The following is a 72,089-nucleotide window of genomic DNA, read 5'->3' on the forward strand; positions in this document are numbered from 1 at the left end:
AATATTAAAAAAAAAATAGTGGAATCCGTTAATCTGTTCTCGGAAAAATTAGCTATGAAAATGAGCATAATTTTCTATATCCCTAACTTTTGACGAGCAGTTTAGCTTAAATGGGGAAAAGCGGTAAGCTTAGACCAAACACCAGTAGGAGGCATTCAATTAATTGAGGAAAAAAATTAAATGGATAACAATATTCATTTCAGTTATAGAAAAGGCATTGCCCCGCTAGAATGGTTGAAATCACAAGTAACAATTAATAGTCCTACAAAAAAGACAGGCGCTTGAAAGTGATAAGACCATTGAACAATAAGCCTGCGAACTGCCTTTTAAACACATTCTTAAAAATAATCCATAACACAATTAAAAAAAGGTTTGTTAAGAAATTCTTTTATAGACTTCAGAAATTCAACAACTTCTCCTGATTATGTTTAAAAAACGTACGGAATGCACTAAATGAAAAAAAGAAGAAAAAGATTTATCATACCGTTATACTCTAATATATTCTTACGTTGAATATTTGATGCTTCCCTGTAGAGTATAAAACGGACAGTTGTGTTTTTCCCGTGAGCTGCCTTGTTTAGTCTTCTTTGTCGTTCTATTCGTTAAATCCTATCCTCTCAAGTCACAGCGTCAGAAAGCAGTGGGTATATGCAGTGAACGGGAGGCCTATGTCGAGCAGTGAACGTTGGGGCCCTTTCGCGTTTATCATATGTAGAGAAGTCGCTTGTCAAAACCTGGACGTATGTAATCGTATTCTATTTGTTAAATACTCTCACCTAATATGTCATACCATGTGTGTTAATCCATTTTATTTCTACAATTTTAAAGTGTTATTACATGCCGTCATTTTCATTTGTCTACACCATCTTATTCTGCCAGTTAAATCCCATCATTTCAGACGCTGTACGTCACGATTGAACCAATAGAACCGTAGATACAAGACTAAGGCCCTTTTGACATGATGCTGTAATTGATTTTCATACGTCATTGTATTATATTAGTCAAATCCAGTTATTTTAGGTGCTGTACGCCACGATTGGACCAATAGGAGCGAAGATACGTAAATAAGGCCCTTTTGACATATTGCTGTATTTGATTTTTCTGTGTCATTGTATTCTGTTCATTAAACCCTACCATTTGAGCTGCTGTACGTCACAATTGGACCAATAGGACTAGATATACATAACTAGGGCCCTTTTGACTTGTTGCTGTATTTGATTTTTCTGTGTCATTGTATTTTATTTGTCAAGTCCTATTATTTGAGATGCCGTACGTCACGATTGGTCTTATAGGACCGAAGATACGCGACTAAGGCCCTTTTGACATGAGGTTGTATTTGATTTTTCTCTCATTGTATTCTGTTTGTCAAATCCTATCATTTAAGGTGCTATACATCACGATTGGACTAACAGGACCGAAGATACATAACTAAGGCCCTTTTGACATATTGCTTGTTTGATTTTTCTGTGTCATTGTCTTCTATGATGTCTAAGGCATATCTCTGATATGCCCTATTTTTAAATTGGACTTCGTAAGTCCTAGGTTTTCACCCACAAGCTTTTATTTGACACCTTATTTGTCATTCTACCCGGTATAATGGCGGAGGAGTTATATTGGCGGTCGTACGGACCGACAGAAAGAGTACCCAGCTCAAATATCTCACCTTTAGTACCATCCTTGGATTATAAGCTTTCATTTGACACCTCATTTATTATTATAGCTGGTATAATGATAGAGGAGTTACATTCGCGGTCGGACGGACCCACCGACAGACCGCCTAGGTCAAATATCTCACCTTTAGTACCATCCTTGTATTACCAGCTTACATTTGACACCTTATTTGTCATTCTACCTGGTATAATGACGGAGAAGTTATATTCGCGGTCGTACGGACCGACAGAAAGATTGTCTAGGCCAAATATCTCACTTTTAGTACCATCCTTGGATTATAAGCTTTCATTTGACACCTTATTTATCATTCTACTTGGTATAAAGACGCAGAAGTTATAGTCGCGGTCGTACGGACCGGCGGAAAGACAGCTTAGGTCAAATCGCTCACCTGTAGTACCATCATTGGATTATCAGCTTTCATTTGACACCTCATTTGTCATTCTACTTGGTATAAAGACGCAGAAGTTATAGTCGCGGTCGTACGGACCGGCGGAAAGACAGCCTAGGTCAAATCGCTCACCTGTAGTACTATCATTGGATTATCAGCTTTCATTTGACACCTCATTTGTCATTCTACCTGGTATAACGACGGAGGGGTTATATGCGCGGTCGTACGGACCGACGGAAAGACAGCCTGGGTCAAATATCTCACTTTTAGTACCATCCTTGGAATATAAGCTTTCATTTGACACCTCATTTGTCATTCTACCTGGTATAATGACGGAGAAGTTATATTCGCGGTCGTACGGACCGATAGAAAGATTTCCTAGGCCAAATATCTCACCTTTAGTACCATCCTTGGATTATAAGCTTTCATTTGACACCTCATTTATCATTCTACCTGGTATAATGATTGAGGAGTTATACTCGCGGTCGGACGGACCGACGGACAGACCATGTAGGTCAAATATCTCACCTTTAGTACCATCCTTGGAATATCAGCCTTCATTTGACACCTCATTTCTCATTCTACATGGTATAATGACGGAGGAGTTATACTCCCGGTCGTACGGACCGTCGGAAAGACAGCCTAGGTAAAATATCTCACCTTTATTACCATCCTTGGAATATAAGCTTTCATTTGACACCTCATTTGTCATTCTACCTGGTATAATGATGGAGGAGTTATATTGGCGGTCGGAGGGACCGGCGCACAGATCGCCTAAGTTAAATATCTCACCTTTAGTACCATCCTTGTATTATAAGCTTTCTTTTGACACCTCATTTGTCATTCTACCTGGTATAATGACGGAGGAGTTATATTCGCGGTCGGAGGGACCGACGGAAAGACAGCCTAGGTCAAATATCTCACCTTTAGCACCATCCTAGGATTATCAGCTTTCATTTGACACCTCATTTGTCATTCTACCTGGTATAATGACGGATAAGTTATATTCGCGGTCGGAGGGACCGAGTCACAGACCGCCTAAGTCAAATATCTCACCTTTAGTACCATCCTTGTATTATAAGCTTTCTTTTGACACCTCATTTGTCATTCTACCTGGTATAATGACGGAGGAGTTATATTTGCGGTCGGAGGGACCGACGGAAAGACAGCCTAGGTCAAATATCTCACCGTTAGTACCATCCTTGGATTATATGCTTTCATTTGACACCTCATTTGTCATTCTACCTGTTATAATGATGGAGGAGTTATATTCGCGGTCGTAAAGACCGACGGACAGACCGCCAAGGTCAAATATCTCACCTTTAGTACCATCCTTGGATTATCAGCTTTCATTTGATACCTCATTTGTCATTCTAGCTGGTATATTGACGGAGGAGTTGTGGTTACAGACAGACGGACAGACGGACGTGGATAATACAAAGTTTTCACATTTTTTCAAAATTGGGTGAAAACAATAAAACATGATGCCAGACTGATTTCTTTATGAAAATAATATATACATTCTCAAATTGTCTATTTTTCGTTGTGAATAATATTGTATTCAACAGTGATGCCAAATTTCTGATGCCAAAATGATTGATAATGAAAGTGGGATATACGTTTTCATGTATATAACGGCAGCGACAAAACGGTAAAACACTGAACTAAATGTATATAATATTTTCACTGTACGATCATTTTGGACTCAAACATTTTATGGAATAAACTTATATAACTTAGTAAGAGGTAAACAAGGAAAGCTGATATATTAAAGTAACATCAAGGAATCAAATCTCTAACTACCGAGCTGATTAGACTTCTGGTAGCAAGTACAGGAATAAAGTTATTAAGGTAGTGTAAAGTGGCATCGATATACAGATGCCACTTTGCAAGACGATGCCAAATCGATGGTAAATGCATAATGTATCGATGCCAAATTGATAGTAGGATGTATATATATATATATATATATATATATATATATTACTAATATACATACAAAAGTAGCACCCCTTTTGCGTGAGACTTAAAAATATAATATACTAATTTACAAATATAAACAAACACAAAAAATATTTAACAAATGTATAAATGTATACAGTTATATGAAAAATTATAAAAATACTAAAAACTCTAACATTAATCAAGAAAAAATAAAAATATAATAATTTTGATATAATTTGTGATATAAATGTGGCCATCAATAATTCAAGAAATGTCGCAGTTGATAATAAAAATCTATTTAAATACAATTTTTATTTTCGATACAATTTTTTATTTCTTATTTAAGTTTATTTATTACAATTATTGTCCATTGATAAGTTCTTCGCAGAATTTTGTTGATTTGTTCCCAATCCATTGTTTAATTTCATATTTATATCTATGTTTTTTATAATTTTTAAATTGTTTTAAATTATCCGGTAGCAAATTGTACAATTTGGGCCCTATGTAACCAACATATATTTGGAGGATGGATTTATTACATTTTGGTAGAATTGTATTATGTTTTATATATCTAGTTTGGTGGGCATGACTGTTAAAATTTAATATTATCTTTTTTTTTCATGTATATGTATAAGGGCTTTATAATAGAATAATTTACGTACATTTAAAAATTTACTTTCGTTATATAACAGCTCACTAGAATATCTTAAATTTTTCCCGTATATAATTCTAATTAGCCATTTCTAAATAATATTTATAGAATGTAAGTAATTATTGCATATTCCATCCCATCCTAAAAGGCCATATGTAAGTTGAGATTGTATAAGTGCATAATAAAGAATTCGCAAATGAGTTATTCCTAAAAATTGTTTCAAAAATTTAAATCTTGATAAGAGTCCTCTTAATTTATTTACTATATTATTTGCTTGGGTGTTCCATCGTAAATGTTTATCAATTATTATACCTAGATATTTAATCTCGTATGTATCTGGAATTTCATTTTTTGCATCAATTTTTAATGAACCAAGATTTGGGAGGTTATTAACATATGATGTAAATGGTATATATTTTGTTTTTTCTATATTTAAGGTAAGTTTATTAAACTGAAACCATTTCTGAATTGTAGCAAAATCTGTTTCAGCATTTTGTTTTAAATTATTCCATGTATTTGCATCATAGAAAATAGCTATGTCATCTGCAAAACTTATTATCGTACCTGTTACATTCAGTCTGAATAGATCATTGATATAAATATTGAAGAGAATTGATCCCAAGACTGTTCCCTGTGGTACTCCGTAAGATATAATTCTTCCTTTACTGATTTCTCCATCTATAGAAACATGTTGTTGTCTATTTAGCAGATAACTTTCTAGGATGTTATATGCAAGTCCTCTTATACCATATTTTTGAAGTTTATTTAGCAGTATTTTATGTGAAACTGTATCAAATGCTTTTGCTAAATCTACAAATATACAAAGAGATGGTTTTGCATTATCAAGAGCTTTGTAGATGTTAGCTGTTAGAGCACAGATTGCATCTTCGGTTGATTTTCCCTCTTGAAACCCATACTGACATTCAGATAGTATATTAAATTTTTTTTTAAAATGTGCGAGTCTTATTTTAATTATTTTTTCGAATATTTTGCCTATATTTGAGATTAGGGTTATAGGCCTATAATTTTGACAATATGTTTCTTCGCCAGATTTGAATAGTGGTTTAGTTCCAATATGGAATAGTTCCAATTTTTAATATATCTGGAAAAATGCCTAAATTAAGACATGAATTTATTATGTATGTTAAGGGATTTGAAATCTGTTTTGTTATTTCTTTTAAAGTTTCAGATCTAATATTATCGTGCCCTGGTGACTTTTTATTTTTTAAAGATTTTATAATTTCTTCAAATGACTCAGATAATGACACAAAATGTACTAAACTAACACATTTTGTACAAAAACTAAAAAAAAAACATAATTTATTGTTATTTGAAGCAAATCTCTTATATCACAAAATTTGAGGGTTTTAATTTAAGATACTTTAGTATCAAAAGTTTGGTTGTTAATTGTATCAAATTGATACAATTGTACAAACTCTGGAAAAGCTGCTTTTATGGTTATCTTCCCATCCTCTCAAGCCTGTGCCATGTTCCGATCAATCTCTCGCACTCCCTCCACTTGTACTATTTGTACATAAGATTCTCTTTGTTACTTCAAACTTTGTTACTCAAATGTTATTTCTCTTTTAACGTTTTAAGGAATAACTATCTCATAACGGTGACGGATACATCACACCGAAATTACGTAAATAGTTATGGGCATCGTTATCCCTGAGAGTTATCTTAACTTTAACTCAAATGTTAAAGATAACTTCGGTTATCCATCACATGGCTAATAGGGAATATATACTAAAAGTCAACTTTCAAAAAGAGCATTGTCGCTTTTGCGGTTGTTACTAACTTTGTACCTCCTTAGTCGTCCTGAATAAACGGAGAGCTTTTATTTTAATGTGTCCAGACACTGATGTGTTGTTTTCTGGATCATATCTTAAGCGTCTTGCGGTAGTCAGCATTATATCTTCAGCTCTTCTGATGACTTTTCTACTTGTTACACCTCGTATGTATTCTGAGACTATACCTAAAATCCCTACGTAATAATTCGATCTTTCCGAGCAGGCTTTTTTCCCAAGGTGCAATTCTGTTACCAGTTCTTTCGTTATTAGTAACCCGTCGTGTTCTGATCTTAACGCCCATTACATTAGCAATGGCTGTTGCTGCACAGTAGATTAGCATATGCAAATATTCCAACGTGTGAGCTTCTACGACATAGTTGGGTAGGACTTCAGTGTTCACAATTTGTAACAGCGCACCTAGTTTCTTACAAGAGTTTATTCGTGGTAGCGGTGGTCTGCTAAGTGGGTTTGTTCCATTAAACTCTTGTACGGCACGAGCCATTTCGTTTGCTAGACTATCGCGCAACTCGTTGTTGTCCTGCTGTGTATTATCAGGTTGAGTTTCTGGCATGGGAATCTCAGGAGTCTGCTCATCGAGGATTTCATTAGGGACTTGATCTAAAACTTGTTCTTGGTTATTAATCTCCCGGTCGACTTCGCTTTTGATCGAATTGCGTCTAGTCTCTGGGATAAGGTTGTTCCTTATGATTACCCGGTATTGATCTGATACTCTTTGCTCCGATACTTGAATATCTGGGTACGTCCTGCAAAATTCGGCATACAGCTGTTGTCGGTAGCCGATTGTTTCTTGACCGAGGTTTGTCACCTTGTTATAGAAGCGCAAAATGTTTTCATTAATGAACACAGTCCATTTCATGCGCTGCCTCGGTCGTCCCGCTTGAGTGAGCGCCGGCTGATGATCCAGCGCAACACCTTCGGCGGGTGGAGCTCTTGTTGTTGTTTGGCTCGCTTTTGGTTGTGGTTGGGCTGTAGCTAATTGTATGACAGAGGCCCGCCTCCTCAACTCCCTGCCACCGACGTCCCGCATGCTGTCACGTCCAGTGCTGGCTCCAGACTTGCCCTGGCAATCCCCAGGCAGCGATCTTAAACATAAATTATTTATCTCCATTCTCGTGGGTGTGCATTTTATACCTACTGCAGGTGTCAGTTTTTGTTCCACGGCAAGTATCCCCGCTACTCTCTGGGTATTGGCGCTACGAATACCCAGAAAGCATCCCCCATTCGCAGGGGGGCGCGCCTGATAGAAGAATTGACAAAAAAACTCCCACAGGTTATTATTATCCAGATTTAGCCATACGGCTCACACTCCCTCTAAGGGGAAAATAGACTCATCCCAGATACCTACGGTATCAAAAGGATTGAGCCCTGCTGGGACTCTTTCCGTGTTATCGAGCCCTAGGTGACTTGGAATGCAGGTGTATCTCCCAGAAATTTTCGTACGCATCTGGCCGTCGCGAGTAGTACAGCTTTCTGCATGGTCTTATAAAGATGTTCATTCAGACCCAGCTTTTTTATGCTTTCGAGGAGGGTCTTCGGAATGACTCCAGTAGTAGAAATAATAATCGGTATCGTCTGGGTACTTTGCATTCTCCATTGTCTTCGTATTTGAATTTCTAGATCTCTGTATTTGGCGATCTTTTCAGTAAATTTACTACGTAGATTATTGTTGTTAGGTATCGCCACATCAATTAGTGTTGTTTGTCTTGTTAATTTATTAACTAGTACGAAATCTGGTCTATTATGTGCCACTGTTTGGTCTGTGAGCACAGTGCGGTCCCAGTATAGCTTGTAGTTGCCATCCTCAAGCATACTCTCAGGGACATATTGATAATACGGGAGATGGTCTGTTTGTAGAAGTCCCAGCTTGATAGCTATCTCTTGATGAAGGATTTTTCCCACTGCATCATGCCGTTCCTTGTATTCAGTTGCAGCAAATGCCTGGCAGCCCCCTGTAAGATGTTGGATGGTTTCTTGGGCTTGACATCCATATCGGCATCTGTCGTTTTGAACCTGAGGGTATTTGATGATATATTTCAGGTAATTTCTGGTTGGTATAACCTGATCCTGAATGGCCAGTAATGACCCCTCCGTTTCAGGGAACATCTTTCCTGATGTCAACCAGTAGTTCGACGCTATATTGTCGACATAATCTTGGCTGACCTCATTGGGATGTCGGCCGTGCAGAGGTTTACCTATCCAGGCGCGCACTTTTTCGTCCTTAGTAAGGTGATTTATGCGCATTTCTGGTTCCCTCAGTTTGATCGGTGTTGTGTCATCTACTGCGCAGATAGCGCGATGTAGAGTAGATGTCTCAGCCTGCATCTGAAAATAAGTTCTTAAATTAGCAATTTGTTTATCTAATTGCTCACCTATATCCATAAGTCCTCTTCCTACTAGATTTCGTGGTAATGTTGTTCTTTCTACTGCACTTTTAGCATGGTGTTTTTGTGCTTTTGTGAGGTGTGTTCGTACTTTTCGCTGTAGAGCTTCTATATCTGTTTTTGTCCACTTAACAATACCAAATGGGTAGCTAAGCGCGGAACATGCGTAGGTGTTTAGTGCCTTAAACAAATTTCTACTGTTAAGGTGTGAGCGAAGCAGCTGTTTTACCCTTCGTATAAACTCAGTAGTTATCTCTGTTTTCATTTGTTTATGGTCAATTTTCCGCGCTTGCTTTACTCCAAGATATTTATACATATCGTTTTCACCCATGGCCTCGATGTTCTGGCCATTTTGCATATCGAATCCTCCGGGCTGTACTTTTCCTCTGACTATATTTAAAATACGGCACTTGTCTAGTCCGAAGTGCATACTAATATCATTAGAAAAAGTTTCTACAGTTTTTAGCATCTCGTCGAGTTGGTTTCGAGTGGAAGCCATTAATTTCAAATCATCCATGTACAATAAATGATTAAGCTTCGCCACCACATTGTTGTTACTTTTAATGCTAAAACCTGCATCTGTGGAGTTCAATAGCTGAGATAGTGGGTTCATAGCTAGACAGAACCACAGAGGACTCAACGAATCTCCTTGAAACAGGCCCCGGCTGATTGCGATATTTTCAGTTTCGATGTTACTTTCACCAGGTATTTGAAGGTGAATTCTAGTTTTCCACTCTGTCATTATATGTTGTAAAAAGGTCACTATATTATCATCGACTTTATATAGTCTCAATATATCTATAAGCCATTCATGCGGCACTGAATCAAAGGCCTTCTTGTAATCAATAAAAGCAGTAAATAGGTTCCTCTTTTTGGAATATGCTTGATTAGAAATGACAGAGTCGATGATAAGTTGTTCTTTGCAACCCATGGAACCCTTAGCGCATCCTTTCTGTTGAGGCTCTATGATATTGTTCAGAGCACAGTGTTGGTAGATACGCCGGGCTACACAGGATGTTACCAATTTATACAAAGTTGGAAGACAAGTAATTGGGCGGTATTTTGCTGGATCTTGGGTGTTATTTTGATCCTTCGGAATTAAGTAAGTGGTTCCCTGAGTTAGGAATGATGGTATATCCTGCGGATTAGAAATAACATGATTAATTAGTGTCGATAAACATTTATGAGCACTCCAAAACTTCTTGAGCCAAAAGTTTTGAACTCCGTCTGGTCCAGGAGATTTCCAGTTATGAAGCTCTTTGATGATATTTGAGACTTCTTCAGTGGTAAAGGGTTCGTAGAGAGTAGTGGTGTAGTGTTGGCAGTTCTGTGCCGTATCTTCTATCCATCCAGCATTGTTGTTAAGAGCAGCTGGTGTGGAAAGTTGATTTCCCCAAAACTCATGAATTTCTTCTTGGCTTGGATAAGACTTATCGAGATTTTCTACGGTGGAATTGAGTTTTCGATAGAACGCCTTCTCAGCAGTCTCAAAAAGGGCATTGTCGGATTTTCGGTTGTTACTCACTTTGTACCTTCTTAGTCGTCCTGAATAAACTGAGAGTCTTTGTTTTAATGTATCCAGGCACTGTTGGGCTGTGTTGTTTTCTGGATCGAATCTTGAGTATCTTGCAGTATTCCGTATTATTTCTTCAGCTCTCCTGATGACTCTTCTACTTCTTACACCTCGTATATATTCTGTGACTTGACCAATATCCCTACGCAGCAATTCAATCTTTCCGAGCAGTCTTTTTTGCCAGGGTGCAATTCTGCTACCAGTCCTTCCGTTATTAGTACCTTGTCGTGTTCTGATCTTAATGCCCATTACATTAGCAATTGCTGTTGCTGCACAGTAGATTAGCATGTGCAGATACTCTAATGTGTGGGCTTCTACGACATAATTGGGTAGGATTTCAGTGTTCACAATTTGTAACAGCACACCTAGTCTCTTACAAGAGTTTATGCGTGGTAGCGGTGGTCTGCTAAGTGGGTTTGTTCCATTAAACTCTTGTACAGCACGTGCCATTTCGCTTACTAGGTTATCATGTAGCTCGTTATTTTCCTGCTCTGTATTGTCAGGTTGAGTTCCTTGTATGGCAAGCTCAGGAATCTGCTCATGCACTTCATTTGGGACTTGATCTTCAATTACAACATCGTTATGAATCTCCCGTTCGACTTCGCTTCTGATGATATTGCGTCTAGTCTCTGGGATAAGGTTGTTTCTTATAATTACCCGGTATTGGTCTGATACTCGTTGCTCCGATACTTGAATATCTGGGTACGTCCTGCAAAATTCGGCATACAGCTGTTGTCGGTAGCCGATTGTTTCTTGACCGAGGTTTGTCACCTTGTAGTAGAAGCGCAAAATGTTCTCATTGATGGACACAGTCCATTTCATGCGCTGCCTCGGTCGTCCCGCTTGAGTGAGCGCCGGCTGATGATCCAGCGCAGCACCTTCGGCGGGTGGAGCTCTTGTTGTTGTTTGGCTCGCTTGTGGTTGTGGTTGGGCTGTAGCTGATTGCATGACAGGGGCCCGCCTCCTCAACACCCTGCCACCGACGTCCCGCATGCTGTCACGTCCAGCGCCGGCTTCAGACGTGCCCTGGCGATCCCCAGGCAGCGATCCTAAACATAAACGATAATTCTCCATATTAATGGGTGTGCATTTTATACCTACTGCCAGGTGTCAGTTTTTGTTCCACGGCAAGTATCCTTGCTACTCTCTGGGTATTGGCGCTACGAATACCCAGAAAGCATCCCCCATTCGCAGGGGGCCGCGCCTGATAGAAGAACTGACAAAAAACTCCCACCGGTTATTATCATTATATATATATATATATATATATATATATATATATATATATATATATATATATATATACATCCCGCTATCATTATGTCATCTTTTCATGTTGCAGTCATTTGGCATCACCAAGAAATACTATCATTTTCGAATTTTAATTCGTGTATGTTTGTTGAGCGCATTTTTTAACGCCCTGTATCGTTCTCAGTTTTCTAAAATTTTAATTTTAAAAATTTAAATTATATACAAAAATTTTTACACTTCATAACCATTTTGACTTCCACCACATAAAAATGTGTATTTCCCATCATTTTGCCGCTTTTCGACGTTGCCACGAGTTAAAAATACCGATCTTTTGAGGACGGTAGAAAAGGTCTATTGTAAACTTAGAGGATGGAATATTTTGGTAAAATATTCCATCCTCTCAGATTATAAACTACATAAAAGGTAGGTTCTTTACCTGTTCAGCTGGATTACCAAGCAAGGGTCTAAATATTTTACGAGTTGAATTGTGTTTATTTGATTTCATCTGTTAAATTAAAATTTCTCATACCGACTTAAAATATTTGTTTGAAAAATTCATTTTATATTTTCGTTTAATTTACTTAGGGTTTTTGGTCAGAATTTTGAAGAAACGCTTAGTTTGACATAAAATTTGGGACACGTACCTATAGCTAATATGTTAAAGAAAAAAAGTGATATTGTGCCGATATGTGCTTTTGATCTGGAGGTGAGTTTCGTCGGTTATAGGGTATGAAAACAAATACGTTCAAATAAGTCCGGAATTGGATAAACTGACTAATTCTAAGCAACTTCTATTTTATAGCGTTTTTCACTAAGTCAATACTTTTAGAGATATTTGCGAGTGAATATGTTCATTTTTCAACAAAAAAAAACGTTTTTATACGGTTTTTCGCAAATAACTCAAAAAGTAGGTACTTTATTGAAAAAAAATTAGCAAATAGTAAATATAGCTTATAAAAAAGTGAAAAAATGGTATATGTGTCAGGTCTGTAGACTCAGTAGAAGCAGAGTTATTGCTAAGCTTTGTTTTAAAACCAAGAGGAGTAGGTAAACTAAATGGCAGATTCACACCCAAGAAAGTCACTAGAAATATCATCAGATAAATCTTCTTTTTTGGTTGATCATATCGGCCTTTGACGGTAATCTTGACTAAAAATCTAAAAATAAAAGGAAGAACGCAGAAAATACAAAAATTGCTGATAAAATAAATAAACTGACCTATGAAATGCCAATAGTGTCAAAATTTGATATGAGTAAAATTGCCTGAGGTTGTACCAATTACAAACAAGGTGTACGGCGCGGGAAATTTGAATGACTCCTCTTGTTTAAAAACAGACTATAGTGAAAAATAAGCTCTTATATCTCAAATTCCAAATCGAATATTTTAACGTGAAATAAAAAAATGAAACACTTTTCTGGGAAAACTTATTACAACTTTCTTAAAGTGTTTAAGAAAACGTTTATTTTTATTTTTTTTTTAAGTTTCCAGCAGCAAGAGTAAGCAGGTTACGCTCAAAATACAGTTGTTCCTTTTTTTTTGGTTAAAAATATTCTAAAAACTCCCTCTAATTAACAGCCCAAATGGAATTAATCGTTACCACTTCACAAGTAACTTTATGTATTGTTTGTGTTTGTAAGTTTCATCAGTTCAAAGTGCTTATTTGTGGAAAAATTTGGTTTTAAAGTAAATTTTTTTAAATCTTTAATTTTGAAAAAAAGACTTTTGTCAAAATAACTTAAAAATTATTAGTGATACCAAATATCTTAAAGAGTAAAAAATGTAGGTGTTGCTTTTTTAAATATTTGGAATTTTTTGATTTTCTGGAAGACAAAAATTGGTTAAGATATGGCTGTTCAAAATTTGCATATACATACTCGTGACTAGTGATTCGTTCGAGGCCTTTCAACAAAACCCCTTTCAAAAATAAGCATTTTGAACCAATGCAACTTACAGATCATATACAGGGTTTCCCCGAAAATAGTGCGTTCCTTAAAGGTATAGATAGAAAGCACAATGTAGAGCAAAAAAGTCTTATAACATTTTATTCTAAATTCAGCCGTTTGACCAAAAAACGAAAATACATTTTGATATGCAAATTGATACTCAATTAGTAAATAAACAAGGGGTCCCATTAGATTAAATTTCACAGTCACAGGTTCTTCTACGCCATGTTGCCAGGTCATATAAATTTATGAAAATAAAAATTTACTCTTATGGAGAACAACGTAATTTTTGTTGAAACGGTTAACTTTAGGAAAAAATGTTACAACACCTTTTTGTTCTAAATTGTGTATTATATCCACACCTTAAAGGAACGCACTATTTTCGGAGACACCCTGTATAAACAATACATTTATCTAAAGTAACGTGTGAAGCGGTAACAATTAATTTTCATGACTTTCTTTTGCCAAAAAAAGGGAACGATTTTATTTTCAGCGTAACTTGCTTACTTTTCACGCTAGAAACTGTTTTAAAAACACCAAAAAAAATTTTTTTTAAACACTTTAAAAGAGTTATGATGAGTGTTTCCCGAAAAGTGCTTTATTTTTTTGGTTATTTTACGTTGAAATATTCGATTTGGTATTTGACGAATAAGAACCTATTTTTCATTAGCTGCAACCCTGCTTCTACTGGATCTACAGACCTTATACTGACACCTCTTTTTCATAAGCTATATTATTGCTAGGAATATTTTCTTCGATAAAATATGTACATACTTACTTTTTGAGTTATTTCCGAAAATCCGTCCAAAACGTGTTTTTCTATGAAAAATAAACATATTCACTCGCACATACCTCGAAAAGTATTGACCTAAAACTTTTATAGAACAAAATTTGCTTAGAATTAGAATTAGTCAGTTTATCCACTTCCGGACTTATTTTGCACGTATGTTTTTTCACCTCCAAGAAGGGGTGAAAGTCACATCCAGGACAAGAGAACATATCGGCATAATCTCACTTTTTTCTTTGGCATTTTAGCTACGTGTGTGCCAAATTTTATGTCAATCCAAGCGGTTCTTTAAAATCTGGAGGTTTTGCGATATTTTATCGTGAGTGAATGGAATAATAATTATTACAACGGCAATTATTGCCGTTGTCACTTTTAGATAAGAAGTCATTATCACAATGATATAGTCAGGTTAACTGAATTGTATAATTATTGTTTTTATCATTAAATGTGAAAACCTAGAATTATCCATGTCTGTCCGTCAATAAACACAACTCGTCTATTAGTAGGACAGAAAGAATGACAAATAAGGTGTCAAATGAAAGCCTATAACCAAAATATGATATTACATGTGAGAAGTTTGACCTCGGACTGCCTGTTCCAGAGTTGCAACCGAAAGTACTGTTTTAAATTCGTCGAAATAGTACAAACTATTGGTCAACACGACTAAGAAAGACCAGAACAAATACATACTTCCGGTTTCATGCCTGTCTGTTCGTCCATATCTGTAGGTGAACAAAATTCATCCGTCATATCAGCTGACAAAAAGTTACACGAAGGGTTCAAATATCGACTGCCGGTTCAACTTCCGGTCACTTTTTGTGAAAAATTAGAACTTACGATGTCCAATTGCTTGTTACAATTTTTTTTATAAGTGTTCTACTCTATCTATTCTGACTTTTCATTAACTTACTTAGATCACATATAATTTAATACAGTTTTGATGTCAGGGTCTTCAAAATTTATGTGGTGAGTTCCGGTATGTGATGAATGAAAAACGACTCCATAAGCAGAAGAAAAAAGTGTTCTCAAGACCTAAGACAATACATCGACTCACAAGAGCGTTGTGACAGTAGCAAAAATTCGAGTTGGGGTTCTAATTACTTTCTCAGACTTACTCTCCTGACTTGGCCCCCTCCGATTATTAAGTGTTCCCAAATCTGAAGAAATGATGGGCGAGTCACAAAGTTTCACAAAAAAGCGAATATTTCGCGAAATGAACGTCAGATCCAAAAACTAAAAAATGCGTGTTCAATATTTTTCAAAAGTCTATCGAATGATACCAAAAACGAACCCCCACGGAAAGGGGTGAGGAGTAAATTAAAAATTTTAAATACGAACCCTGCGATATTTCGCGAAATGAACATCAGAGTGCCAGTGTGTGCTTTTTTTCTGGGGATGAGTACCACCCCCTTCTCGAGTGTGAAAAAATATAGGTCCAAATAAGTCCGTAAGTGGATAAACTAATTAAATTCCTTGTAACTTTTGTTTTTAGATGGTTTTTCGCAAATAAATCAAAAAGTAAGTATTTGATCGAAAAACTATTCCTAGCAAATATAAAGCTTATAAAACAGTAAAAAAAATGATGTATGTATGAAGTCTGGACACACAATAAAAACAGAGTTGGAGCTAATCAAAAGTTGGTTCTTATTCGTCAAATTCCAAATCGACTAGTTCAACGTAAAATGTCCAAAAAATAACGCACTTTTCGGGGAAAACCCGCCACAAATTTTTTAAGGAGTTTAAAAAAAGTTTTATTTTTGTTATATAAAAAGTATCTATTCTATCACCATCAGCATCAAAAGTAGACCGGGCAGTATCGTCGCCCCCGCTAGCGAAATTATTCCGATTCGATTTTTTTGCACAAACTTACCCTGAATAAGTTTTGCTCGTAAACGTAAACAACAGAGATAAATCCTTTTGCCCAATAAAATTTCGATCTAAAACGTGTTCATTTATGAAGTTATCTCCACTTGTATATTTTCAGACTTAACTCCGTTTGCACGCGCAAGAGCGAAATAATGTGTTTAGTGAAGTTTATAAAGGGAATTTGATTTGTGTTTTGTGATGACAAATATCGGAATATTACATAGGTGAATGTTTATATATTACGAGGTAATTATTAGCAAACTAGGTAGTTGTATTGTTGGCTCTATTTTGTAATTTTGCATGTTATTATTGTGTGCATTATAGTATAACTTACTTCGTCGGTGATGTGACAATACCTTCTACCTGCTATTAAGGTGTGGGTAAAAAAACTAAAATATTATATAAAATGTTTATTTTATTAAAATCAGTAAGTTTTGTCTAATATTCCAAAATGAAATACTTCTTTAACTTCTTTATACTTTTTTGACTAAAAAAAATTCTTTAAATAAATAAACCAATAAACAGAGTGCTATTAATTTACATAGTTAAACAAACAATTCAGCATACAAACAAAATATAACGTTTTTTTATCACTGCAATCCACACTAATTATCCCCCAGGTTTACACCTCAATATAGACGCCAGAATGTGGTTGCAGATGCCAATGTCCAAACTTTTTTGAGCCCTATCGCTTTTTTTCTCATAACCACTAATCTTCTTAAGTCGCACAGCCCATCTGGTTTTCTTCCAAATAACGAGTATTTTCACTTACAAATGTTTACTGTCATATTCATCATCTGTAGTTTTGACAGTTTTGTCAATATTATCATAATTTGTGGTAATATTTAGGTCGTCTTCTTTTTCACCATGAGGTACACTTCCATGCTTTCATTAAAATCATCACTATGAATAAGATTTGACCCGTGAAAAGAGCCATTACCTATTTCTGTTTCTCCTTTGTCGTCAGATGATACAGTATCGTATTTCGGGTCGATTATTGGGGTGGATGACGCCATAACTTGTTGTTCAAATGGCCTCCAGTGGCCGGTGGCAAGTAAAATCTCCTTCGGTTAGTTCCACGCTGGCAGTTCACTTTATTTAAATTTTCCCCATCCAAGCTAAGCCACTAAATTTTTTCCCATTGGGGGACTGAAATGCGAAATAATTTTGGCACTTGATTTCGAACATTCAGCTACTGCAAACTTCACTTTCATTTTGAAATATTCGACAGAACTTACTGATTTTAATAAAACTAATCTACCTGCTGGATATGGTTTTATAACTTTTTGAAGTGGGAAAGAAAGTAGACCAATCAATCTTTAAATTCCCCACACATTTTGTTACCCACGAGGCATACCAACGGGATAGCTACACCACGCCCATATTGGTGCTTGGCTTGTAAGTTTTGTACCCCCCCTCCATGGAAATAGAGCTTCCTTCTTAAGGAACTGAATCACCATCTATATGATTTTTGCAAAAAAAAAACACCATCCATGTGTCTCTCACAGTCTGTTTTATGTTTCTGCATAGTTATATTTTTCACAAAAAATACCACCCACGTATGTGTAGGGGTTCAGTTAAATTTTTAATTAGGTCCAGATGTCCGCTTTACGACCACTCCAAATTTGCGTGAGAAAAACCATGAAATGAATTCCCACATGAATATCATGTGTTTTCTCTCATTTGTTATTAAGAAAAAATTTAAACAATGTTTGCGTATTTCTGATAATTATTTGAAAAGATAAAAGGACGCTTTATTAATTTTTACATAAAAATTTTTGCATTAACCAAAGTTTGACTAAGGTATAAAACTTATTTTAAAAAATAATTGAAAAAAATCACATGCAACCGATTATAATAAAAACGTAGCAATCTATTGAATAATTTTTTAATGAGCCTGATTTTAAAAGACAGAAACAATGTATGACAACTTATTATATGGTTATTTTCGATAATTTTTGTCTTAAAAAATATTAATACATAAATTGTTTAAAGAGGAGGAAAATGGATCTTTGGACGCCCCTGTGCTTGCTATAACATTTATTATTCATAAGAGCATTATTATATGGTTATTTTCAATAATTTTTGTCTTAAAAAATATGAACACAATATTGATAGCTTAAAGAGAGATAAATAGATCTTAGGACGCCCCTGTGCTTGCTATAACGTTTAATAATAAGAAGAGGCAAACATCCCACATACATGCAAAATTTTTTATGATGCGTAATAGCAAGCCAGATGTGATTAAAGATGCGATGGGAATTGAAAGTCAGACACTATTAATTGCCGGGAATATGTTTGTCTAAACTTTTTGTTGTTTTGTTTTAAGCCACTGGGAACGGATGGTTTTTTTACATTCCCGTCTGAGAATTAGTTTTCAGCGTTGTGATCGGTAGATGACAAGCAGATGTTCTCATTTCACATGACGGTTTCTGCATAGTTATATTCTTCGCAAAAAATACCAACTGTGTTTCTCACAGTGTGTGGTATCTTTTTTAATTATGTCTTAATGTCCGCTTTACGACAACTTTGCATGAGAAAGACCAAGAAATGAGTTCCCACAATATCATCTTTCTTAATTTATCACAATTGCCAGATGCCCCAGTTCATTAGCCTCCTCGTTTCGCACACAGATTCAAACCGGATGCCAGTAGACTGCCAGATGGCCTGGTCGTTGATCTGCTCATTTTGCTAGTACAATATCATATATTCCCCCATCCTATTTTTAGGATGCCAGATGTTCCTCATTTTGTACACAATATCATATATTCCCCCACCCTATTTTTAGACCGGATGCAGGTGTTCACTGCCAGATGTCCCTCCTCATTTTGCTCATACAAATATCCACTACTGTAATAATTAAATATTTGGTAAGAAGTAGGAAAGTATAAATAGTTTCACTAATCCGCTTTTAGGACCCGCTGGGTTTAAGCTGCTTTGAATAGCACCCTGAGTAATAGTGATTGTATCTGACATTTTTATACTCCCAAAATATGATTTTGATAAACTTTAATTGCAATTTGCGCCGTAATTATTCATAATTAAGAGTTGGCGCAATGATAAGATTTGATCGTTAATTTAAAACGAATCTATTCGTATAAATTTTATCGAATTTGAGTGACATTATATTTTCCATAAGATGTGTGCGATGTCCTTTCTTGTTTTTTTAAATTAGTTAGCTTAGGTTTATTTTTATAATAATAGTAGAAGCGTCGGGGATTAACATTTGGTTAAGTAAGAGTAGCTTAGCTAGACTTCGCCAGATGTTATTCCAATAGGGATTTTTTTTTGCTTTCGTTTTATGCTCTTCAATATGCTGTAACTATTTGCTTGTTTATTTTATATATCGAATTAATAATAAGTCTTCAGATTTAGCCATATGGCTCACACTCCCTCTAAGGGGAAAATTGACTCATCTCAGATACCTACGGTATCAAAAGAATTGATTGAGCTCTGGTGGGACTCTTTCCTTGTTATCGAGCCCTAGGTGGCTTGGTATGCAGGTGTACTTCCCAAAAATTTTCGTACACTTCTGGCCGTCGCGAGTAGTACAGCTTTCTGCGTGGTCTTATAAATATGGTCATTCATACCCAGCTTTTTTATGCTTTCGGGGAGGGTCTTCGGAATGACTCCAGTAGTAGACATAATAATCGGTATTGTCTGGGTACTTTGCATTCTCCATTGTCTCCGTATTTGAATTTCCAGATCTTTGTACTTGGCGATCTTTTCAGTAAATTTACTACGTAGATTATTGTTGTTAGGTATCGCCACATCAATTAGTTTTGTTGTTCTGAAGCTATTTCCTTGTGGCATTTTTATGATTAATTATTTATATGGGAAATAAGCCACAATTAAAATGAAAAAAATAATTTTATTAACGTTTCGACGCCCAAATCGGGTGCCGTTGTCAAAATACAAAATATTACTAAAATAAACTAAAGTGTTGTTGCTAAGCAAAAAAATTCTTCTAATAATTTATTTAATCTCACTCATTTATATTGGCAATTCAGACATATATTATACATTTTAAAGTAGAAGACTTTAAAATGATATTGCCAATATTTATGAGTTGCGTTCCTGGGACGACTTACTGAAAGATAGTTCATTCGATTACATGAAATTAACCCCAATTATCACAGGGTTTTTCCTGGTTTTCCCTTGTGATTTACTATGAAGTCTCTAACGCGAGAATTTTACTGTCGTTGCATTTGGTTGTCTTTTTAAAGACATATCACATGCTATAATTTTTTATGACGGATATTCTTGAGTTGGGGTTAATTTCATGTAATCGAATGAACTATCTTTCAGTAAGTCGTCCCAGGAACGCAACTCATAAATATTGGCAATATCATTTTAAAGTCTTCTACTTTAAAATGTATAATATATGTCTGAATTGCCAATATAAATGAGTGAGATTAAATAAATTATTAGAAGAATTTTTTTGCTTAGCAACAACATTTTAGTTTATTTTAGTAATATTTTGTATTTTGACAACGGCACCCGATTTGGGCGTCGAAACGTTAATAAAATTATTTTTTTCATTTTAATTGTGGCTTATTTCCCATATAAATAATTAAACATCAATTAGTGTTGTTTGTCTTGTTAATTTATTAACTAGTACGAGATCTGGTCTATTATGTGCCACTCTTTGGTCTGTGAACACAGTGCGGTCCCAGTATAGCTTGTAGTTGCTATCCTCAAGCATACTCTCAGGGACGTATTGATAATATGGGAGATGGTCCGTTTGGAGAAGTCCCAGTTTGATAGCTATCTCTTGTTTATTGATCTTTCCAGCAGAGTCATGCCGTTCCTTGTATTTAGTTGCAGAAAATGCCTGGCAGCCCCCTGTAATATGTTGGATGCTTTCTTGGGCTTGACATCCATCTATCGTTTTGAACCTGAGGGTCTTTGACGAAATATTTCGAATAGTTTCTGGTTGGTATAACCTGATCCTGAATGGCCAGTAATGAACCCTTCATTTCAGGGAACATCTTTCCTGATGCCAACCAATAGTTCGATGCTGTATTGTCGACACACTCTTGGCTGACCTCATTGGGATGTCGCCCGTGCAGAGGTTTACCTATCCAGGTGCGCATTTTTTCGTCTTTGGTGAGGTGGTTTATGCGCGTTTCTGGTTCTCTCAGTTTGAGTGATGTAGAGTAGATGTCTCAGCCTGAAACTGAAAATAAGTTCTTAAGGTAGCAATTTCTTTGTCTAATTGCTCACCTATATCCATAAGTCCTTCTTCTTCTTCTACGGCACTACAGCCCAAATTGAGCCTTGGCCTCCTTTATTTTTTGCCCCCACCCTTGCTTGTCTGTGGCTGCTCTTCTCCAAACACGGACTCCTAAAAGGGCTTGTGCGTCGCTGTTTACTGTGTCTTCCCAGCGCTTTCTTGGCTTTACAACCGGTCTCTTTCCCTTCATTCTAGCATTTAGTGCTCTTTTTGGTAGCCTATCCTCTCCCATTCTTATCACATGCCCGGCCCATTGCAATCTTTGTATTCTAATGAGGTCTGATAGGGGTGTTTCCTTATAGAGTAGATAAAGCTCGTTGTTATAACGACTTCTGAAGATTTCGTTTTCCCTCACAGGTCCTAGTATTCTCCTCAGTACTTTCCTTTCGAATGTGTCGAGTTTGTTTTTGGATGTTTCTTTCAAGACCCAGGCTTCACTGCCATAGCATGTTATTGGTCGAATTAAGGTTTTATAGATTCTCATCTTTGTATTTCGGTGAACACTTTTAGACCGAAATATATGGGAGAGGGCAAAATAAGCTCTGTTTTCCTGCGTTATTCTCTTCCGTATTTCTTCATCTTCTTATCAGTCGGTATATATTTCTACTCCCAGGTATGTAAACTTTCCAACCGTTTCAATGTCATCTTCATGTATACTGTTTTGTGCATTTGTCTGAGTGCATATTTCTTTTTGTCTGAGTAATTATTTTTGTTTTTTTCTGTGTTAATTTTTAGACCTAGCATTTTGGTTTGTGTTTTTAACTCTGCGTATGTTTCCCGTGCTCCTGTTGATGTTTTATTCATAATATTAATATCATCTGCATAAGCGGCAAATTAAACCGTTCGGTTGGTCAGTAGGTTTCCTCGCCCAGTTTGCATTTGCCTAACCACATACTCCAGTGCCAGGTTAAATAAAATTGGGGCCAGACCATCTCCCTGTTTTAGCCTCTGCGAAATTTTGAAGAAGCCTGTCCGGTGGTTTTGTATTCGTACACATGCCTGAGTTTCGTCCATTGTGGCCTTAATGAGTCTTATTAGCTTGTGTGGTATTGCCAATTCAGCCAATATATAGTATAGTTTGTTCCTTTTGACTGAGTCGTATGCCTGTTTGAAGTCTACAAACACGTTGTGAACATCAATATCGTGTTCCCATGATTTGCACATGATCTGTTAGACTGTAAATATTTGATCCAATGTCGATCTTCCCCATCGGAAGCCCATCTGATACTCTCCAATAATATTTTCTGCTAGTGGTTGGAGCCGCTGGTTTATACGTGAGGACTTTATATGCTGTGCATAGTAGAGAGATTCCGTTTTTGCACTGGAGTTTGTCTTCTTTTTTATAGATCGGGCATACTATACTTTTCTTCCAGTCGTCGGGTATTTTCTCTTCTTGCCATATGTCTTTGATGAGCGCGTGGATGTGACTTATTAGGTGGTTGCCACCTACCTTATATAGTTCTGCTGGTATTTCGTCAACTCCCGGAGCTTTATTGTTTTTCTGGGCCTTAATAGCTTCGAGAACTTCCTTTATGGTTGGAGCTTCTACTCCATTCTCTACGTCATTCTCTTCTACGTAATTCATACCCATTTCATATTCCATGTCTACTTGTGTTCCAAGTAGGGTCTGAAAATAATGCTTCCAGGTTTCTGTGACTTTCTGTTGGTCACTAATTATTTGCCCAATTTCATCTTTACATAGACTTGATTGAAGTTTATACCCACTTTTTATCTTTTTTAGGTATTCGTAAGCCCCTCTAATTTCGTTGTTTTTGAAATTCTCTTCCATTTTTTCTATTTGTCCATTCTCATAGACTCTCTTTTTATTTCTACATATCTTGTCTGCTTTCCATCTTGCGACTTCAAATAATATTCGTCTTTCTTGTGTTCTTCTTGTTATGTACATTTTGTGTGCTTCATTTCTTTCCTCTATTGCTTGTCTGCACTCGTCATCAAACCATGCTCCTCTTCTCTTCTTTTTCTTGCTTCCCAGGGTGGACGCTGCTGCTGTCAGTACTGCTGTTTTGATATTACTCCATTTGCCCAGGAGTGCAGTTCTAGCGTCCTTAACTCATTTGCGACTTCTTGTTCGAACTTTTCTTTACATTCCCGAATCTTCAGTTTTTCCAGGTCTAGTTTATTTGTTCTTTGTTGTCTTTCGTTTCTTTCCCTGTTAACTCTGCATCTAAATTTGGTGTGTGGTGAAAGATGGTCTGATCCACAGCATGCTCCTCGTCGTGTTCTTACATCGGAGATACTACTAGCTGCCCTTTTGTCTATCAGCACATGGTCGATTTGATTGGTTGTGGAACTTATAACCATATTTTTAGTGGTGGCAAAATTTATCAAAAATCCCCATTCTCGTTTGTTTCATTGTGCAGTGAGTGTTTCCCTATTGTGCCATAGAACTGCGGCTTCTTGCCTATTTTAGCATTCATATCACCCATTATAATCTTGATGTCATTTTTTGGCGCAGTATCATATACTATCTCCAGTTGTTGGTAGAAGCTTTCCCTTTATGTTGCTCTTGTTCTTCTGTTGGGCAGTTAATGTTTATCATTGTTAGGTTGAAGAAGTGGGTGCAAATTCTTAACTTGCAAACCTAACCTAAACATAAGTAATCTTCCTCATAAATTCCGTGGTAATGTCGTTCTTTCTACTGCACTTTTGGGATGGTGTTTTTGTGCCTTTGTGAGGTGCGTTCTTACTTTTCGCTGAAGATTTTCTATGTCCGTTTTTGTCCACTTAACGATGCCAAATGAGTAGCTAAGCGCGGAACATGCGTAGGGGTTTAGTGCCTTAAACAAATTTCTACTGTTAAGGTGTGACTGAAGGAGCTGTTTTACCCTTCGTATAAACTCAGTAGTTATCTCTGTTTTCATTTGTTTATGGTTAATTTTCGGCGCTTGCTTTACTCCAAGATATTTATACATATCGTTTTCACCCATGGCCTCGATGTTATGGCCATTTTGCATATCGAATCCTTCGGGCTGTACTTTTCCTCTGACTATATTTAAAATACGGCACTTGTCTAGTCCGAAGTGCATACTACTATCATTAGAAAAAGTTTATACAGCTTTTAGCATCTCATCGAGTTGGTTTCGAGTGGAAGCCATTAATTTCAAATCATCCATGTACAATAAATGATTAAGTTTCGCCACCACATTGTTGTTATTTTGATGCTGAAACCTGCGTCTGCGGAGTTCAAATAGCTGAGATAATGGGTTCATAGTTAGACAGAACCACAAAGGACTCAAAGAGTCTCCTTGAAACAGGCCCCGGCTGATTGCGATATTTTTAGTTTCGATGTTATTTTCACCAGGTATTTGAAGGTGAATTCTAGTTTTCCACTCTGTCATTATATGCTCTAAAAAGTTCACTATATTAATCTCAATATATCTATAAACCGTTCATGCGGCACTGAATGAAAGGCCTTCTTGTAATCAATGAAGGCAGTGAAAATATTCCTCTTTTTGGAATATGCCTAGTTAGAATGAGTCCATGAAGGGTTGTTCCTTGCAACCCATGGAACCCTTGGCGCATCCTTTCTGTTGAGGCTCCAGAATATGCTCCAGACGTGACCTAGCGATCCCCAGGCAGCGATCCTAAATATAAATCAGAATTAACCATATTAATGGGTGTGCATTTTATACCTACTGCCAGGTGTCAGTTTTTGTTCCACGGTAAGTATACCTGCTACTCTATGAGTATTGGCGCTACGAATACCCAGAAAGAATCCTACATTCGCAGGGGGCCGCGCCTGATAAAAGAACCGACAAAAAACTCCCACAGGAAAAAGTCTTTATCCAGATTTAGCCATACTGCCCACATTCCGTCTAGGGGGAAAATTGACTCATCCCAGATACCAACGGTATCAAAGGGATTGAGCTTTGGTGGGACTATTTTCGTGTTATCGAGCCCTAGGTGACTTGATATGCAGGAGTATCTCCCAGAAATTTTCGTACACATCTGGCCGTCGCAAGTAGTACAGCTTTCTGCATGGTCTTATAAAGGTGTTCATTTAGACCCAGCTTTTTTATGTTTTCGAGGAGGTTCTTCGGAATAACTCCAGTAGTAGACATAATAATAGGTATCGTCTGGGTACTTTGCATTCTCCATTGTCTTCGTATTTGAATTTCCAGATCTCTGTACTTGGTCAATTTTCCACGCCTGATTTACTCCAAGATATTTGTACATATCGTTTTCGCCCATGGCCTCGATGTTCTGGCCATTTTGCATATCGAATCCACCGGGCTGTACCTTTCCTCTGACTATATTCAAAATACGGCACTTGTCTAGGCCGAACTGCATACTAATATCATAAGAGAATATTTCTACAGTTGTTAGCATCTGTTCTAGGTGTTCTCGAGCGGAAGCCATTAATTTCAAATCATCCATATACAACAGATGATTGAGCTTCGCTACCACAGTATTATTGTTTTTATAATAGCTGGGAAATGGGGTTCAAAGCTAAACAGAACCACAATGGACTCAACGAATCTCCTTGAAACAGGTTCCGGTTGATTGCAATATTTTCCGTTTCGATATTGTTTTCGCCAGGTATTTGGAGGTGAATTTTTTAGTCTTCCAATCTGTCATTATATGCCTTAAAAAGTCACTATGTTATCGTCGACTTTGTATATTCTCAATATATCTATAAGCCATTCATGCGGTACTGAATCAAAGGCCGTTTTGTAGTCAATAAAGGCAGTAAAAAGGTTCTTTTTCTTTAGTGAATGCCTGGTTAGAAATGACTGAGTCGATGATAAGTTGTTCTTTGCAACCCATGGAACCCTTCGCGCATCCTTTCTGTTGAGGCTCTATGATATTGTTTAGAGCACAGTGTTGGTAGACACGCCGGCTTACACAGGATGTGACCAATTTATACAAAGTTGGAAGACAAGTAGTTGGGCGGTACTTGGCTGGGTCTTGGGTATTATTTTGATCCTTTGGTAATAAATAAGTGGTTCCCTGAGTTAGAAATGATGGTATTTTCTGCGGATTAGAAATAACATGGTTAATTAATGTTGATAAGCACTCATGAATACACCAAAACTTTTTAAGCCAGAAGTTCTGAACTCCGTCTGGACCAGGGGATTTCCAGTTATGAAGCTCTTTGATGACATTTGAGACCTCTTCAGTCGTGAATGGTTCGTAGCTAGCAGTAACGTAGTGGTGACAGTTGTTCATCGTATCTTCTATCCAGGTAGTATTGTTGTTAAAAGCAGCTGGTGTGGAAAGTTGATTTCCCCAAAACTCATGAATTTCTTCTTGGCTTGGGTAAGACTTGTCGGCACTTTCTACGGTGGAATTGAGTTTTAGGTAGAACTCCTTCTCGGAATTTTCAAAAAGTGCATTGTCATTTTTTCGGTTGTAACTAACTTTGTACCACCTTAGTCGCCCTGAATAGACGGAGAGTTTTTGCTTTAATGTATCCAGACACTGTTGGGCTGTGATATTGTCTGGATCGTATCTCGAGTGTCTTGAAATGCTCCGCATTATTTCTTCAGCTCTCCTAATGACTTTTCTACTTAGTACTATTCGTAAATATTCTGCGACTCGGCCAATATCCCTACGCCGTAATTCAATCTTCCCTAGCTGTCTTTTTTCCCAGGGTGCAATCCTGTTACCAGTTCTTCCGTTATTAGTACCCCGTCGCGTTCTGATCTTAATGCCCATTATATTAACAATTGCTGTTGCTGCACAGTAGATGAGCATATGCAAATAATCTAATGTGTGAGCTTCTACGACATAATTGGGTAGGATTTCAGTGTTCACAATTTGTAACAGCGCACCTAGTTTCTTACAAGAGTTAATTATTGGTAGCGGTGGTCTGCTAAGTGGGTTTGTTCCATTAAACTCTTATAGGGCGCGAGCCACTTCGTTTACTAGGCTATCACGTAACTCGTTGTTTACCTGCGGTGTATTATCAGGTTGAGTTTCTGGTATGGGAAGTTCAGGAATCTGCTCATCAGGGATTACATTAGGGACATCTAAAACATGCCCTTGGTTATTACTCTCTCGTTCGACTTCGCTTTTAATGAAAAAACAAAAGATGTAGATCTTTCAAACACACTCAGTGATCAACAGATCCACAGGTACTGGTTTGGACGACCACTCGTACGAAAACAAACAAATGAAATAGAGAATGCGGAAAAATCCCCTTACGAACAATTCACACATCCACTACTTCGGGCTGGGAAAAATTTTTTGAATAGAATCGAAGATCCAAACACCAGCTCTTAGAAATGTGTTTCGCCCTCTTCAACCTCTATGGGCTCATCGGTGAAGATGAGAGGTTGAATATCTTCAGACACATTCCAATCAAAAAACAACATTCGAGACCTAGACATAGCAGGAACGTAAATCTACGCCCAACCTGACAATGCCATTCTCAAGTTTTAATTCCCTAATTACTTTAGAGTAAGTAAGATAATGTTTATGAAAAAACAAAAGATGTAGATCTTTGAAACACACTCAGTGATCAAAAGATCCACAGGTACTGGTTTGGACGACCACTCGTACGAAAACAAACAAATGAAATAGAGAATGCGGAAAAATCCCCTTACGAACAATTCACACATCCACTACTTCGGGCTGGGAAATATTTTTTGAATAGAATCGAAGATCCAAACACCAGCTCTTAGAAATGTGTTTCGCCCTCTTCAACCTCTATGGGCTCATCGGTGAAGATGAGAGGTTGAATATTTTCAGACACATTCCAATCAAAAAACAACATTCGAGACCTAGATATAGCAGGAACGTAAATCTACGCCCAACCTGACAATGCCATTCTCAAGTTTTAATTTCCTAATTACTTTAGAGTAAGTAAGATAATGTTTATGAAAAAACAAAAGATGTAGATCTTTGAAACACACTCAGTGATCAAAAGATCCACAGGTACTGGTTTGGACGACCACTCGTACGAAAACAAACAAATGAAACAGAGAATGCGGAAAAATCCCCTTACGAACAATTCACACATCCACTACTTCGGGCTGGGAAATATTTTTTGAATAGAATCGAAGATCCAAACACCAGCTCTTAGAAATGTGTTTCGCCCTCTTCAACCTCTATGGGCTCATCGGTGAAGATGAGAGGTTGAATATCTTCAGACACATTCCAATCAAAAAACAACATTCGAGACCTAGACATAGCAGGAACGTAAATCTACGCCCAACCTGACACTGCCATTCTCAAGTTTTAATTCCCTAATTACTTTAGAGTAAGTAAGATAATGTTTATGAAAAAACAAAAGATGTAGATCTTTGAAACACACTCAGTGATCAAAAGATCCACAGGTACTGGTTTGGACGACCACTCGTACGAAAACAAACAAATGAAATAGAGAATGCGGAAAAATCCCCTTACGAGCAATTCACACATCCACTACTTCGGGCTGGGAAAATTTTTTTGAATAGAATCGAAGATCCAAACACCAGCTCTTAGAAATGTGTTTCGCCCTCTTCAACCTCTATGGGCTCATCGGTGAAGATGAGAGGTTGAATATCTTCAGACACATTCCAATAAAAAAACAACATTCGAGACCTAGACATAGCAGGAACGTAAATCTACGCCCAACCTGACAATGCCATTCTCAAGTTTTAATTCCCTAATTACTTTAGAGTAAGTAAGATAATGTTTATGAAAAAACCAAAGATGTAGATCTTTGAAACACACTCAGTGATCAAAAGATCCACAGGTACTGGTTTGGACGACCACTCGTACGAAAACAAACAAATGAAATAGAGAATGCGGAAAAATCCCCTTACGAACAATTCACACATCCACTACTTCGGGCTGGGAAAAATTTTTTAAATAGAATCGAAGATCCAAACACTAGCTCTTAGAAATGTGTTTCGCCCTCTTCAACCTCTATGGGCTCATCGGTGAAGATGAGAGGTTGAATATCTTCAGACACATTCCAATCAAAAAACAGCATTCGAGACCTAGACATAGCAGGAACATAAATCTACGCCCAACCTGACAATGCCATTCTCAAGTTTTAATTCCCTAATTACTTTAGAGTAAGTAAGATAATGTTTATGAAAAAACAAAAGATGTAGATCTTTGAAACACACTCAGTGATCAAAAGATCCACAGGTACTGGTTTGGACGACCACTCGTACGAAAACAAATAAATGAAATAGAGAATGCGGAAAAATCCCTTTACGAACAATTCACACATCCACTATTTCGGGCTGGGAAAAATTTTTTGAATAGAATCGAAGATCCAAACACCAGCTCTTAGAAATGTGTTTCGCCCTCTTCAACCTCTATGGGCTCATCGGTGAAGATGAGAGGTTGAATATCTTCAGACACATTCCAATCAAAAAACAACATTCGAGACCTAGACATAGCAGGAACGTAAATCTACACCCAACCTGACAATGCCATTCTCAAGTTTTAATTCCCTAATTACTTTAGAGTAAGTAAGATAATGTTTATGAAAAAACAAAAGATGTAGATCTTTGAAACACACTCAGTGATCAAAAGATCCACAGGTACTGGTTTGGACGACCACTCGTACGAAAACAAACAAATGAAATAGAGAATGCGGAAAAATCCCCTTACGAGCAATTCACACATCCACTACTTCGGGCTGGGAAAATTTTTTTGAATAGAATCGAAGATCCAAACACCAGCTCTTAGAAATGTGTTTCGCCCTCTTCAACCTCTATGGGCTTATCGGTGAAGATGAGAGGTTGAATATCTTCAGACATATTATAATCAAAAAACAACATTCGAGACCTAGACATAACAGGAACGTAAATCTACGTCCAACTTGACAATGCCATTCTCAAGTTTTAATTCCCTAATTACTTTAGAGTAAGTAAGATAATGTTTATGAAAAAACAAAAGATGTAGATCTTTGAAACACACTCAGTGATCAAAAGATCCACAGGTACTGGTTTGGACGACCACTCGTACGAAAACAAACAAATGAAATAGAGAATGCGGAAAAATCCCCTTACGAACAATTCACACATCCACTACTTCGGGCTGGGAAATATTTTTTGAATAGAATCGAAGATCCAAACACCAGCTCTTAGAAATGTGTTTCGCCCTCTTCAACCTCTATGGGCTCATCGGTGAAGATGAGAGGTTGAATATCTTCAGACACATTCCAATCAAAAAACAACATTCGAGACCTAGACATAGCAGGAACGTAAATCTACGCCCAACCTGACAATGCCATTCTCAAGTTTTAATTCCCTAATTACTTTAGAGTAAGTAAGATAATGTTTATGAAAAAACAAAAGATGTAGATCTTTGAAACACACTCAGTGATCAAAAGATCCACAGGTACTGGTTTGGACGACCACTCGTACGAAAACAAACAAATGAAATAGAGAATGCGGAAAAATCCCCTTACGAACAATTCACACATCCACTACTTCGGGCTGGGAAAATTTTTTTGAATAGAATCGAAGATCCAAACACCAGCTCTTAGAAATGTGTTTCGCCCTCTTCAACCTCTATGGGCTCATCGGTGAAGATGAGAGGTTGAATATCTTCAGACACATTCCAATCAAAAAACAACATTCGAGACCTAGACATAGCAGGAACGTAAATCTACGCCCAACCTGACAATGCCATTCTCAAGTTTTAATTCCCTAATTACTGTAGAGTAAGTAAGATAATGTTTATGAAAAAACCAAAGATGTAGATCTTTGAAACACACTCAGTGATCAAAAGATCCACAGGTACTGGTTTGGACGACCACTCGTACGAAAACAAACAAATGAAATAGAGAATGCGGAAAAATCCCCTTACGAACAATTCACACATCCACTACTTCGGGCTGGGAAAATTTTTTTGAATAGAATCGAAGATCCAAACACCAGCTCTTAGAAATGTGTTTCGCCCTCTTCAACCTCTATGGGCTCATCGGTGAAGATGAGAGGTTGAATATCTTCAGACACATTCCAATCAAGAAACAACATTCGAGACCTAGACATAGCAGGAACGTAAATCTATGCCCAACCTGACAATGCCATTCTCAAATTTTAATTCCCTAATTACTTTAGAGTAAGTAAGATAATGTTTATGAAAAAACAAAAGATGTAGATCTTTGAAACACACTCAGTGATCAAAATCCACAGGTACTGGTTTGGACGACCACTCGTACGAAAACAAACAAATGAAATAGAGAATGCGGAAAAATCCCCTTACGAACAATTCACACATCCACTACTTCGGGCTGGGAAAAATTTTTTGAATAGAATCGAAGATCCAAACACCAGCTCTTAGAACTGTGTCTCGCCCTCTTCAACCTCTATGGGCTCATCGGTGAAGATGAGAGTTTGAATATCTTCAGACACATTCCAATCAAAAAACAACATTCGAGACCTAGACATAGCAAGAACGTAAATCTACGCCCAACCTGACAATGCCATTCTCAAGTTTTAATTCCCTAATTACTTTAGAGTAAGTAAGATAATGTTTATGAAAAAACAAAAGATGTAGATCTTTGAAACACACTCAGTGATCAAAAGATCCACAGGTACTGGTTTGGATGACCACTCGTACGAAAACAAACAAATGAAATAGAGAATGCGGAAAAATCCCCTTACGAACAATTCACACATCCACTACTTCGGGCTGGGAAAAATTTTTTGAATAGAATCGAAGATCCAAACACCAGCTCTTAGAAATGTGTTTCGCCCTCTTCAACCTCTATGGGCTCATCGGTGAAGATGAGAGGTTGAATATCTTCAGACACATTCCAATCAAAAAACAATATTCGAGACCTAGACATAGCAGGAACGTAAATCTACGCCCAACCTGACAATGCCATTCTCAAGTTTTAATTCCCTAATTACTTTAGAGTAAGTAAGATAATGTTTATGAAAAAACCAAAGATGTAGATCTTTGAAACACACTCAGTGATCAAAAGATCCACAGGTACTAGTTTGGACGACCACTCGTACGAAAACAAACAAATGAAATAGAGAATGCGGAAAAATCCCCTTACGAACAATTCACACATCCACTACTTCGGGCTGGGAAAATTTTTTTGAATAGAATCGAAGATCCAAACACCAGCTCTTAGAAATGTGTTTCGCCCTCTTCAACCTCTATGGGCTCATCGGTTAAGATGAGAGGTTGAATATCTTCAGACACATTCCAATCAAAAAACAGCATTCGAGACCTAGACATAGCAGGAACGTAAATCTACGCCCAACCTGACCATGCCATTCTCAAGTTTTAATTCCCTAATTACTTTAGAGTAAGTAAGATAATCTTTATGAAAAAACAAAAGATGTAGATCTTTGAAACACACTCAGTGATCAAAAGATCCACAGGTACTGGTTTGGACGACCACTCGTACGAAAACAAACAAATGAAATAGAGAATGCGGAAAAATCCCCTTACGAACAATTCACACATCCACTACTTCGGGCTGGGAAAATTTTTTTGAATAGAATCATAAGTAGTGGATGTGTGAATTGTTCGTAAGGGGATTTTTCCGCATTCTCTATTTCATTTGTTTGTTTTCGCTTTTAATGGTGTCGCGTCTAGTCTCTGGGATGAGATTATTTCTTATTATTACCCGGTATTCACCTGGTACTCGTTGCTCCGATACTTGAATATCTGGGTACTCTCTGCAAAATTCTGCATACAGATGTTGACGGTAGCCGATCGTTTCTTGACCGTGGTTTGTCACCTTGTAGTAGAAGTGCAAAATGTTTTCATTAATGGACACAGTCCATTTTATGCGCTGCCTCGGTCGTCCTGGTTCAGTGAGCGCCGTCTGATGTTCCAGCGCAGCACCTTCAGCGGGTGGATCTCTTGCTGTTGTTTGGATCGCTTGTGGTTGTTGTTGTTGTTGGACTGTAGCTGATTGTATGACAGGGGCCTGCCTCCTCTACGCCCTACCACCGACGTCCTGCATGCTGTCACGTCCAGCGCCGGCCCCAGACGTGCCCTGGCGGTCCCCAGGCAGCGATCCTAAATATAAATTAATATTCTCCATATTAATAGGTGTGCATTTTATACCAACTGCCAGGTGCAAAAAGTCTTATTATCTGTGGGAGTTCTTTGTCAGTTCTTCTATCAGGCGCGGTCCCCTGTGAATGGGGTGTGCTCTCTGGGTATTCGTAGCGCCAATACCCAGAGGGTAGCAGGGATACTTGCCGTGGAACAAAAACTGACACCTGGCAGTAGGTATAAAATGCACACCCATTAATATCGAGAATGTTTATTTATGTTTAGGATCGCTATTAATAATAATAATTTTCCCAGATAATTTTCCCAGACTATCAACAAATGTTGCGGTGGTTGCGTAGCCAATAAATCCAATAAACCGGAGCGCCAAACCAAATTCTGAGCAGTGTCAAAATGATAACGTTAAGAACCCCAGTTGTTACTAATATCGAAATGAATAAGAATCGCTATAAATTGCGACCATCATGGCGGTGTCGAAATTAAATTGCGACATCGAAATGAATTAGGATCAGGCCCCAGGTTGTCATAGGATTTTAACAGTTGAGCTTAAATAACAATTAAAAGCACGTAGGTAATAATAAGATTAAAACAATAATTGACAATAAAAATTAAAGCTAATAATTTAAGAATAGAAGGGTAATACAATTTTAAAAATCATACCAAAATCAAACCGAGACATAATTGTTGAATATAAGTTAAAATTTATAAACATAGAACCATACCTACTTATATGCAGTGGTGCCAGAGAAATTTTTGTAAATGCACTTAAATAATATAATAATAATAATAATAACTCCCTGTGGGAGTTTTTTTCAGTTCTTCTATCAGGCGCGGCCCCCTGCGAATGGGGGATGCTTTCTGGGTATTCGTAGCGCCAATACCCTGAGAGTAGCAGGGATACTTGCCGTGGAACAAAAACTGACACCTGGCAGTAGGTATAAAATGCACAACCATGAGAATGGAGATAAATAATTTATGTTTAGGATCGCTGCCTGGGGATCGCCAGGGCACGTCTGGAGCCGGCGCTGGACGTGACAGCATGCGGGACGTCGGTGGCAGGGTGTTGTGGAGGCGGGCCCCTTTCATACAATTAGCTACAGCCCAACCACAACCACAACCACCAGCGAGCCAAACAACAACAAGAGCTCCACCCGCCGAAGGTGCTGCGCTGGATCATCAGCCGGCGCTCACTCAAGCGGGACGACCGAGGCAGCGCATGAAATGGACTGTGTCCATTAATGAAAACATTTTGCGCTTCTATTACAAGGTGACAAACCTCGGTCAAGAAACAATCGGCTACCGACAACAGCTGTATGCCGAATTTTGCAGGACGTACCCAGATATTCAAGTATCGGAGCAACCAGTATCACATCAATACCGGGTAATCATAAGGAACAACCTTATCCCAGAGACTAGACGCAATTCGATCAAAAGCGAAGTCGAACCGGAGATTAATAACCAAGAACAAGTTTTAGATCAAGTCCCTAATGAAATCCTCGATGAGCAGACTCCTGAGATTTCCATGCCAGAAACTCAACCTGATAATACACAGCAGGAAAACAACGAGTTGCGCGATAGTCTAGCAAACGAAATGGCTCGTGCCGTACAAGAGTTTAATGGAACAAACCCACTTAGCAGACCACCGCTACCACGAATAAACTCTTGTAAGAAACTAGGTGCGCTGTTACAAATTGTGAACACTGAAGTCCTACCCAACTATGTCGTAGAAGCTCACACGTTGGAATATTTGCATATGCTAATCTACTGTGCAGCAACAGCAATTGCTAATGTAATGGGCGTTAAGATCAGAACACGACGGGTTACTAATAACGAAAGAACTGGTAACAGAATTGCACCCTGGGAAAAAAGACTGCTCGGAAAGATCGAATTATTACGTAAGGATATTGGTATAGTCACAGAATACATACGAGGTGTAACAAGTAGAAAAGTCATCAGAAGAGCTGAAGATATAATGCTGACTACCGCAAGACACTCAAGATATGATCCAGAAAACAACACAGCCCATCAGTGTCTGGATACATTAAAACAAAAGCTCTCCGTTTATTCAGGACGACTAAGGAGGTACAAAGTTAGTAACAACCGCAAAAGCGACAATGCTCTTTTTGAAAGTTCTGAAAAGGCGTTCTATCGAAAACTCAATTCCACTGTAGAACGTGTCGATAAGACTTACCCAAGCCAAGAAGAAATTCATGAGTTTTGGGGAAATCAACTTTCCACGCCAGCTGCTCTTAACAACAATGCTGGATGGATAGAAGAAACGACACAAAACTGCCAACACTACATTACCACCCTTTACGAACCCTTCACTACTGAAGAAGTCTCAAATACCATCAAAGAGCTTCACAACTGGAAATCTCCTGGCCCGGACGGAGTTCAAAACTTTTGGCTCAAGAAGTTTTGGAGTGTTCATGAATGCTTATCAACACTAATTAATCATGTTATTTCTAATCCGCAGGATATACTATCACTCCTAACTCAGGGAACCACTTATTTAATTCCGAAGGATCAAAATAACACCCAAGATCCAGCCAAATACCGCCCAATTACTTGTCTTCCAAGTTTGTACAAATTGGTCACATCCTGTGTAACCCGGCGTATCTACCAACACTGTGCTCTGAACAATATCATAGATCCTCAACAGAAAGGATGCGCTAAGGGTTCCATGGGTTGCAAAGAACAACTCATCATCGACTCGGTCATTTCTAACCAGGCATATTCCAAAAAGAGGAATCTTTTTACTGCCTTCATTGATTACAAGAAGGCCTTTGATTCAGTGCCGCATGAATGGCTTATAGATATATTGAGAATATATAAAGTCGATGATAATATAGTGACCTTTTTAGAGCATATAATTACGGAGTGGAAGACTAGAATTCACCTTCAAATACCTGGTGAAAATAACATCGAAACTGAAAATATCGCAATCAGCCGGGGCCTGTTTCAAGGAGATTCGTTGAGTCCACTGTGGTTCTGTCTAGCTATGAACCCACTATCTCAGCTATTGAACTCCATAGATGCAGTTTTTAGCATCAAAAATAACAACAATGTGGTGGCGAATCTTAATTATTTATTGTACATGGATGATTTGAAATTAATGGCTTCCACTCGAAACCAACTCGACGAGATGATAAAAACTATAGAAACTTTTTCTAATGATATTAGTATGCACTTCGGACTAGATAAGTGCCGTATTTTAAATATAGTCAGAGGAAATGTACAGCCCGGTTGATTCGATATGCAAAATGGCCAGAACATCGAGGCCATGGGTGAAAGCGATATGTATAAATATCTTGAAGTAAAGCAAGCGCGGAGAATTGACCATAAACAAATGAAAACAGAGATAACTACTGAGTTTATACGAAGGGTAAAACAACTGCTTCGCTCACACCTTAATAGTAGAAATTTGTTTAAGGCACTAAACACCTACGCATGTTCCGCGCTTAGCTATTCATTTGGCATTGTTAAGTGGACAAAAACGGACATAGAAAATCTTCAGCGAAAAGTAAGAACGCACCTCACAAAGGCACAAAAACACCATCCAAAAAGTGCAGTAGAAAGAACGACATTACAACGGAATTTAGGAGGAAGAGGACTTATGGATATAGGTGAGCAATTAGACAAACAAATTGCTAATTTAAGATCTTATTTTCAGATGCAGGCTGAAACATCTACTCTACATCGCGCTATCTGCGCAGTAGATGACACAACACCGATAAAACTGAGGGAAGCAGAACTTCGCATAAACCACCTTACTAAGGACGAAAAAGTGCGCGCCTGGATGGGTAAACCTCTGCATGGGCGACATCCCAATGAGGTCAGCCAAGATTATGTCGACAGTATAGCGTCGAACTACTGGTTGACATCAGGAAAGATGTTCCCTGAAACGGAGGGTTCATTACTGGCCATTCAGGATCAGGTTATACCAACCAGAAATTACCTGAAATATATCATCAAAGACCCTCATGTTCAAAACGACAGATGCCGATATGGATGTCAAGCCCAAGAAACCATCCAACATCTTACAGGGGGCTGCCAGGCATTTGCTGCAACTGAGTACAAGGAACGGCATGACGCAGTGGGAAAAATCCTTCATCAGGAGATAGCTATCAAGCTGGGACTTCTCCAAACCGACCATCTCCCATATTATCAATACGTCCCTGAGAGTATGCTTGAGGATGGCAACTACAAGCTATACTGGGACCGCACTGTGCTCACAGACCAAACAGTGGCGCATAATAGACCAGATCTCGTATTAGTCAATAAATTAACGAGACAAACAACCCTCATTGATGTGACGATTCCTAACAAAAATAATCTACGTACTAAATTTACTGAAAAGATCGCCAAGTACAGAGATCTGGAAATTCAAATACGGAGACAATGGAGAATGCAAAGTACCCAGACGATACCGATTATTATGTCTACTACTGGAGTCATTCCGAAGACCCTCCTCGAAAGCATAAAAAAACTGGGTCTTAATGAACATCTTTATAAGACCATGCAGAAAGCAGTACTACTCGCAATGGCCAGATGTGTACGAAAATTTTTGGGAGATACACCTGCATACCAAGTCACCTAGGGCTCGATAACACGGAAAGAGTCCCACCAGAGCTCAATCCTTTTGATACCGTAGGTATCTGGGATGAGTCAATTTTCCCCTTAGAGGGAGTGTGAGCCGTATGGCTAAATCTGGATAATAATATATATATATATATATATATATATATATATATATATATATATATATATATATATATATATATATATATATATATATATATATGAAAGTTAAAGCTAAAATCAATATCAACAAAAGAATTAATATTAAAATTAAACTCACCAGGCTTCCGGGTTGAACCGCGTCGTTGGTTTCTAGGCCGAGCTTTCGACGTCCTCTCTGACGTCATCTTCAGGGCTTCCGGGGTCTCAGTCTCCTGAGGCTCCAGACACTACACTCACTACTCACTACTTCACTACTCACTGCAATACTGTTGTTGCTGACGCTGGGGCGGTCATTTATACCGTGGACTGATGTGACTGACGTGGCTGTCGATGACGTGGCGGAGTGGGAATTAGCGCGAAGACTATTTGGAGTGGTGCGAAGATTTTTGACGGCGGGAATTGTATTTGTAGATGGAGCGGACGATGTTTTCTTTAAGAGGGGTCTCCAAGTCGAAGGTAAACGGATGCCGTCATCTCTTTTATTGAGACAACTTGGCCGTTTTTCGATTTCTATGGCTTCTCGGATAATCCTTTGTTTATAGAAGCGGATGGGGGCTATGGTTCTGGAGTTTTCAAAGTCAATTTTGTGACCTGTATGAAGATGGTGTTGGCCTAGGGCTGAAACTGAATCGGAATTGCGAACAGATATGGAATGTTCATAAATCCTATTTTGGATTCTACGATTGGTTTGTCCTATGTAAGATCGGGGGCAGTCTGCACAAGGAATTTCATAAACTCCGTGTTGTTCATTTGGAATGTTGTCTTTGACGGATCGGACAAGAGATGAAAGTTTTTGTTGGGGGTAAATACTGTTTTTATTCCTCGTGGTTTAAGAATTCTGTCGATTTTGTCAGTAACACCTTTGATATAGGGAAGAAAAGCTTTCGTATGATCAGGATCTGACTCTTTGGGTTGTGATTGAGCGGGAGATTGAAGTTTATGGATGCTCCTATCGATGTGATTTTCGCGGTAACCGTTTTGGATGAGGGCTTGTTTTAAAGAAGAGAGTTCAGTAGATCTACTTGCATCATCGGAAAGACGGATTGATCTGGAGACAAGAGTATTAATGACTGAATTAATTTGAGAAGGTGGGTGATGAGAGTTGCCATGCAAGTAGCGGTTGGTATGGGTGGGTTTTCGATAAACAGAGTGATGAAAACCTTGTGATTGGTTCTTCTTAATAAGAACGTCGAGAAACGGTAAGGATGAGTTAGTCTCCATCTCCATCGTGAACTGGATACTGGGATGTATACCATTCAGATGGGTCTGAAAAGACGCTAAAGCATCCCTGCCGTGGGGCCAAATGACGAATGTATCGTCAACATATCGTAGCCAACATGTGGGTTTGAGCGTAGATGTGGATAGTGCTCGGGTCTCAAAATCTTCCATAAAGATATTAGCAATTACTGGAGAGAGTGGTGAGCCCATTGGGGCACCATTTATTTGTCTGTAGAATTGATTTTGGAAGATGAAATAAGTGTTGGACATGCAATGTTTAATGAGAGATAAGTGGTCTTGCTGGATACTGTGTTTCGTTTTCAGAATATTTAGGGTGTCATCTATAGGAATGTTAGTAAAAAGTGAAACGATGTCGAAACTTACTAGAATGTCTGAGGGTGAGATAGGATATTGTTTGAGAAGTTCGATGAAATGAAAAGAATTTTTGACGAAAGATGAGGCATTTTCGGCGAAAGGTTGTAGAGTTTTGGCTAGATATTTTGCCAAAGGTTGTGTCGGACAGTTGTATGCACTGACAATGGGGCGTACAGGAAGATCGGGTTTATGAATTTTGGGTAGGCCATATATTCGAGGTGTTCTAGAAGACTTTTCACGAGGAATTAAAGTTTGTTTTACGGCAAGAGGAAGAGAAGTTTTATTGATGATGGTTTTTGTTGTTTTTTCCAAATAGGTTGTGGGATTATTAGAAACTGGCTTGTAGTCGGGGGTGTTAATGAGATTTGAGAGCTTATCGATGTAAGAAGAAGTGTTTAGGATGACAGTGGCGTTTCCTTTATCGGCAGGAAGAATGACTAGATCTGGATTTGCTTGAAGTTCTTTCAGGGCTTTTCTCTCAGATTGACTAATATTTGGAGTAGGGGGCTTTGAGTTCCTAAGAACTCTAGCGACGTCTTGTCTAACTATTTCAGCATCTTCAGAAGGTAAATGAGAGATAGCTTCCTCAGTTTGACAGATGATTGTCTCAATTGGGATGTTGTTTGTGGTAACAGAATAATTGAAACCTTTTGCTAAAGCTTGAGTGGCAGTAGTAGAAATGGGGGTATCAGAAAAGTTGTGAACCACTGTGGTGGGTTTAAAAGTTCTGGGTTTTGGAAGTTGTTGGGTAATTAGATGAGCTAATTTGCGCTTTTGAGTTTCAGTCTTAGACTCGAAAGTATTTAGGGCTGTTTGTGTGTTTATACGGTCGAAACTGTCCCATAATATAGGATGTACATGAAAAGAATGAATAGATGACCAGGTATTAAAAATATGGGTGTTTGTGACTTCTAGTTTTCGTCTAGTGAAATGAATTGCTTCACGAAGAAGCGCGAAACTGGATTTTCTAAGAATTTGGGAGATAGAAAAAGAAGAAGTATGGTGTTTGAGTTTTAGACATTTGGGAATGACTTTATGGTCTCGACAGGCTTTAAGGAATGTTAGATCGCAAAGAAGACGAGTTTTGCGCAACAACAGATTGCTGTATGATTTAGTGAGATGGTAAAATTCCTCCCCGTAGAGGCGAATAAAATGTTCGGAAAGGTTTCCGCGGTTAATACAATGAAACTTAAAGCTAAAATCAATATCAACAAAAGAATTAATATTAAAATTAAACTCACCAGGCTTCCGGGTTGAACCGCGTCGTTGGTTTCTAGGCCGAGCTTTCGACGTCCTCTCTGACGTCATCTTCAGGGCTTCCGGGGTCTCAGTCTCCTGAGGCTCCAGACACTACACTCACTACTCACTACTTCACTACTCACTGCAATCATTAATACTCTTGTCTCCAGATCAATCCGTCTTTCCGATGATGCAAGTAGATCTACTGAACTCTCTTCTTTAAAACAAGCCCTCATCCAAAACGGTTACCGCGAAAATCACATCGATAGGAGCATCCATAAACTTCAATCTCCCGCTCAATCACAACCCAAAGAGTCAGATCCTGATCATACGAAAGCTTTTCTTCCCTATATCAAAGGTGTTACTGACAAAATCGACAGAATTCTTAAACCACGAGGAATAAAAACAGTATTTACCCCCAACAAAAACTTTCATCTCTTGTCCGATCCGTCAAAGACAACATTCCAAATGAACAACACGGAGTTTATGAAATTCCTTGTGCAGACTGCCCCCGATCTTACATAGGACAAACCAATCGTAGAATCCAAAATAGGATTTATGAACATTCCATATCTGTTCGCAATTCCGATTCAGTTTCAGCCCTAGGCCAACACCATCTTCATACAGGTCACAAAATTGACTTTGAAAACTCCAGAACCATAGCCCCCATCCGCTTCTATAAACAAAGGATTATCCGAGAAACCATAGAAATCGAAAAACGGCCAAGTTGTCTCAATAAAAGAGATGACGGCATCCGTTTACCTTCGACTTGGAGACCCCTCTTAAAGAAAACATCGTCCGCTCCATCTACAAATACAATTCCCGCCGTCAAAAATCTTCGCGCCACTCCAAATAGTCTTCGCGCTAATTCTCACTCCGCCACGTCATCGACAGCCACGTCAGTCACATCAGTCCACGGTATAAATGACCGCCCCAGCGTCAGCAACAACAGTATTGCAGTGAGTAGTGAAGTAGTGAGTAGTGAGTGTAGTGTCTGGAGCCTCAGGAGACTGAGACCCCGGAAGCCCTGAAGATGACGTCAGAGAGGACGTCGAAAGCTCGGCCTAGAAACCAACGACGCGGTTCAACCCGGAAGCCTGGTGAGTTTAATTTTAATATTAATTCTTTTGTTGATATTGAGTTTAGCTTTAAGTTTCATATATATATATATATATATATATATATATATATATATATATATCAAACAAATGAAATAGAGAATGTGGAAAAATCCCTTACGAACAATTCACACATCCACCATTTCAGGTTGGGAAAAATTTCTTGAATAGAATCAAAGATCCAAACACCTGTTCTTAGAAATGTGTTTCGCCCTCTTCAACCTCTCTGGGTTTATCAATAAAGATGAGAGGTTGAATATCTTTAGACACATTCCATCAAAAAACAACATTCGAGACCCAGACATAGCAGGAGCGTATATCTACGCCGCATAATCTGACCATGACAGCCTCACGTTTTAAGTATTGGTCAGATTATGCGGCGTAGATATACGCTCCTGCTATGTCTGGGTCTCGAATGTTGTTTTTTGATGGAATGTGTCTAAAGATATTCAACCTCTCATCTTTATTGATAAACCCAGAGAGGTTGAAGAGGGCGAAACACATTTCTAAGAACAGGTGTTTGGATCTTTGATTCTATTCAAGAAATTTTTCCCAACCTGAAATGGTGGATGTGTGAATTGTTCGTAAGGGGATTTTTCCACATTCTCTATTTCATTTGTTTGATTTAATTACGTTTGGTCGGTAAACCAATAACTTAGATCTTTTGATCACTGAGTGTGTTTCAAAGATTTACATCTTTTGTTTTTTTGTTTTTCATATATATATATATATATATATATATATATATATATATATATATATATATATATATATATATATATATATATTATTATCCAGATTTAGCCATACGGCTCACACTCCCTCTAAGGGGAAAATTGACTCATCCCAGATACCTACGGTATCAAAAGGATTGAGCTCTGGTGGGACTCTTTCCGTGTTATCGAGCCCTAGGTGACTTGGTATGCAGGTGTATCTCCCAAAAATTTTCGTACACATCTGGCCGTTGCGAGTAGTACTGCTTTCTGCATGGTCTTATAAAGATGTTCATTAAGACCCAGTTTTTTTATGCTTTCGAGGAGGGTCTTCGGAATGACTCCAGTAGTAGACATAATAATCGGTATCGTCTGGGTACTTTGCATTCTCCATTGTCTCCGTATTTGAATTTCCAGATCTCTGTACTTGGCGATCTTTTCAGTAAATTTAGTACGTAGATTATTTTTGTTAGGAATCGTCACATCAATGAGGGTTGTTTGTCTCGTTAATTTATTGACTAATACGAGATCTGGTCTATTATGCGCCACTGTTTGGTCTGTGAGCACAGTGCGGTCCCAGTATAGCTTGTAGTTGCCATCCTCAAGCATACTCTCAGGGACGTATTGATAATATGGGAGATGGTCGGTTTGGAGAAGTCCCAGCTTGATAGCTATCTCCTGATGAAGGATTTTTCCCACTGCGTCATGCCGTTCCTTGTACTCAGTTGCAGCAAATGCCTGGCAGCCCCCTGTAAGATGTTGGATGGTTTCTTGGGCTTGACATCCATATCGGCATCTGTCGTTTTGAACATGAGGGTCTTTGATGATATATTTCAGGTAATTTCTGGTTGGTATAACCTGATCCTGAATGGCCAGTAATGAACCCTCCGTTTCAGGGAACATCTTTCCTGATGTCAACCAGTAGTTCGACGCTATATTGTCGACATAATCTTGGCTGACCTCATTGGGATGTCGCCCATGCAGAGGTTTACCCATCCAGGCGCGCACTTTTTCGTCCTTAGTAAGGTGGTTTATGCGAAGTTCTGCTTCCCTCAGTTTTATCAGTGTTGTGTCATCTAGTGCGCAGATAGCGCGATGTAGAGTAGATGTTTCAGCCTGCATCTGAAAATAAGATCTTAAATTAGCAATTTGTTTGTCTAATTGCTCACCTATATCCATAAGTCCTCTTCCTCCTAAATTCCGTTGTAATGTCGTTCTTTCTACTGCACTTTTTGGATGGTGTTTTTGTGCCTTTGTGAGGTGCGTTCTTACTTTTCGCTGAAGATTTTCTATGTCCGTTTTTGTCCACTTAACAATGCCAAATGAATAGCTAAGCGCGGAACATGCGTAGGTGTTTAGTGCCTTAAACAAATTTCTACTATTAAGGTGTAAGCGAAGCAGTTGTTTTACCCTTCGTATAAACTCAGTAGTTATCTCTGTTTTCATTTGTTTATGGTCAATTCTCCGCGCTTGCTTTACTTCAAGATATTTATACATATCGCTTTCACCCATGGCCTCGATGTTCTGGCCATTTTGCATATCGAATCAACCGGGCTGTACATTTCCTCTGACTATATTTAAAATACGGCACTTGTCTAGTCCGAAGTGCATGCTAATATCATTAGAAAAAGTTTCTACAGTTTTTAGCATCTCATCGAGTTGGTTTCGGGTGGAAGCCATTAATTTCAAATCATCCATATACAATAAATGATTAAGCTTCGCCACCACATTGTTGTTATTTTTGATGCTAAAACCTGCGTCTGTGGAGTTCAATAGCTGAGATAATGGGTTCATAGCTAGACAGAACCACAGTGGACTCAACGAATCTCCTTGAAACAGGCCCCGGCTGATTGCGATATTTTCAGTTTCGATGTTATTTTCACCAGGTATTTGAAGGTGAATTCTAGTCTTCCACTCCGTAATTATATGCTCTAAAAAGGTCACTATATTATCATCGACTTTATATATTCTCAATATATCTATAAGCCATTCATGCGGCACTGAATCAAAGGCCTTCTTGTAATCAATGAAGGCAGTAAAAAGATTCCTCTTTTTGGAATATGCCTGGTTAGAAATGACCGAGTCGATGATGAGTTGTTCTTTGCAACCCATGGAACCCTTAGCGCATCCTTTCTGTTGAGGATCTATGATATTGTTCAGAGCACAGTGTTGGTAGATACGCCGGGTTACACAGGATGTGACCAATTTGTACAAACTTGGAAGACAAGTAATTGGGCGGTATTTGGCTGGATCTTGGGTGTTATTTTGATCCTTCGGAATTAAATAAGTGGTTCCCTGAGTTAGGAGTGATAGTATATCCTGCGGATTAGAAATAACATGATTAATTAGTGTTGATAAGCATTCATGAACACTCCAAAACTTCTTGAGCCAAAAGTTTTGAACTCCGTCCGGGCCAGGAGATTTCCAGTTGTGAAGCTCTTTGATGGTATTTGAGACTTCTTCAGTAGTGAAGGGTTCGTAAAGGGTGGTAATGTAGTGTTGGCAGTTTTGTGTCGTTTCTTCTATCCATCCAGCATTGTTGTTAAGAGCAGCTGGCGTGGAAAGTTGATTTCCCCAAAACTCATGAATTTCTTCTTGGCTTGGGTAAGTCTTATCGACACGTTCTACAGTGGAATTGAGTTTTCGATAGAACGCCTTTTCAGAACTTTCAAAAAGAGCATTGTCGCTTTTGCGGTTGTTACTAACTTTGTACCTCCTTAGTCGTCCTGAATAAACGGAGAGCTTTTGTTTTAATGTATCCAGACACTGATGGGCTGTGTTGTTTTCTGGATCATATCTTGAGTGTCTTGCGGTAGTCAGCATTATATCTTCAGCTCTTCTGATGACTTTTCTACTTGTTACACCTCGTATGTATTCTGTGACTATACCAATATCCTTACGTAATAATTCGATCTTTCCGAGCAGTCTTTTTTCCCAGGGTGCAATTCTGTTACCAGTTCTTTCGTTATTAGTAACCCGTCGTGTTCTGATCTTAACGCCCATTACATTAGCAATTGCTGTTGCTGCACAGTAGATTAGCATATGCAAATATTCCAACGTGTGAGCTTCTACGACATAGTTGGGTAGGACTTCAGTGTTCACAATTTGTAACAGCGCACCTAGTTTCTTACAAGAGTTTATTCGTGGTAGCGGTGGTCTGCTAAGTGGGTTTGTTCCATTAAACTCTTGTACGGCACGAGCCATTTCGTTTGCTAGACTATCGCGCAACTCGTTGTTTTCCTGCTGTGTATTATCAGGTTGAGTTTCTGGCATGGGAATCTCAGGAGTCTGCTCATCGAGGATTTCATTAGGGACTTGATCTAAAACTTGTTCTTGGTTATTAATCTCCCGTTCGACTTCGCTTTTGATCGAATTGCGTCTAGTCTCTGGGATAAGGTTGTTCCTTATGATTACCCGGTATTGATGTGATACTGTTTGCTCCGATACTTGAATATCTGGGTACGTCCTGAAAATTCGGCATACAGCTGTTGTCGGTAGCCGATTGTTTCTTGACCGAGGTTTGTCACCTTGTAATAGAAGCGCAAAATGTTTTCATTAATGGACACAGTCCATTTCATGCGCTGCCTCGGTCGTCCCGCTTGAGTGAGCGCCGGCTGATGATCCAGCGCAGCACCTTCGGCGGGTGGAGCTCTTGTTGTTGTTTGGCTCGCTTGTGGTTGTGGTTGTGGTTGGGCTGTAGCTGATTGTATGACAGGGGCCCGCCTCCTCAACACCCTGCCACCGACGTCCCGCATGCTGTCACGTCCAGCGCCGGCTCCAGACGTGCCCTGGCGATCCCCAGGCAGCGATCCTAAACATAAATTATTTATCTCCATTCTCATGGGTGTGCATTTTATACCTACTGCCAGGTGTCAGTTTTTGTTCCACGGCAAGTATCCCTGCTACTCTCAGGGTATTGGCGCTACGAATACCCAGAAAGCATCCCCCATTCGCAGGGGGCCGCGCCTGATAGAAGAACTGAAAAAAACTCCCACAGGGAGTTATTATTATTATTATTATATTATTTAAGTGCATTTACAAAAATTTCTCTGGCACCACTGCATATAAGTAGGTATGGTTCTATGTTTATAAATTTTAACTTATATTCAACAATTATGTCTCGGTTTGATTTTGGTATGATTTTTAAAATTGTATTACCCTTCTATTCTTAAATTATTAGCTTTAATTTTTATTGTCAATTATTGTTTTAATCTTATTATTACCTACGTGCTTTTAATTGTTATTTAAGCTCAACTGTTAAAATCCAATGACAACCTGGGGCCTGATCCTAATTCATTTCGATGTCGCAATTTAATTTCGACACCGCCATGATGGTCGCAATTTATAGCGATTCTTATTCATTTCGATATTAGTAACAACTGGGGTTCTTAACGTTATCATTTTGACACTGCTCAGAATTTGGTTTGGCGCTCCGGTTTATTGGATATATTGGCTACGCAACCACCGCAACATTTGTTGATAGTCTGGGAAAATTATCTGGGAAAATTATTATTATTAATAGCGATCCTAAACATAAATAAACATTCTCGATATTAATGGGTGTGCATTTTATACCTACTGCCAGGTGTCAGTTTTTGTTCCACGGCAAGTATCCCTGCTACCCTCTGGGTATTGGCGCTACGAATACGCAGAGAGCACACCCCATTCACAGGGGACCGCGCCTGATAGAAGAACTGACAAAGAACTCCCACAGATAATAAGATTTTGCACCTGGCAGTTGGTATAAAATGCACACCCATTAATATGGAGAATATAAATTTATATTTAGGATCGCTGCCTGGGGACCGCCAGGGCACGTCTGGGGCCGGCGCTGGACGTGACAGCATGCAGGACGTCGGTGGTAGGGCGTAGAGGAGGCAGGCCCCTGTCATACAATCAGCTACAGTCCAACAACAACAACAACCACAAGCGATCCAAACAACAGCAAGAGATCCACCCGCTGAAGGTGCTGCGCTGGAACATCAGACGGCGCTCACTGAACCAGGACGACCGAGGCAGCGCATAAAATGGACTGTGTCCATTAATGAAAACATTTTGCACTTCTACTACAAGGTGACAAACCTCGGTCAAGAAACGATCGGCTACCGTCAACATCTGTATGCAGAATTTTGCAGAGAGTACCCAGATATTCAAGTATCGGAGCAACGAGTACCAGGTGAAAACCGGGTAATAATAAGAAATAATCTCATCCCAGAGACTAGACGCGACACCATTAAAAGCGAAAACAAACAAATGAAATAGAGAATGCGGAAAAATCCCCTTACGAACAATTCACACATCCACTACTTATGATTCTATTCAAAAAAATTTTCCCAGCCCGAAGTAGTGGATGTGTGAATTGTTCGTAAGGGGATTTTTCCGCATTCTCTATTTCATTTGTTTGTTTTCGTACGAGTGGTCGTCCAAACCAGTACCTGTGGATCTTTTGATCACTGAGTGTGTTTCAAAGATCTACATCTTTTGTTTTTTCATAAAGATTATCTTACTTACTCTAAAGTAATTAGGGAATTAAAACTTGAGAATGGCATGGTCAGGTTGGGCGTAGATTTACGTTCCTGCTATGTCTAGGTCTCGAATGCTGTTTTCTGATTGGAATGTGTCTGAAGATATTCAACCTCTCATCTTCACCGATGAGCCCATAGAGGTTGAAGAGGGCCAAACACATTTCTAAGAGCTGGTGTTTGGATCTTCGATTCTATTCAAAAAAATTTTCCCAGCCCGAAGTAGTGGATGTGTGAATTGTTCGTAAGGGGATTTTTCCGCATTCTCTATTTCATTTGTTTGTTTTCGTACGAGTGGTCGTCCAAACCAGTACCTGTGGATCTTTTGATCACTGAGTGTGTTTCAAAGATCTACATCTTTGGTTTTTTCATAAACATTATCTTACTTACTCTAAAGTAATTAGGGAATTAAAACTTGAGAATGGCATTGTCAGGTTGGGCGTAGAATTACGTTCCTGCTATGTCTAGGTCTCGAATGTTGTTTTTTGATTGGAATGTGTCTGAAGATATTCAACCTCTCATCTTCACCGATGAGCCCATAGAGGTTGAAGAGGGCGAAACACATTTCTAAGAGCTAGTGTTTGGATCTTCGATTCTATTCAAAAAATTTTTCCCAGCCCGAAGTAGTGGATGTGTGAATTGTTCGTAAGGGGATTTTTCCGCATTCTCTATTTCATGTGTTTGTTTTCGTACGAGTGGTCGTCCAAACCAGTACCTGTGGATCTTTTGATCACTGAGTGTGTTTCAAAGATCTACATCTTTTGTTTTTTCATAAACATTATCTTACTTACTCTAAAGTAATTAGGGAATTAAAACTTGAGAATGGCATTGTCAGGTTGGGCATAGATTTACTTTCATGCTATGTCTAGGTCTCAAATGTTGTTTCTTGATTGGAATGTGTCTGAAGATATTCAACCTCTCATCTTCACCGATGAGCCCATAGAGGTTGAAGAGGGCGAAACACATTTCTAAGAGCTGGTGTTTGGATCTTCGATTCTATTCAAAAAATTTTTCCCAGCCCGAAGTAGTGGATGTGTGAATTGTTCGTAAGGGGATTTTTCCGCATTCTCTATTTCATTTGTTTGTTTTCGTACGAGTGGTCATCCAAACCAGTAACTGTGGATCTTTTGATCACTGAGTGTGTTTCAAAGATCTACATCTTTTGTTTTTTCATAAACATTATCTTACTTACTCTAAAGTAATTAGGGAATTAAAACTTGAGAATGGCATTGTCAGGTTGGGCGTAGATTTACGTTCTTGCTATGTCTAGGTCTCGAATGTTGTTTTTTGATTGGAATGTGTCTGAAGATATTCAAACTCTCATCTTCACCGATGAGCCCATAGAGGTTGAAGAGGGCGAGACACAGTTCTAAGAGCTGGTGTTTGGATCTTCGATTCTATTCAAAAAATTTTTCCCAGCCCGAAGTAGTGGATGTGTGAATTGTTCGTAAGGGGATTTTTCCGCATTCTCTATTTCATTTGTTTGTTTTCGTACGAGTGGTCGTCCAAACCAGTACCTGTGGATCTTTTGATCACTGAGTGTGTTTCAAAGATCTACATCTTTTGTTTTTTCATAAACATTATCTTACTTACTCTAAAGTAATTAGGGAATTAAATCTTGAGAATGGCATTGTCAGGTTGGGCATAGATTTACGTTCCTGCTATGTCTAGGTCTCGAATGTTGTTTCTTGATTGGAATGTGTCTGAAGATATTCAACCTCTCATCTTCACCGATGAGCCCATAGAGGTTGAAGAGGGCGAAACACATTTCTAAGAGCTGGTGTTTGGATCTTCGATTCTATTCAAAAAAATTTTCCCAGCCCGAAGTAGTGGATGTGTGAATTGTTCGTAAGGGGATTTTTCCGCATTCTCTATTTCATTTGTTTGTTTTCGTACGAGTGGTCGTCCAAACCAGTACCTGTGGATCTTTTGATCACTGAGTGTGTTTCAAAGATCTACATCTTTGGTTTTTTCATAAACATTATCTTACTTACTCTAAAGTAATTAGGGAATTAAAACATGAGAATGGCATTGTCAGGTTGGGCGTAGATTTACGTTCCTGCTATGTCTAGGTCTCGAATGTTGTTTTTTGATTGGAATGTGTCTGAAGATATTCAACTTCTCATCTTCACCGATGAGCCCATAGAGGTTGAAGAGTGCGAAACACATTTCTAAGAGCTGGTGTTTGGATCTTCGATTCTATTCAAAAAAATTTTCCCAGCCCGAAGTAGTGGATGTGTGAATTGTTCGTAAGGGGATTTTTCCGCATTCTCTATTTCATTTGTTTGTTTTCGTACGAGTGGTCGTCCAAACCAGTACCTGTGGATCTTTTGATCACTGAGTGTGTTTCAAAGATCTACATCTTTTGTTTTTTCATAAACATTATCTTACTTATTCTAAAGTAATTAGGGAATTAAAACTTGAGAATGGCATTGTCAGGTTGGGCGTAGATTTACGTTCCTGCTATGTCTAGGTCTCGAATGTTGTTTTTTGATTGGAATGTGTCTGAAGATATTCAACCTCTCATCTTCACCGATGAGCCCATAGAGGTTGAAGAGGGCGAAACACATTTCTAAGAGCTGGTGTTTGGATCTTCGATTCTATTCGAAAAATATTTCCCAGCCCGAAGTAGTGGATGTGTGAATTGTTCGTAAGGGGATTTTTCCGCATTCTCTATTTCATTTGTTTGTTTTCGTACGAGTGGTCGTCCAAACCAGTACCTGTGGATCTTTTGATCACTGAGTGTATTTCAAAGATCTACATCTTTTGTTTTTTCATAAACATTATCTTACTTACTCTAAAGTAATTAGGGAATTAAAACTTGAGAATGGCATTGTCAAGTTGGGCGTAGATTTACGTTCCTGCTATGTCTAGGTCTCGAATGTTGTTTTTTGATTATAATATGTCTGAAGATATTCAACCTCTCATCTTCACCGATGAGCCCATAGAGGTTGAAGAGGGCGAAACACATTTCTAAGAGCTGGTGTTTGGATCTTCGATTCTATTCAAAAAAATTTTCCCAGCCCGAAGTAGTGGATGTGTGAATTGCTCGTAAGGGGATTTTTCCGCATTCTCTATTTCATTTGTTTGTTTTCGTACGAGTGGTCGTCCAAACCAGTACCTGTGGATCTTTTGATCACTGAGTGTGTTTCAAAGATCTACATCTTTTGTTTTTTCATAAACATTATCTTACTTACTCTAAAGTAATTAGGGAATTAAAACTTGAGAATGGCATTGTCAGGTTGGGCGTAGATTTACGTTCCTGCTATGTCTAGGTCTCGAATGTTGTTTTTTGATTGGAATGTGTCTGAAGATATTCAACCTCTCATCTTCACCGATGAGCCCATAGAGGTTGAAGAGGGCGAAACACATTTCTAAGAGCTGGTGTTTGGATCTTCGATTCTATTCAAAAAATTTTTCCCAGCCCGAAATAGTGGATGTGTGAATTGTTCGTAAGGGGATTTTTCCGCATTCTCTATTTCATTTATTTGTTTTCGTACGAGTGGTCGTCCAAACCAGTACCTGTGGATCTTTTGATCACTGAGTGTGTTTCAAAGATCTACATCTTTTGTTTTTTCATAAACATTATCTTACTTACTCTAAAGTAATTAGGGAATTAAAACTTGAGAATGGCATTGTCAGGTTGGGCGTAGATTTACGTTCCTGCTATGTCTAGGCCTCGAATGCTGTTTTTTGATTGGAATGTGTCTGGAGATATTCAACCTCTCATCTTCACCGATGAGCCCATAGAGGTTGAAGAGGGCGAAACACATTTCTAAGAGCTAGTGTTTGGATCTTCGATTCAATTTAAAAAATTTTTCCCAGCCCGAAGTAGTGGATGTGTAAATTGTTCGTAAGGGGATTTTTCCGCATTCTCTATTTCATTTGTTTGTTTTCGTACGAGTGGTCGTCCAAACCAGTACCTGTGGATCTTTTGATCACTGAGTGTGTTTCAAAGATCTACATCTTTTGTTTTTTCATAAACATTATCTTACTTACTCTAAAGTAATTAGGGAATTAAAACTTGAGAATGGCATTGTCAGGTTGGGCGTAGATTTACGTTCCTGCTATGTCTAGGTCTCGAATGTTGTTTTTTGATTGGAATGTGTCTGAAGATATTCAACCTCTCATCTTCACCGATGAGCCCATAGAGGTTGAAGAGGGCGAAACACATTTCTAAGAGCTGGTGTTTGGATCTTCGATTCTATTCAAAAAAATTTTCCCAGCCCGAAGTAGTGGATGTGTGAATTGCTCGTAAGGGGATTTTTCCGCATTCTCTATTTCATTTGTTTGTTTTCGTACGAGTGGTCGTCCAAACCAGTACCTGTGGATCTTTTGATCACTGAGTGTGTTTCAAAGATCTACATCTTTTGTTTTTTCATAAACATTATCTTACTTACTCTAAAGTAATTAGGGAATTAAAACTTGAGAATGGCATTGTCAGGTTGGGCGTAGATTTACGTTCCTGCTATGTCTAGGTCTCGAATGTTGTTTTTTGATTGGAATGTGTCTGAAGATATTCAACCTCTTATCTTCACCGATGAGCCCATAGAGGTTGAAGAGGGCGAAACACATTTCTAAGAGCTGGTGTTTGGATCTTCGATTCTATTCAAAAAATATTTCCCAGCCCGAAGTAGTGGATGTGTGAATTGTTCGTAAGGGGATTTTTCCGCATTCTCTATTTCATTTGTTTGTTTTCGTACGAGTGGTCGTCCAAACCAGTACCTGTGGATCTTTTGATCACTGAGTGTGTTTCAAAGATCTACATCTTTTGTTTTTTCATAAACATTATCTTACTTACTCTAAAGTAATTAGGGAATTAAAACTTGAGAATGGCATTGTCAGGTTGGGCGTAGATTTACGTTCCTGCTATGTCTAGGCCTCGAATGTTGTTTTTTGATTGGAATGTGTCTGAAGATATTCAACCTCTCATCTTCACCGATGAGCCCATAGAGGTTGAAGAGGGCGAAACACATTTCTAAGAGCTGGTGTTTGGATCTTCGATTCTATTCAAAAAATATTTCCCAGCCCGAAGTAGTGGATGTGTGAATTGTTCGTAAGGGGATTTTTCCGCATTCTCTATTTCATTTGTTTGTTTTCGTACGAGTGGTCGTCCAAACCAGTACCTGTGGATCTTTTGATCACTGAGTGTGTTTCAAAGATTTACATCTTTTATTTTTTCATAAACATTATCTTACTTACTCTAAAGTAATTAGGGAATTAAAACTTGAGAATGGCATTGTCAGGTTGGGCGTAAATTTACGTTCCTGCTATGTCTAGGTCTCGAATGTTGTTTTTTGATTGGAATGTGTCTGAAGATATTCAACCTCTCATCTTCACCGATGAGCCCATAGAGGTTGAAGAGGGCGAAACACATTTCTAAGAGCTGGTGTTTGGATCTTCGATTCTATTCAAAAAAATTTTCCCAGCCCGAAGTAGTGGATGTGTGAATTGTTCGTAAGGGGATTTTTCCGCATTCTCTATTTCATTTGTTTGTTTTCGTACGAGTGGTCGTCCAAACCAGTACCTGTGGATCTTTTGATCACTGAGTGTGTTTCAAAGATCTACATCTTTGGTTTTTTCATAAACATTATCTTACTTACTCTAAAGTAATTAGGGAATTAAAACATGAGAATGGCATTGTCAGGTTGGGCGTAGATTTACGTTCCTGCTATGTCTAGGTCTCGAATGTTGTTTTTTGATTGGAATGTGTCTGAAGATATTCAACTTCTCATCTTCACCGATGAGCCCATAGAGGTTGAAGAGTGCGAAACACATTTCTAAGAGCTGGTGTTTGGATCTTCGATTCTATTCAAAAAAATTTTCCCAGCCCGAAGTAGTGGATGTGTGAATTGTTCGTAAGGGGATTTTTCCGCATTCTCTATTTCATTTGTTTGTTTTCGTACGAGTGGTCGTCCAAACCAGTACCTGTGGATCTTTTGATCACTGAGTGTGTTTCAAAGATCTACATCTTTTGTTTTTTCATAAACATTATCTTACTTATTCTAAAGTAATTAGGGAATTAAAACTTGAGAATGGCATTGTCAGGTTGGGCGTAGATTTACGTTCCTGCTATGTCTAGGTCTCGAATGTTGTTTTTTGATTGGAATGTGTCTGAAGATATTCAACCTCTCATCTTCACCGATGAGCCCATAGAGGTTGAAGAGGGCGAAACACATTTCTAAGAGCTGGTGTTTGGATCTTCGATTCTATTCGAAAAATATTTCCCAGCCCGAAGTAGTGGATGTGTGAATTGTTCGTAAGGGGATTTTTCCGCATTCTCTATTTCATTTGTTTGTTTTCGTACGAGTGGTCGTCCAAACCAGTACCTGTGGATCTTTTGATCACTGAGTGTATTTCAAAGATCTACATCTTTTGTTTTTTCATAAACATTATCTTACTTACTCTAAAGTAATTAGGGAATTAAAACTTGAGAATGGCATTGTCAAGTTGGGCGTAGATTTACGTTCCTGCTATGTCTAGGTCTCGAATGTTGTTTTTTGATTATAATATGTCTGAAGATATTCAACCTCTCATCTTCACCGATGAGCCCATAGAGGTTGAAGAGGGCGAAACACATTTCTAAGAGCTGGTGTTTGGATCTTCGATTCTATTCAAAAAAATTTTCCCAGCCCGAAGTAGTGGATGTGTGAATTGCTCGTAAGGGGATTTTTCCGCATTCTCTATTTCATTTGTTTGTTTTCGTACGAGTGGTCGTCCAAACCAGTACCTGTGGATCTTTTGATCACTGAGTGTGTTTCAAAGATCTACATCTTTTGTTTTTTCATAAACATTATCTTACTTACTCTAAAGTAATTAGGGAATTAAAACTTGAGAATGGCATTGTCAGGTTGGGCGTAGATTTACGTTCCTGCTATGTCTAGGTCTCGAATGTTGTTTTTTGATTGGAATGTGTCTGAAGATATTCAACCTCTCATCTTCACCGATGAGCCCATAGAGGTTGAAGAGGGCGAAACACATTTCTAAGAGCTGGTGTTTGGATCTTCGATTCTATTCAAAAAATTTTTCCCAGCCCGAAATAGTGGATGTGTGAATTGTTCGTAAGGGGATTTTTCCGCATTCTCTATTTCATTTATTTGTTTTCGTACGAGTGGTCGTCCAAACCAGTACCTGTGGATCTTTTGATCACTGAGTGTGTTTCAAAGATCTACATCTTTTGTTTTTTCATAAACATTATCTTACTTACTCTAAAGTAATTAGGGAATTAAAACTTGAGAATGGCATTGTCAGGTTGGGCGTAGATTTACGTTCCTGCTATGTCTAGGCCTCGAATGCTGTTTTTTGATTGGAATGTGTCTGGAGATATTCAACCTCTCATCTTCACCGATGAGCCCATAGAGGTTGAAGAGGGCGAAACACATTTCTAAGAGCTAGTGTTTGGATCTTCGATTCAATTTAAAAAATTTTTCCCAGCCCGAAGTAGTGGATGTGTAAATTGTTCGTAAGGGGATTTTTCCGCATTCTCTATTTCATTTGTTTGTTTTCGTACGAGTGGTCGTCCAAACCAGTACCTGTGGATCTTTTGATCACTGAGTGTGTTTCAAAGATCTACATCTTTTGTTTTTTCATAAACATTATCTTACTTACTCTAAAGTAATTAGGGAATTAAAACTTGAGAATGGCATTGTCAGGTTGGGCGTAGATTTACGTTCCTGCTATGTCTAGGTCTCGAATGTTGTTTTTTGATTGGAATGTGTCTGAAGATATTCAACCTCTCATCTTCACCGATGAGCCCATAGAGGTTGAAGAGGGCGAAACACATTTCTAAGAGCTGGTGTTTGGATCTTCGATTCTATTCAAAAAAATTTTCCCAGCCCGAAGTAGTGGATGTGTGAATTGCTCGTAAGGGGATTTTTCCGCATTCTCTATTTCATTTGTTTGTTTTCGTACGAGTGGTCGTCCAAACCAGTACCTGTGGATCTTTTGATCACTGAGTGTGTTTCAAAGATCTACATCTTTTGTTTTTTCATAAACATTATCTTACTTACTCTAAAGTAATTAGGGAATTAAAACTTGAGAATGGCATTGTCAGGTTGGGCGTAGATTTACGTTCCTGCTATGTCTAGGTCTCGAATGTTGTTTTTTGATTGGAATGTGTCTGAAGATATTCAACCTCTTATCTTCACCGATGAGCCCATAGAGGTTGAAGAGGGCGAAACACATTTCTAAGAGCTGGTGTTTGGATCTTCGATTCTATTCAAAAAATATTTCCCAGCCCGAAGTAGTGGATGTGTGAATTGTTCGTAAGGGGATTTTTCCGCATTCTCTATTTCATTTGTTTGTTTTCGTACGAGTGGTCGTCCAAACCAGTACCTGTGGATCTTTTGATCACTGAGTGTGTTTCAAAGATCTACATCTTTTGTTTTTTCATAAACATTATCTTACTTACTCTAAAGTAATTAGGGAATTAAAACTTGAGAATGGCATTGTCAGGTTGGGCGTAGATTTACGTTCCTGCTATGTCTAGGCCTCGAATGTTGTTTTTTGATTGGAATGTGTCTGAAGATATTCAACCTCTCATCTTCACCGATGAGCCCATAGAGGTTGAAGAGGGCGAAACACATTTCTAAGAGCTGGTGTTTGGATCTTCGATTCTATTCAAAAAATATTTCCCAGCCCGAAGTAGTGGATGTGTGAATTGTTCGTAAGGGGATTTTTCCGCATTCTCTATTTCATTTGTTTGTTTTCGTACGAGTGGTCGTCCAAACCAGTACCTGTGGATCTTTTGATCACTGAGTGTGTTTCAAAGATTTACATCTTTTATTTTTTCATAAACATTATCTTACTTACTCTAAAGTAATTAGGGAATTAAAACTTGAGAATGGCATTGTCAGGTTGGGCGTAAATTTACGTTCCTGCTATGTCTAGGTCTCGAATGTTGTTTTTTGATTGGAATGTGTCTGAAGATATTCAACCTCTCATCTTCACCGATGAGCCCATAGAGGTTGAAGAGGGCGAAACACATTTCTAAGAGCTGGTGTTTGGATCTTCGATTCTATTCAAAAAATTTTTCCCAGCCCGAAGTAGTGGATGTGTGAATTGTTCGTAAGGGGATTTTTCCGCATTCTCTATTTCATTTGTTTGTTTTCGTACGAGTGGTCGTCCAAACCAGTACCTGTGGATCTCTTGATCACTGAGTGTGTTTGAAAGATCTACATCTTTTGTTTTTTAATTAAAAGCGAAGTCGAACGAGAGAGTAATAACCAAGGGCATGTTTTAGATGTCCCTAATGTAATCCCTGATGAGCAGATTCCTGAACTTCCCATACCAGAAACTCAACCTGATAATACACCGCAGGTAAACAACGAGTTACGTGATAGCCTAGTAAACGAAGTGGCTCGCGCCCTATAAGAGTTTAATGGAACAAACCCACTTAGCAGACCACCGCTACCAATAATTAACTCTTGTAAGAAACTAGGTGCGCTGTTACAAATTGTGAACACTGAAATCCTACCCAATTATGTCGTAGAAGCTCACACATTAGATTATTTGCATATGCTCATCTACTGTGCAGCAACAGCAATTGTTAATATAATGGGCATTAAGATCAGAACGCGACGGGGTACTAATAACGGAAGAACTGGTAACAGGATTGCACAGTGGGAAAAAAGACAGCTAGGGAAGATTGAATTACGGCGTAGGGATATTGGCCGAGTCACAGAATATTTACGAATAGTACTAAGTAGAAAAGTCATTAGGAGAGCTGAAGAAATAATGCGGAGCATTTCAAGACACTCGAGATACGATCCAGACAATATCACAGCCCAACAGTGTCTGGATACATTAAAGCAAAAACTCTCCGTCTATTCAGGGCGACTAAGGAGGTACAAAGTTAGTTACAACCGAAAAAATGACAATGCACTTTTTGAAAATTCCGAGAAGGAGTTCTACCTAAAACTCAATTCCACCGTAGAAAGTGCCGACAAGTCTTACCCAAGCCAAGAAGAAATTCATGAGTTTTGGGGAAATCAACTTTCCACACCAGCTGCTTTTAACAACAATACTACCTGGATAGAAGATACGATGAACAACTGTCACCACTACGTTACTGCTAGCTACGAACCATTCACGACTGAAGAGGTCTCAAATGTCATCAAAGAGCTTCATAACTGGAAATCCCCTGGTCCAGACGGAGTTCAGAACTTCTGGCTTAAAAAGTTTTGGTGTATTCATGAGTGCTTATCAACATTAATTAACCATGTTATTTCTAATCCGCAGAAAATACCATCATTTCTAACTCAGGGAACCACTTATTTATTACCAAAGGATCAAAATAATACCCAAGACCCAGCCAAGTACCGCCCAACTACTTGTCTTCCAACTTTGTATAAATTGGTCACATCCTGTGTAAGCCGGCGTGTCTACCAACACTGTGCTCTAAACAATATCAGAGAGCCTCAACAGAAAGGATGCGCGAAGGGTTCCATGGGTTGCAAAGAACAACTTATCATCGACTCAGTCATTTCTAACCAGGCATTCACTAAAAAAAAAGAACCTTTTTACTGCCTTTATTGACTACAAAACGGCCTTTGATTCAGTACCGCATGAATGGCTTATAGATATATTGAGAATATACAAAGTCGACGATAACATAGTGACTTTTTAAGGCATATAATGACAGATTGGAAGACTAAAAAATTCACCTCCAAATACCTGGCGAAAACAATATCGAAACGGAAAATATTGCAATCAACCGGAACCTGTTTCAAGGAGATTCGTTGGGTCCATTGTGGTTCTGTTTAGCTTTGAACCCCATTTCCCAGCTATTATAAAAACAATAATACTGTGGTAGCGAAGCTCAATCATCTGTTGTATATGGATGATTTGAAATTAATGGCTTCCGCTCGAGAACACCTAGAACAGATGCTAACAACTGTAGAAATATTCTCTTATGATATTAGTATGCAGTTCGGCCTAGACAAGTGCCGTATTTTGAATATAGTCAGAGGAAAGGTACAGCCCGGTGGATTCGATATGCAAAATGGCCAGAACATCGAGGCCATGGGCGAAAACGATATGTACAAATATCTTGGAGTAAATCAGGCGTGGAAAATTGACCAAGTACAGAGATCTGGAAATTCAAATACGAAGACAATGGAGAATGCAAAGTACCCAGACGATACCTATTATTATGTCTACTACTGGAGTTATTCCGAAGAAGCTCCTCGAAAACATAAAAAAGCTGGGTCTAAATGAACACCTTTATAAGACCATGCAGAAAGCTGTACTACTTGCGACGGCCAGATGTGTACGAAAATTTCTGGGAGATACTCCAACATATCAAGTCACCTAGGGCTCGATAACACGAAAATAGTCCCACCAAAGCTCAATCCCTTTGATACCGTTGGTATCTGGGATGAGTCAATTTTCCCCCTAGACGGAATGTGGGCAGTATGGCTAAATCTGGATAAAGACTTTTTCCTGTGGGAGTTTTTTGTCGGTTCTTTTATCAGGCGCGGCCCCCTGCGAATGTGGGATTCTTTCTGGGTATTCGTAGCGCCAATACTCATAGAGTAGCAGGTATACTTACCGTGGAACAAAAACTGACACCTGGCAGTAGGTATAAAATGCACACCCATTAATATGGTTAATTCTGATTTATATTTAGGATCGCTGCCTGGGGATCGCTAGGTCACGTCTGGAGCATATTCTGGAGCCTCAACAGAAAGGATGCGCCAAGGGTTCCATGGGTTGCAAGGAACAACCCTTCATGGACTCATTCTAACCAGGCATATTCCAAAAAGAGGAATATTTTCACTGCCTTCATTGATTACAAGAAGGCCTTTCATTCAGTGCCGCATGAACGGTTTATAGATATATTGAGATTAATATAGTGAACTTTTTAGAGCATATAATGACAGAGTGGAAAACTAGAATTCACCTTCAAATACCTGGTGAAAATAACATCGAAACTAAAAATATCGCAATCAGCCGGGGCCTGTTTCAAGGAGACTCTTTGAGTCCTTTGTGGTTCTGTCTAACTATGAACCCACTATCTCAGCTATTTGAACTCCGCAGACGCAGGTTTCAGCATCAAAATAACAACAATGTGGTGGCGAAACTTAATCATTTATTGTACATGGATGATTTGAAATTAATGGCTTCCACTCGAAACCAACTCGATGAGATGCTAAAAGCTGTATAAACTTTTTCTAATGATAGTAGTATGCACTTCGGACTAGACAAGTGCCGTATTTTAAATATAGTCAGAGGAAAAGTACAGCCCGAAGGATTCGATATGCAAAATGGCCATAACATCGAGGCCATGGGTGAAAACGATATGTATAAATATCTTGGAGTAAAGCAAGCGCGGAAAATTAACCATAAACAAATGAAAACAGAGATAACTACTGAGTTTATACTAAGGGTAAAACAGCTCCTTCAGTCACACCTTAACAGTAGAAATTTGTTTAAGGCACTAAACCCCTACGCATGTTCCGCGCTTAGCTACTCATTTGGCATCGTTAAGTGGACAAAAACGGACATAGAAAATCTTCAGCGAAAAGTAAGAACGCACCTCACAAAGGCACAAAAACACCATCCCAAAAGTGCAGTAGAAAGAACGACATTACCACGGAATTTAGGAGGAAGATTACTTACGTTTAGGTTAGGTTTGCAAGTTAAGAATTTGCACCCAGTTCTTCAACCTAACAATGATAAACATTAACTGCCCAACAGAAGAACAAGAGCAACATAAAGGGAAAGCTTCTACCAACAACTGGAGATAGTATATGATACTGCGCCAAAAAATGACATCAAGATTATAATGGGTGATATGAATGCTAAAATAGGCAAGAAGCCGCAGTTCTATGGCACAATAGGGAAACACTCACTGCACAATGAAACAAACGAGAATGGGGATTTTTGATAAATTTTGCCACCACTAAAAATATGGTTATAAGTTCCACAACCAATCAAATCGACCATGTGCTGATAGACAAAAGGGCAGCTAGTAGTATCTCCGATGTAAGAACACGACGAGGAGCATGCTGTGGATCAGACCATCTTTCACCACACACCAAATTTAGATGCAGAGTTAACAGGGAAAGAAACGAAAGACAACAAAGAACAAATAAACTAGACCTGGAAAAACTGAAGATTCGGGAATGTAAAGAAAAGTTCGAACAAGAAGTCGCAAATGAGTTAAGGACGCTAGAACTGCACTCCTGGGCAAATGGAGTAATATCAAAACAACAGTACTGACAGCAGCAGCGTCCACCCTGGGAAGCAAGAAAAAGAAGAGAAGAGGAGCATGGTTTGATGACGAGTGTAGACAAGCAATAGAGGAAAGAAATGAAGCACACAAAATGTACATAACAAGAAGAACACAAGAAAGACGAATATTATTTGAAGTCGCAAGATGGAAAGCAGACAAGATATGTAGAAATAAAAAGAGAGTCTATGAGAATGGACAAATAGAAAAAATGGAAGAGAATTTCAAAAACAACGAAATTAGAGGGGCTTACGAATACCTAAAAAAGATAAAAAGTGGGTATAAACTTCAATCAAGTCTATGTAAAGATGAAATTGGGCAAATAATTAGTGACCAACAGAAAGTCACAGAAACCTGGAAGCATTATTTTCAGACCCTACTTGGAACACAAGTAGACATGGAATATGAAATGGGTATGAATTACGTAGAAGAGAATGACGTAGAGAATGGAGTAGAAGCTCCAACCATAAAGGAAGTTCTCGAAGCTATTAAGGCCCAGAAAAACAATAAAGCTCCGGGAGTTGACGAAATACCAGCAGAACTATATAAGGTAGGTGGCGACCGCCTAATAAGTCACATCCACGCGCTCATCAAAGACATATGGCAAGAAGAGAAAATACCCGACGACTGGAAGAAAAGTATAGTATGCCCGATCTATAAAAAAGAAGACAAACTCCAGTGCAAAAACGGAATCTCTCTACTATGCACAGCATATAAAGTCCTCACGTATAAACCAGCGGCTCCAACCACTAGCAGAAAATATTATTGAAGAGTATCAGATGGGCTTCCGATGGGGAAGATCGACATTGGATCAAATATTTACAGTCTAACAGATCATGTGCAAATCATGGGAACACGATATTGATGTTCACAACGTGTTTGTAGACTTCAAACAGGCATACGACTCAGTCAAAAGGAACAAACTATACTATATATTGGCTGAATTGGCAATACCACACAAGCTAATAAGACTCATTAAGGCCACAATGGACGAAACTCAGGCATGTGTACGAATACAAAACCACCGGACAGGCTTCTTCAAAATTTCGCAGAGGCTAAAACAGGGAGATGGTCTGGCCCCAATTTTATTTTACCTGGCACTGGAGTATGTGGTTAGGCAAATGCAAACTGGGCGAGGAAACCTACTGACCAACCGAACGGTTTAATTTGCCGCTTATGCAGATGATATTAATATTATGAATAAAACATCAACAGGAGCACGGGAAACATACGCAGAGTTAAAAACACAAACCAAAATGCTAGGTCTAAAAATTAACACAGAAAAAAACAAAAATAATTACTCAGACAAAAAGAAATATGCACTCAGACAAATGCACAAAACAGTATACATGAAGATGACATTGAAACGGTTGGAAAGTTTACATACCTGGGAGTAGAAATATATACCGACTGATAAGAAGATGAAGAAATACGGAAGAGAATAACGCAGGAAAACAGAGCTTATTTTGCCCTCTCCCATATATTTCGGTCTAAAAGTGTTCACCGAAATACAAAGATGAGAATCTATAAAACCTTAATTCGACCAATAACATGCTATGGCAGTGAAGCCTGGGTCTTGAAAGAAACATCCAAAAACAAACTCGACACATTCGAAAGGAAAGTACTGAGGAGAATACTAGGACCTGTGAGGGAAAGCGAAATCTTCAGAAGTCGTTATAACAACGAGCTTTATCTACTCTATAAGGAAACACCCCTATCAGACCTCATTAGAATACAAAGATTGCAATGGGCCGGGCATGTGATAAGAATGGGAGAGGATAGGCTACCAAAAAGAGCACTAAATGCTAGAATGAAGGGAAAGAGACCGGTTGTAAAGCCAAGAAAGCGCTGGGAAGACACAGTAAACAGCGACGCACAAGCCCTTTTAGGAGTCCGTGTTTGGAGAAGAGCAGCCACAGACAAGCAAGGGTGGGGGCAAAAAATAAAGGAGGCCAAGGCTCAATTTGGGCTGTAGTGCCGTAGAAGAAGAAGAAGGACTTATGGATATAGGTGAGCAATTAGACAAAGAAATTGCTACCTTAAGAACTTATTTTCAGTTTCAGGCTGAGACATCTACTCTACATCACTCAAACTGAGAGAACCAGAAATGCGCATAAACCACCTCACCAAAGACGAAAAAATGCGCACCTGGATAGGTAAACCTCTGCACGGGCGACATCCCAATGAGGTCAGCCAAGAGTGTGTCGACAATACAGCATCGAACTATTGGTTGGCATCAGGAAAGATGTTCCCTGAAATGAAGGGTTCATTACTGGCCATTCAGGATCAGGTTATACCAACCAGAAACTATTCGAAATATTTCGTCAAAGACCCTCAGGTTCAAAACGATAGATGGATGTCAAGCCCAAGAAAGCATCCAACATATTACAGGGGGCTGCCAGGCATTTTCTGCAACTAAATACAAGGAACGGCATGACTCTGCTGGAAAGATCAATAAACAAGAGATAGCTATCAAACTGGGACTTCTCCAAACGGACCATCTCCCATATTATCAATACGTCCCTGAGAGTATGCTTGAGGATAGCAACTACAAGCTATACTGGGACCGCACTGTGTTCACAGACCAAAGAGTGGCACATAATAGACCAGATCTCGTACTAGTTAATAAATTAACAAGACAAACAACACTAATTGATGTTTAATTATTTATATGGGAAATAAGCCACAATTAAAATGAAAAAAATAATTTTATTAACGTTTCGACGCCCAAATCGGGTGCCGTTGTCAAAATACAAAATATTACTAAAATAAACTAAAGTGTTGTTGCTAAGCAAAAAAATTCTTCTAATAATTTATTTAATCTCACTCATTTATATTGGCAATTCAGACATATATTATACATTTTAAAGTAGAAGACTTTAAAATGATATTGCCAATATTTATGAGTTGCGTTCCTGGGACGACTTACTGAAAGATAGTTCATTCGATTACATGAAATTAACCCCAACTCAAGAATATCCGTCATAAAAAATTATAGCATGTGATATGTCTTTAAAAAGACAACCAAATGCAACGACAGTAAAATTCTCGCGTTAGAGACTTCATAGTAAATCACAAGGGAAAACCAGGAAAAACCCTGTGATAATTGGGGTTAATTTCATGTAATCGAATGAACTATCTTTCAGTAAGTCGTCCCAGGAACGCAACTCATAAATATTGGCAATATCATTTTAAAGTCTTCTACTTTAAAATGTATAATATATGTCTGAATTGCCAATATAAATGAGTGAGATTAAATAAATTATTAGAAGAATTTTTTTGCTTAGCAACAACACTTTAGTTTATTTTAGTAATATTTTGTATTTTGACAACGGCACCCGATTTGGGCGTCGAAACGTTAATAAAATTATTTTTTTCATTTTAATTGTGGCTTATTTCCCATATAAATAATTAATCATAAAAATGCCACAAGGAAATAGCTTCAGAACAACAAAACTAATTGATGTGGCGATACCTAACAACAATAATCTACGTAGTAAATTTACTGAAAAGATCGCCAAGTACAAAGATCTGGAAATTCAAATACGGAGACAATGGAGAATGCAAAGTACCCAGACAATACCGATTATTATGTCTACTACTGGAGTCATTCCGAAGACCCTCCTCGAAAGCATAAAAAAGCTGGGTATGAATGACCATATTTATAAGACCATGCAGAAAGCTGTACTACTCGCGACGGCCAGAAGTGTACGAAAATTTTTGGGAAGTACACCTGCATACCAAGCCACCTAGGGCTCGATAACAAGGAAAGAGTCCCACCAGAGCTCAATCAATTCTTTTGATACCGTAGGTATCTGAGATGAGTCAATTTTCCCCTTAGAGGGAGTGTGAGCCATATGGCTAAATCTGAAGACTTATTATTAATTCGATATATAAAATAAACAAGCAAATAGTTACAGCATATTGAAGAGCATAAAACGAAAGCAAAAAAAAATCCCTATTGGAATAACATCTGGCGAAGTCTAGCTAAGCTACTCTTACTTAACCAAATGTTAATCCCCGACGCTTCTACTATTATTATAAAAATAAACCTAAGCTAACTAATTTAAAAAACAAGAAAGGACATCGCACACATCTTATGGAAAATATAATGTCACTCAAATTCGATAAAATTTATACGAATAGATTCGTTTTAAATTAACGATCAAATCTTATCATTGCGCCAACTCTTAATTATGAATAATTACGGCGCAAATTGCAATTAAAGTTTATCAAAATCATATTTTGGGAGTATAAAAATGTCAGATACAATCACTATTACTCAGGGTGCTATTCAAAGCAGCTTAAACCCAGCGGGTCCTAAAAGCGGATTAGTGAAACTATTTATACTTTCCTACTTCTTACCAAATATTTAATTATTACAGTAGTGGATATTTGTATGAGCAAAATGAGGAGGGACATCTGGCAGTGAACACCTGCATCCGGTCTAAAAATAGGGTGGGGGAATATATGATATTGTGTACAAAATGAGGAACATCTGGCATCCTAAAAATAGGATGGGGGAATATATGATATTGTACTAGCAAAATGAGCAGATCAACGACCTGGCCATCTGGCAGTCTACTGGCATCCGGTTTGAATCTGTGTGCGAAACTGTAACCCTTATAGTAGGGTTATATTTTTTTTTGGTACTAAAATTTGATTGATGAAGAGAAAGGAGTAGTGAGAAACGGCTTAACAAGTTAAAATTAGAATGAAGATAACAAATTAATTATGAGGATGAGGATGAGACGTAAAAGCTCAGGAAGTGGAGATCGGCTTATTTTCGTGCTGTTGTTTAGGGGAGAAAGAGATAGTGATAATGGAAGAAACCAGAAAAATTAAAAAGTAATGAAATACTAAAAAGAAAAGAACTGACCTATGATCAATAAACCAAAGATGGGCGCCAGAAGTAAATGCCTTTTAGAGCCTTTACTTCGTTGATAGAACAGTGTGGGAGACTAGAAAAGACAGAGAGAGAGATATAGAGAGAGATATATAGAGAGTGAGATATAGAGAGATATATATATATATATAGAGAGAGAGAGAGATATAGAGAGAGAGAGAGGGGGAAAGAGAGAGAGAGAGAAAGAGAGAGAGAGAAATAAGGAGAAAGATATAAACAATCCAAATAACTTAATCCTGAAATAAAATATTATATGAACACATATAGTTGAGAGATATCAGGTGCAGGTGAAATGATACAAACCCAATAGGTATACCTTATTTTTATTGTGTAAAAAAAAATACCTAGATATATGTAAAGTAAGATTTTGGTAACTAATGTATATATATATAATGTAAAATTTCTAGCTAAAAATATAAATAATGTATAATAATGTAAAACATTGGCTTGCAAGATGAATATATAATAGTAAAATTTAATTAATAATATAAATAATGAATATGAGTAATGTTAAAATTTTGGTTGCCAAGATATAAGCAGATAACGTAAAAGTTTCCGACTATTAAATGATTTCTATGAGTTTACGTTTCTTTCAGATACAAAAAATAAAGAGACAGAAAAACAATAGTGAGTGCTAGTCAACAGAACCAGATGATATTCTTCATAGTACCGTATTAATATACTTGTATATTATCTACCACAATACCTAAGTTATTATGTAATGAACCCTATAGAGACCAATGCTCTAGGTCTATAAGTACTTATGTTCCCTTACATGCATTGAGATTTAGATGAAAAATTGACAAAATATTATTTGTTGTGTAGACACAACCGATAGTAAAAGATATGATAAGGGAAGATAAAAAATAATCTAATGCTTAACAACAAATGTAGAATAAATATATAATATATTGCGGAACACAATTCGGTCTATAAATGAGAACATTAATTAAGTACACTTATCTTTGTTCCAACCTAGATGAAATTCCTTCAGCTCTAATTCCAAGTGTTGGCTTATGGACGTGCCGGTTTATCAGACGGTAAGCGGCTCTATGAGTATACACATCTTAGGGAAGATTTACGTTCCAGATAATTAATAGGAATGTTATTCTTAGTGCATTTTCCATATAAGTTGTCTTTGTGGGATATTAAAAGCTTGGTTCTATTTTATAATTCTCTAGGTACGGCTAAAAAGAGAGGTTCTCATTAGGTATCTAGAAATTTTTTCCTGGATACAAGGTGAGACAGACCGGTTACAAAAGATAACCGAACATATTCTTCCACATAAATGGGAAGGTCATTTATCCAAAATGAAATTACATTATTACTTAAGTAATATATTTCTAAAAGTAGCTTTGGTAGATTTGACTTTTTAAGGTATAAAATTATTCATTTTGATATATGTGTTTCCTAAATTTCCAAAAGAAATTTTTAAAATAAAATCACTTACCAGACGTTCATTTTAGGTATATTATATCTTTACAGATATATTTAGCTTGCTTTGTAATTGCAATTCCAAAATAGATTTATTGAATATCTCCTATTCTTTTATGTATGACATCTGCCGTTTTTTCTCCAACACATATCTGTCTGTATTTGACCTTCTTAAGTCGTTGGTTAGCTAGCACTAATTCTGTTTTCATTTTCCTACCTCGATCGTAAGGTAACTTTTTGTTATTCGATGTTAATTATTACGGTTGTCGGGAGTGGCTACTCGTAAACGTAGCGGAACGCTACAAAACGAGGAGGCTAATGAACTGGGGCATCTGGCAATTGTGATAAATTAAGAAAGATGATATTGTGGGAACTCATTTCTTGGTCTTTCTCATGCAAAGTTGTCGTAAAGCGGACATTAAGACATAATTAAAAAAGATACCACACACTGTGAGAAACACAGTTGGTATTTTTTGCGAAGAATATAACTATGCAGAAACCGTCATGTGAAATGAGAACATCTGCTTGTCATCTACCGATCACAACGCTGAAAACTAATTCTCAGACGGGAATGTAAAAAAACCATCCGTTCCCAGTGGCTTAAAACAAAACAACAAAAAGTTTAGACAAACATATTCCCGGCAATTAATAGTGTCTGACTTTCAATTCCCATCGCATCTTTAATCACATCTGGCTTGCTATTACGCATCATAAAAAATTTTGCATGTATGTGGGATGTTTGCCTCTTCTTATTATTAAACGTTATAGCAAGCACAGGGGCGTCCTAAGATCTATTTATCTCTCTTTAAGCTATCAATATTGTATTCATATTTTTTAAGACAAAAATTATTGAAAATAACCATATAATAATGCTCTTATGAATAATAAATGTTATAGCAAGCACAGGGGCGTCCAAAGATCCATTTTCCTCCTCTTTAAACAATTTATGTATTAATATTTTTTAAGACAAAAATTATCGAAAATAACCATATAATAAGTTGTCATACATTGTTTCTGTCTTTTAAAATCAGGCTCATTAAAAAATTATTCAATAGATTGCTACGTTTTTATTATAATCGGTTGCATGTGATTTTTTTCAATTATTTTTTAAAATAAGTTTTATACCTTAGTCAAACTTTGGTTAATGCAAAAATTTTTATGTAAAAATTAATAAAGCGTCCTTTTATCTTTTCAAATAATTATCAGAAATACGCAAACATTGTTTAAATTTTTTCTTAATAACAAATGAGAGAAAACACATGATATTCATGTGGGAATTCATTTCATGGTTTTTCTCACGCAAATTTGGAGTGGTCGTAAAGCGGACATCTGGACCTAATTAAAAATTTAACTGAACCCCTACACATACGTGGGTGGTATTTTTTGTGAAAAATATAACTATGCAGAAACATAAAACAGACTGTGAGAGACACATGGATGGTGTTTTTTTTTGCAAAAATCATATAGATGGTGATTCAGTTCCTTAAGAAGGAAGCTCTATTTCCATGGAGGGGGGGTACAAAACTTACAAGCCAAGCACCAATATGGGCGTGGTGTAGCTATCCCGTTGGTATGCCTCGTGGGTAACAAAATGTGTGGGGAATTTAAAGATTGATTGGTCTACTTTCTTTCCCACTTCAAAAAGTTATAAAACCATATCCAGCAGGTAGATTAGTTTTATTAAAATCAGTAAGTTCTGTCGAATATTCCAAAATGAAAGTGAAGTTTGCAGTAGCTGAATGTTCGAAATCAAGTGCCAAAATTATTTCGCATTTCAGTCCCCCAATGGGAAAAAATTTAGTGGCTTAGCTTGGATGGGGAAAATTTAAATAAAGTGAACTGCCAGCGTGGAACTAACCGAAGGAGATTTTACTTGCCACCGGCCACTGGAGGCCATTTGAACAACAAGTTATGGCGTCATCCACCCCAATAATCGACCCGAAATACGATACTGTATCATCTGACGACGAAGGAGAAACAGAAATAGGTAATGGCTCTTTTCACGGGTCAAATCTTATTCATAGTGATGATTTTAATGAAAGCATGGAAGTGTACCTCATGGTGAAAAAGAAGAAGACGACCTAAATATTACCACAAATTATGATAATATTGACAAAACTGTCAAAACTACAGATGATGAATATGACAGTAAACATTTGTAAGTGAAAATACTCGTTATTTGGAAGAAAACCAGATGGGCTGTGCGACTTAAGAAGATTAGTGGTTATGAGAAAAAACGCGATAGGGCTCAAAAAAGTTTGGACATTGGCATCTGCAACCACATTCTGGCGTCTATATTGAGGTCTAAACCTGGGGGATAATTAGTGTGGATTGCAGTGATAAAAAAACGTTATATTTTGTTTGTATGCTGAATTGTTTGTTTAACTATGTAAATTAATAGCACTCTGTTTATTGGTTTATTTATTTAAAGAATTTTTTTTAGTCAAAAAAGTATAAAGAAGTTAAAGAAGTATTTCATTTTGGAATATTAGACAAAACTTACTGATTTTAATAAAATAAACATTTTATATAATATTTTAGTTTTTTTACCCACACCTTAATAGCAGGTAGAAGGTATTGTCACATCACCGACGAAGTAAGTTATACTATAATGCACACAATAATAACATGCAAAATTACAAAATAGAGCCAACAATACAACTACCTAGTTTGCTAATAATTACCTCGTAATATATAAACATTCACCTATGTAATATTCCGATATTTGTCATCACAAAATACAAATCAAATTCCCTTTATAAACTTCACTAAACACATTATTTCGCTCTTGCGCGTGCAAACGGAGTTAAGTCTGAAAATATACAAGTGGAGATAACTTCATAAATGAACACGTTTTAGATCGAAATTTTATTGGGCAAAAGGATTTATCTCTGTTGTTTACGTTTACGAGCAAAACTTATTAGTGGTACCGATGATAACTCATTTTGAAATGTGTTCAAGGAATTTATGTCAAATAGACTCTGTTGACACTATAATGTCGGTCAGTGCCAATGTAGTTAAGTCTATTTGTATTACCATGCGCCAATTTTTCGGAGCTTGCCTAAATCTGCACTAAACACGATGCATCACGTGTTTTCGACTCGCAGCTGAATAACATTGAGTGGCTTATTGGTATTTTGTTTTCATTTGCGTTCTTTACGGTGAGACGTGCACATATTGTGAGATTATTGCCTACTACTCGTATTAGAGCTCAAAGTAAATACTGACCAGTCCATTACACCAGAAATTGATACACCTAGATTTTCTAATTTGGAAGGTGAAAAACGAGAAAACAGGAAAAACAAGAAAATAGCGATTCTCGTTTTTATATTTCTAAAGCTGATATTTCTGAAACTGGTTGTAGCAGATATCAGTTTTGTTACAATTTAGAAAATAGCAAATATTAATTATGTTTTTGCAGATGCACCTAGTGAACGGATTACTGAGTTCTTTGGAAGCGATATCGACGACTGTGACAAGGATTCAGATTATGAACTTCCTGAATCAGAAGACTCGAATAGTATTCCATTGGTTTCGTTTAAAAATACAATAGATCCAAATCAATTGAATAAAAATAAAAGAGGAAGGAAATCGGTAAAATGAGATACTAGAGTAATGAGGAAAAAAAGAAAAATGGACAGAAATGCAGGTAAAGAACACGTGACTCTAAAAAATAAGTTGATGAAAGGCAAAAAATGCAAGGTACTTGGAGATTGCCGAAAAGGATGCGGTAAAAAAGTTGATAACGAGGTACGTAAACAGTTATTTAGTGAATTTTGGGAGTTAAGAGATAATAAAAGGGTTGCTTACTGTTCAAGTCTTATTTTGAGACAGGAAAAAAAGACAATGAAACCTAATTCATCAAAAACAAGAGCCTGTAGCTATCAGTATCACTTCAAGATCGCTGGTGAGCTCGTTGAAGTTTGTAAACAGTGCTTTAAAAAAACATATGATTTGTCGAATAAGTTTATAGAAAATGTTATTACAAAAACTAGCTTTTCCGGTATAACAAAAGAAGATAAAAGAGGAAGCCATATACCTGCGAATAAAATAAGTTCAGACAGAATTGACATGATAAAGCAACATATAGGTCTTATACCTACATACTAAAGTCATTATTGTCGTGAA

The 72,089-nt window shown here is 37.9% G+C and overlaps 3 long non-coding RNA genes across 5 annotated transcripts; 1 reads left to right on the plus strand and 2 right to left on the minus strand.

Annotated features, from left to right (window-relative positions):
- Positions 1 to 28,001: 28,001 nt before the first annotated feature.
- LOC126892150 (uncharacterized) lies at positions 28,002 to 32,383 on the minus strand. The gene is made up of 4 exons (XR_007700696.1): positions 32,262 to 32,383; positions 31,785 to 31,860; positions 30,660 to 31,385; positions 28,002 to 28,253 (listed from the first exon to the last, which is right to left on the minus strand). It is a non-coding gene; the product is annotated as an uncharacterized LOC126892150 (long non-coding RNA).
- Positions 32,384 to 48,183: 15,800 nt separating this feature from the next.
- On the plus strand, positions 48,184 to 56,540 carry LOC126891806 (uncharacterized). 3 transcript variants are annotated; one of them, XR_007700581.1, is made up of 6 exons: positions 48,184 to 48,454; positions 48,856 to 49,222; positions 49,624 to 50,024; positions 50,426 to 50,936; positions 52,942 to 53,633; positions 56,040 to 56,540. It is a non-coding gene; the product is annotated as an uncharacterized LOC126891806 (long non-coding RNA). The 3 variants fall into 3 exon arrangements; XR_007700579.1 differs by lacking the exon at positions 49,624 to 50,024; XR_007700580.1 differs by lacking the exon at positions 49,624 to 50,024 and having other exon boundaries at positions 50,827 to 50,936.
- On the minus strand, positions 48,990 to 55,672 carry LOC126891808 (uncharacterized). The gene is made up of 4 exons (XR_007700582.1): positions 55,519 to 55,672; positions 53,314 to 53,513; positions 52,712 to 52,912; positions 48,990 to 49,102 (listed from the first exon to the last, which is right to left on the minus strand). It is a non-coding gene; the product is annotated as an uncharacterized LOC126891808 (long non-coding RNA).
- Positions 56,541 to 72,089: the final 15,549 nt, after the last annotated feature.

Source organism: Diabrotica virgifera, chromosome 9, assembly GCF_917563875.1.
Source record: "Diabrotica virgifera virgifera chromosome 9, PGI_DIABVI_V3a".
In the NCBI taxonomy this organism is placed as follows: Eukaryota; Metazoa; Arthropoda; class Insecta; order Coleoptera; family Chrysomelidae; genus Diabrotica; species Diabrotica virgifera.